Below are 72,089 nucleotides of genomic sequence, written 5' to 3'. Positions count from 1 at the left end.
GAATTTCACTTCAAAAAAGTTGTTTCAAAATGGTCTGTATACTTCTTGCATTTGAGAAACTTCGTCCTGTTTTCAGTAGTGTTCCAACAGGGTTCAGTTAGCAATTCACTCCCCCATTAGTGAGATACAAGACTTGTAGTTTCACAACACAACAGCATTGTGTTCACAAATAACACTTCATTATCACAAATTGCTTGACTCTTTTTTTGTCAGCCACATGTCCGTTTCTGAAAGATCTTTTCTTTTTGTCTTTTATGTATTTTTAAAAATATTCATTTATTTATTTATTTGAGAAAGAGAGTTACAGAGAGAGAGGGAGAGACAGAGGGAAAGGTCTTCCATCCGCTGGTTCACTCCCCAAAAGGCCGCAACAGCTGGAGCTGGACTGATCAGAAGCCAGGAGCCAGGAGCTTTTTCCTGGTCTCTCACACTTCCCATTGTGTAAATTGTTGTAATGAGTGGGATTGTGTTCCTCCAAAATTCATATGCTGAAGTCCTAACCTTTGAACCTTGGAATGTGATCTTCTTTAGTTGTATTGCCTTTATAGATGTAATTAGCTAAGATGAGCTCATACTGGAGTCATGTGGGCTCTGGTATAACTGGTATTGTTTTTAAAGGGGAAATTTGTACACAGACACAGAGAGAATGCCAAATGCAAACTGGAGTTATGCTGACACAGCCAAGAATCTACCAGAGCTAGGAGACAGACCTAAAACAGATCCTTTCCTAGCTCCACAGAGAGTGCATGGCCTTTAATCTTGGACTTCTGGCCTTTGTCCATGAGATAGTAAATTTCTGTTGTTTAAGCCACTGAGTTTGTAGTACTTAGTTATAGTTGTCCCAACATACTAATACATGCACATATGGACATAGTATACTAGTTATAAACTCCATAAACCCACAATGCTTTTACAACATCAAAGCAAAACAAATTTATAAAACACACATAATGCATTGAACATTTTGAACCCGAGATTGACACGAACTCATTCAGGTTATGTGAAAGTGCAGTTTTGCTGCAGCTGGATCTTGGTTCCCTATATGAAAGTTCCTGACTGCCCTTATGAATGTATGGGTGTAATGCAACTCCCTTGCTCTTTCTCTATCCCGGAACTTCCTTCACACAATTCTCAGGACGTCATTCTAATTTTCCCCTAGCATATTCCATTTTCCCCTCTTCTTTCTTCAGTGATTCTCAATAATTTTTATGCACAACCACAAACATGGGCTCTCAAATCAATCTCATAGTTCCAAATAATCCAGGGTATGCTTATGTTGATTACTTCTAGGTGATCTTTAAAATGAAAACACAAAATAAAGAAAATTCTCATGGGCAATTTGTAGACCCCTAGGAATCCTGTAGAAAAGAACCACCAAGTATCCGGAAACTTCAGTTTGGGAATTCTGAGATCCTGAGGTGCACTTTCTTTTGGTGAGGTTTGCTCTGGGACCAGCTGTTCCTTTGTAGTTCATGAGCCAGATCATTGGTAAAGAGGTATTTTCCTTCCTCACTCTGGTTTGACTTTCTGTGTTATGGTTGACTTCAAGTCCTCTTCCCCTCTCAGAGCATCCTGAAACTGCTGTGATTGCCTACTTAAAGCCAGCTTTTTTTGCCACCACTGGACACTAACAGTGAGATGTGAATAGGGCTTAATGCAATGTTCTCATGACCTAGTTAGTGCAAAATTTTGTTTTGTTTAATAACTTAGTTCAGCCCAGGATGTGAACTAAAAACAAACCAGCCAAAGACCAACAGGAAAGAATGAATTTACATAAGTATTTACTTAAAAAAAAAAAAAAAAAAAAAAACAAGTCCCAACAATGTAAATCTAAATTGCTGTGGTCTTACTTCCCAAAAGATTCAGAGCAGGAACCGGAAAGCCAGCAAACCACTTCTCACGGTCTGTAATTTGAAAGAGGAGAGAACTCGATTTCACTGTGTTTAGATACCTTTACTCAACCATCTTAAAAGCACATTTTTTCTTTCAAATTTCTGGGAAAACTGGCATTCCTCTAAAATAAATGTGAGATTTTGTCCAAACCTGGGTCAAAAAAAAAGAAGACATGAAGGATGTATTCCAGGTTTCCTGTAGAGATGATATCACAGTCACTGAACCATTCTAAATTGGCTGATGGGAACAGAAGACACGGTACTTGCTGACTTATTTCTTTGTGCCGCTTCACATCCTGGGACAGGATGATGGCAGTAATGTCTGCAAGCCTGGGAGTACTTCCCTGATCTCTTCCCAAGGCAATGTGGAATTCAGGATGATTCAGTCAATCAAAGACTCCATCATGGAGTAAGTTTGTGGCATGGGGAAAGAAAACTAAATCTGAATCACGGAATACTTGAGATAGACAAGTTATTACATTTTCTTAGCACTTGTTTTTACATGTTTAACTTGAAGAAATTGACCTACCTTATAGGATACTGTAAACATCAAGAGAAGGGCAGTTGTTTGGCACAGCTTGGGATTTCCATATCCCGAATCTGAGTGCTTGGCTCAAGGACCGGCTCTTCCACTTCCAATCCAGTTTCCTGCTCATGTGTGCTGTTTGGAGGCAGCAGAAGATAGCTCAAGTGTTTGGATCCCTGCCACCCATACAGGAGACCTAGATGGGATTCTAGGCTCCGACTTTGACCTGGCCCAGCTCTGACTGTTGTGCGCATTTGGGGAGTGAATCAGCACTTGGAAGCTCTGTTTCTTTCTCTTTCAGATAAAATGAAAATTAAGATGTTTTTAAAATGTGAACGGAAGTAAAAATATAAAATGCTTCTACCTGAAAGACATACACACAGAATAATACATATACATACACATAAATTTTGAGTCTGACATTTGAAATTGCTAATGTTGATGACTTTGGACCTCCAAAAATGGCAATTTAATATGGTTTGACCTAATATGTACATAAAGAATTATGAGTAGTAGCAAAAAAAAAAAAAGTCAGGAATATGCTTCTTTGGGTTAGAGAAAGAAATGTTTTCAGAATGAAGTACTGGGGACTAGTGTTGTGGCACAGCCAGTTAAAGCCCTGGCCTACAGTGCTGGCATCCCATATGGGCACTGGTTTGAGTCTCAGCTGCTCCATTTCTGATCCAGCTCCCTGGTAATGGCCTGGGAAAGCGTTAGATGTTGGCCCAAGTTCTTGGGCCCCTGGACCCAAGTGGGAGACCCAGGAAAGCTCCAGGCTCCTGTCTTTGGCCTGGCCCAGTGCTGGTCATTGTAGCTATTTGGGGAGTGAACCAGTAGATGAAAGATTACCTTTCTCTCTCTCTCCCCCACCCCCACCCCATATCTCTGCCTTTCAAATAAATAAATAAAACTTTAAAGAAAGAATTAATTACACAAAATTTATGGTGTCATGAGAGGTACAATAAGACATATAGGCAGTGCAGAGAGAAAAGAAAATGAAAGGGGAGAACAGCAGACACATGCCTGTGCCCTTAAAAAAGTCACAAGGAAACTGCTCAAGGTACTAAGTTCACTTTGATATACAAATGCTGTGCTAACATCAATCCTTCATAAAAAAAATAGTTTGTGAGTTGAACAAAACAACACATGGGGCCCCTCTGGCTCTACCTCCCTCATGTGTTCTGCCATTGCCATTTGCTGTGAGGTGAGGTAGCCTAGGGAGTGATGCTCTCACCAGGACTGGTGCTAGGCTGTTTGGACCTTCAGCTTCCAAAATGATGAGGGTGACTATAAGAAATATCCTGTTTGGAACCAGATAGAAAAATTGATTAGACTGAGAAATTCAAGATCCAGCAACACTGCCCTCCTGAAGCCAGTGGTGACCCAGCTCAGACAGGGGCCTCAGGGAAGCCTGTGCACTGAGAAAGAATCCAGAATCTGACCCCAAGGTCCCCAGACATGTCTGCTTGAGGCCACATAAGCCCATGGATCCAATGACTATATGAAGGGGCAGATTTTCTGTGCTCCACTATTTAACTTTGCTAGTTCCACTGCAAAAAAAGAAAAAAAAAAGCATATGACTAACTTTCCAAGGCAAATTAAAAATATATCATTATAGTGTGTTGATTTTTTTTTAGCTTAATTTACTCTCAGGTGTTTAATGTTAATACGTGTCTGTGTCAGGATGTGAGTCATAATATTTTGCTCATTTGCCTTTATTTGCTAGCATAATGGAATGGGCTAGCCCGGAAACACACAGGATTGCCATTGTTTTTCAGCTTTTCAGACTTGCAATGACCAATACTGCGTCAGTTTCCCACCCCCACATTCAGTCTCCTGGAAATGACGTGCCACCCTCAAATTTTGTCTCCTGATGAATGGTTTAGATCTTGACATTTCTACTCTGTGACTTGCCTTCCCTGTGGCTGAATGGATCCCAGTGGCTTTGTCCACTGAGGATACAGGGTGACCATTAATAGTAACTGGGTCAGCAGGTGAGGACTGAGGGCAGGAGTGGTTTATTTACGGCAGCAGAGCGGAACTAGAATGGGGTCAGATCAGTTTAGTGGCAGTATTGGATTCTTAGCTTTTCAGCTTTAAAAAAGAAAAACTGAGGAAATGTGGCTTTGTAGGGGCAGGGCCTGGAAGAACGAAGGGTGCTTTGTTTCCCTATTTTCATTAAACTCATGAGTTCTTCCGGAATTATAAGTTCAAGGAAACCTTCCAGGAGTTTAGTAAGTGCAAAATTCCATCAGGTTGCCTACCAGACCAGCAAGAACCAAAGCATTGCTCAATGTCTGTAGGGTAAAATTATATGTTGTCGTGTATGTAAAAGAAGAAAAGCCCTAAGTAGCGGACATCCCATCCCACAGTAAAGTGGTGCCAATTTCAGTTAGTAACACCACTGAGGCTTCCAGTAACCTAAAGAAAAATATTATTTTGAACAGTTTTCCTGATGTGACCCATTTTCATCAAAACAGAAAAAGTGAAATATTTGAGTAATGGTATTCTAGAACTTATAACAGCATTGTGAAGAAACTTTAGCTATTTTTGCTTGTTTTTAATCTTTTTTACTCCTGGGTGGCTTATTGTTGGTTATATTATAGAGAATGAGGTATGTATAACTAGCCCTTCTTATTTGGCTTGGAATTATTTCCTGCCCAAGGTTTGCGGATTTCTCCCCTGATAATTATTTAGAACAGGTTTACCCACTGGCTGACTCGAGTACTGTGTGAAAATAACACATGTCAAATAAAAATCAATATCTGTTTTGAGATGTTATTTTTGATCAGGGAAAATTGGGCCCTTCTATAAGACAAAATTTTAATAGTAAACTATTGATCAATTTCAGGATTATGAAATGTCATGAAATGAACACTTTGCTTTCAAGTTGCCTATATGGTGATTCTTGAAAAATGCTTTAATGTATATCAGTGGGTGAAAAGTTTTGGAGTATGACCTTACTTGATAAATCATAAACCTGGAAGAACTCTGCTTTTCTCTTAGTTTAGTCCTTGGGATCAGTTGTTTGTTTACAAAGGGCAGTAAATATACTACCTTAAAATATGCCCCTTTGGCATGAAGATTATTTTTTTAAAGGTTTATTTATGTAGGCATGCATAGCAATAGACATAGAGAGAGAGAGATAGTGAAGAAGCCTTCCATCTGCTGATTCACTCCCAAAATGGCGGCAACAACAAGGTCTGGACCAGACTGAAGCCAGGAACCAGGAATTCTATCTGGTCTCATGCGTGGGTGGCAGTGCCTTCCCAGGAGCATTAGCGGGATGCTGGATCAGAAGTGTAGCAACTGGGACTTGAACTGCCTCTGTGATTTCAGATGTTGGTGTCAAATGCAAAGGCTTAAGCTGCTGCTCCACAGTGCTGTCCCCTGCATGAAGATTATTTTGAATAGAAGGCAACTGACAAAAAAAAAAAAAAAGATATAAGAAAAGCTCTCTGCCTTCTCCCTATTTGCCTAAAGGTGATCTGTCAAACTATTCCCTCTCTTCTCTTTAGAATGACTCATTGGAGGCAACTCTGGATCCTATCAGCCCCAAGGAGGCACCAGAGCAATAAGTATCAAAGCTTTCTAACCAATCCTTATATACCTTTCATTTCCCCATATATTTGCCTTCCCACAATTGACTGTGCTAGGAACTCAAAATCATCTTCCTTTGTCTTCTGCCTTCTTTACAAATCTATTGTTCTTTTGTTAAAATGCTGTGAGTTCTAACCATACCTTTGAGTTATCACCAATGGCTCCCTGTGTGTATACACAGTGCATGTGTTAATAAGCTTCTGTTTGCTGTTCTCTTGGTAATCTGCTTTTTGATTGGTCTAATTTACTGGACCTCAACAGGAAAAACCAAACAGCTTATATGGGGTACATTTTTTCCTTCTCTGACCAGCCTGGAACTGTCAAACCAAGTAAGCTTTTGAGATACCAGTATGTATTTTAAACAATAAGCAAGAAGAGATTTGGCTAATTTTTATCCGCAACTGGATGAAGGGTGCTGAGGCCAGAAAGAGCTAGATTTAAATCCTGGAATTACCATTTATTGGCTGTATGACTTCTCTAAATTTCTGTTTCCTTATCTGTAAGAAAATGTCAAAGAACAAATTACAATTTAGTGGAAAGATTTTAATTGGCTTTATTTTTGAATTGAGTAACATTTCATTCCATAAAATAAAGTAAGTGTTCAGTGAGCCAAGCAGAGGAGGTTGGTTTTAAAAGCTGAAGAAAGCAGGAACAAAGAACAAAAAGTGGACTTGTCATTTAAAGTTACCTTCCTTGTAAGATGGGATAATTAAAATAAAAAAACTGGTTAATGTCGGGTTACTCTGGGTTACCTTTATTTGTGAGTAAGGATTAAGGCAGAAGGGATTTTACTATAGTGTTCATTGAAATTGGCTATTTGAGAAATGTGGCTGTTATTTCTCATTTCTCCTGGTTTCTTGGATGGTCAGATAAACGGCTCAGTTTGGGTTTAATGACTTGGAACTTCAGTGCAGGTGACTCCATTTTAATTTTTAGTCTGGTCCCTTGGGCTCAGTTTAGGAGCCTTGTATGAAACAAGGGCTTTCCGTAATGCTTTTTAAAGGACTAAAAATTAAATCTAGTTAAGTCCTATTACATAATTAAATGAAATTTTTATTTAATCAAATTACTAAATAAGCATTTGTTATTACTATCATCACTCTTATTTAGCTTCTATCAGTGTGTATAATGCAGCATGGTACTATAGAGACAAATTAGCTGACAGGAAAATTTCCTAGTATGAAAGCGTCTGGTTTAACTAATATGCTTTTAGAAGTTTTTAAGCATTTTTTTCAAGATTTATTTAATTTCAGAGACAGTTTCTCTTTAGAAAATGTTAACTTTGACTACTCTCTCTTTGTCCTTCTTGCAAAATCTTTTCTGTTCAAACAGGGGAGGATAAGTGTGTGCAGTGACTGTAGTATTTTATGGGAGTGAATTTGCTCAGTGCATATCATGCCTCAGCCCCCTTTCCAGGAGTGATTTCTTACACATTAGTTACCATACTTCACACTGACTACCATATCATGCTGGCCACCTATGTTAACCAGGATCCATGTCCAAAAGTTGCCATCTACAGGTTTGTCAGAGAACTTTATGGAGGAGGAGCCATTTTATATTGAAGAGTAAATGACTAAATCAAATCCTCTCCAGGTATAACCTACACACCCACACACACATATACACACAGTAGGGGAGGAGCACAGGGGGCAATAGAATGGTAAGCATACCTACAACTACAAAGGTACTAAGCGGTTTGTTTCAATAGCAGTCATAAATAGAAACCATGAAAGAAGAACGGAGTCAGGAGTTAGTTTAGCAGCAAACACCAAGTTAAACAGAAGTGAAGAAATGCAGGAGAGGAGCTGCATGGGTTTGGCAGTGACCCCAGGATACTCTCTGACTTTGCTGGGAATATTAGCAAATATTACCATGTAACTGTAGTTGGACAACTAGCATTGCCATTGAATTGGAAAATAACATTAAGTTCTCCAAGGGGACTGCCTGGATGATTGTACATATTTTAGAAGTAATAGGACCTCTATGAATCCCTTCAAGTATTCCCAGGGACTGCTTGGTCAATCTTGTGTAGTGCTTGCCCTTCCTAAAGGTAATCTTACAACCCAAGACTTAACTTCTTTGTCTCCCCTTTCTTCATTTTCTTTGGCTAGCAGTTAACCTACCAGTACCAGAAGGCCTCTGTATCCAAGTATCCCAAGCACACTTAGAGTTGACCGCGTGTTTCATGCCTTCTGCCACATTTCAGGTTGGCCTTTATTGTAAGACCCAGGTGCATTATGTACTCAAAGGTAAACACCAGTGAGGAGATCAAAGAGAAGAGGCTGGTGAAAATATAAAAATAAGAACACCACTTATCACTTGGAAGACAGCTTGTTTATCTCTGGTTGTCTGCCATGTATGCCATTACCTCTACCTAAATGCTTTTTTCTATTTTCTCTGCCAGTCCAAATCACCCAGCAAATCCCTGCAGAATCTAAACAAAATTTGCCACTTCCCAGAACTCTTTCCCTGTTGACAGACTACAACGCATTGCCATTAGCTCTTGATTACTTCTGTTGCCCTATACTAGAATGTGGTCAGAGAAATAATGCTTTGTAAAAAGGATTCTGCCCATTTATTTTCCCTTATTTTGTATGTACAAAATTACATGGTCTAGTTCTTAGATTTCTTCTTCTAAAACTTTTAAGTTCTCTACATCATGCAGAGTTGATGCTAAATAAACACTAATGAATGTTCACTAATAACAGCAGCAGCAAGAATTGATGTTAATGATCATCACTAAGAGCCTGCTACATATTGAGTAAGAGTAAGGGGCTATTGTTTTACTTATATTATATATATTCCTCATATTGGTATTCATTCGTTACAATTAAATAAAATGATGCCCAGAGGATTAAATAATATGCTAAATTCACAGCTTTTAAGTCACACCATCAAGATTAAGCTCAGTGTTTCTTTCCATTACTCTGATGGTTAGCATTGTCAGATAGTCTGTTTTATTGAGGGGACTCTATGTCTCAAGTACTACTATTGCTTATGGCCTGAAATAATGAAATTATACAGTTGTTCACTTTATCTTGAAAACATTTTGCCTATCTGTGCCAAGATTTTCTTCCTTATATGATTTTTAAGGAAACAATAAGTCATCTATATTTTGATCTATAGGTTTTGATTTTTGTGGTTGTGGAAAACCCAGTGGTGATTCATACATTCACAATCAATTTCAAAGCTTTGTTGTGAAGGTGTGCAGTATCTCCTCCCTGCCCCTAGGGTATGATTCACAAACTCAGTTCCTATCATTTACATTTTTATTCAGTGCAAGCCACAAATATTGTCTAGAGCTGAAGCCAGAGAGTTTGACTCACCTTACTCAGTAACCCTTTGTACTTTAAAATCGTATCAATTTAATGAGATTTTAAACAGTTTCTTTAAATTGCATGTATTAATGTGAATAGTACATATTTAGATCATGAATAATTTAATACAGACTAACGCTTAAACAATATTTGGTTCTCAGTGACTTTGCTGTTTAATTTGTCCATCAACCAAGTAATTTTAAAGTACTTGAATCATCAATTCAAGAATTACAAAATAATTACAAATAGTATGTAGTTCACTGAAAACAGCTATGAGCTACATGAGCAGGTTGACCAAGAACTTCCTTCAGACAATTATAGAGACACCTCTAAAGCCTCTTCCTGATCAATTATATCCTAAGGAAGGAGTTGCTTGTGTCATATTATGTTGTATTTGTTTTCCTAAGACTCAAACATCTGTGTGCCAAAAAAAATGCATTTAGCTTACAAGGCAAAGAGCTGATAGATATAAGAGAACTTTGAAAAGTTCATGGGAAATGAAAAGATAAATTTGTTTCAGTGTAAAAATTTTGGAAATCCATGCATAGTTTCATGATTTATAACATGCATTTCCATGAACTTTTTGACAGCCCCTGGATCTGGGCTTGGCTGGAAGGGGAATTACACAGCTCAACTAGGTTTTACACCCTTTGTATCCTTATATCTGCTGCTCTACAATCCTTCAGCCAAGTCTTTAGATCACAGCAATTTCATATAGACTACAGTTATTCACAAGAAAGTGACAAATCAGTGCTCGAAAATCAATTTGGACCAAGAAACAGTTTGATGTGATTGTCAGAGAATCACATCCAATAAGCTTCATGTTCTTCTCCACTGAGAAACATGCAGGAGACATATAATCAAGAGCAGCCATGTTCCTAGCTTAGTTTCCAACAGAGCACAGGAATGATTTAAAGGATGTGTCCCTCAGGTTCGGTCAGTGACTCTTCTCCCTCACAGACATGATAAACTAGGCAGAGCACACTAGAAACTGCCGCAGACTAATCTGTCCAAATGTCAACCTTTTTAAAATTGTATGAAAGAAGTAGAAATCATAAAGTGCTTCAGAAAACAAGAGAATGAGAGGATTAGCATTTGGTAGATTTCATTAAACTTTTGAAATAAAATAATTCTGTGTTAGAGCATTCATTTCATAAAATTCGGTGTTTAATAGTGCTGTTTTATGTTTAAACGCATGTTCAGAATTTATAATATTTGAAAAAAATCAATGAAATAATTTAGCCAATGAATTAAATTTATTGTAGAACATCAAATTGATAAACATTTGTCAAATATATATTATCTTTCTAAAATAAATTGTTAAAAATAAGGTATTATTAAAATAAGGCTATTAAGTTGAAAAAATATAACCAATTATAAAAATTAAAAATAATCTTGTTAAATATTATTTAAAGTTTCCATCTTAACAAATGTTTCAAAGGTTTCATTTTTGTGTCATTGAAGCCGATGAACATTCCAGTGCTGAAAAAGCTTTTTCTGATCTTACACTAAGTTTGGGAACAGTTAAGGAGTTCGTAGAATAACTACAAATATTTTTGTCTGATATCTTCATCTTAAGGTAATCTCACCATTTGGGGCTGGCGCTGTGGCATAGCAGGTAAGCGCACTACCTGCAGTGCTGGCATCCCACATGGGCACTGGTTCGAGACCCAGCTGCTCCATTTCCAATCCAGCTCTCTGCTGTGGCCTGAGAAAGCAGTGGAGGATGGCTCAAGTCCTTGGGCCCCTGCACCCACGTGGGAGACCCAGTGGAGGCTCCTGGCTCTTGGCTTTGGACCAGCCCAGCTCTGGCTGTTGCAGCCAGTCGGGTAGTGAACCAGTGTCCCTCTCTCTCTCTTTTTACCTCTCCTTCTCTCTCTGTGTAACTCTGCCTTTCAAATAAATACATAAATCTTTAAAAAATAATCTCACCATTTATTTCATAACTTTGAAGATATCTTTTAAATTAACCTATCCCAAAATGAGCTGAAAACTTTTCACTGTAGTTTCTATTTCAAATAAAGTACTTTGTGTTTATCTTCATTATCTATAGTCCATTGACAGATGAAGATTTACTACAGAGAATTTCCTGTATTAATTTTAATATTGCCATAATCAAATCATACAACTTTGGAGAAACCCCCACTTTGCTATTGTAACTCAGTAAGTTAGCTCCATTAATTCTGTGATGTCATCCATGATTAATAGTAATAAAATTTTAAACTGGATTATACTTCAAAATTTATTTTTGTCTAGGTTATTTGTTGTGATAATGTCGCTCTCACTGCTTTCTAGTACGTACTTTTGGAATGGAGAGAAAGAGGTTAAACTATAGCTGGTACCCTTGCAATTCAAGGTTGCATTCATCAACATTTGTACTGTTGATGAATGTTATCCACCACTTGTGGGTTGACAATGGATGAACATACCAAGATCTCATCAGAAAACCATCTCTGTCCAACACCAGTTTCTGGGAGACACTTCTTAATGCTTAAGTTTTGAGGGGCTTTATTTCAGCAATTGGGAGATGTCCTTATCTCCATCAACTGACTAGATACTACAACACGGAAAAAACGTCCACGAGGCAAACTGGCTCAAAGTCATTAATTCAATTTGGAGATGGTAAAATACCATGGGAGCAAACGAAACAGGATGAATGTCTCAGCTTTTATTTCTTTTGCAATGTGCTTGCTCCTTCAGGCTGAAAGCTGAAGTCATTCAGAAACCAGCAGGTGTAGGACTTTCCAAGATGTGTAAAGTATTTACCATTGGAGGAAAGATAGGTCAAATTCAGCTCCTTGCTTGATCAGTTTAATCCATTTGTGTACTTTACAAGAAGGAGTCCAATATGCCTAATCACTTATGTTTGCCAATATTTCGGAAAGTTGGGAAAGAATTTTGGTTTTGGAAAAAATTAACACATGACTTCAGTGGTGCTTTACCAGGCAAATGGCTCATTTCCTACATCTGGATTATATTATGCCATTTAGGATTGGAATCCTGATTAAAATAGTACTTGTAGCAAGATAAATAGATGGGTTTCCACACTGAAGCAAACTAACAGTGAGGATCCTTGCGTCATGAATTGGGAAAATTCTTCCTAGTCCTATACCCCCGTCTAGTTCTGCACCCATCCTCATCGAGGTATCTGGGACAAACTCACTCAGGGTCTTGGCCATTCTCTGCTAAATAAGAGTAAAAGCACAAGAACAGTGTCCATATTTTTGTCATTTCAAAATAAATGCTAGTTTCCTTATGTCCTTCCTCCTTGCTTCCTGCCTCCCTCCTTTCCTACTTTCTTTCCTTCCTTCTTATGTCAGAGGGCAAATTACAAGCATCCTGCTGATCACCCAATTTTAGAAATAAAATATTTAAAAAAACAAAGCTTACCTCTACATTTATGGTCATTAAACAAGGAACGAAGCTTTTGTTTCTGCCCAGAAACTACTTTGTACAAAAGAATGCGCGGTACTTTCTTGTCCTTGAACAGAGAGCTGTATAAAGTATGGCTAAGAAATGAACTATATGCCAAAACTTTGATTCTGTAAAGGCTCAGGGATGCAGAGACTCAAATTTCTTCCCTCCAAATCTCATTCCCAAATGAAAGGCTACAGATTTCCTTCACTCCCCAGCAGGGGAAGCACCATGTTAGTGCGGATGGCTTTTCTGTTCCAGAGTCTTGTTGTCACTGACTTCTACCCATCTCCTCTTGTACTTTGAGACCAAGATCCCTTCACCAATGAAGAATCACTTTTTGCAGGTGTTAACAGGTCCTTCCTTCTGCTGTTTTCCTAATTTGGCATATAATTTTTCCATTTAAACAGTGTCACGATGTGCTTTGTTTCTAGAGCCATTTGAAAGCCTTTTATAAACTTATCTTGAGAAGACAGAAGAGAAAATCCGAGCTCCTGGGAGATAGATATCAGTATATTTAGAGTTTCTTTGATCTGAAAGCAAATGGCCAACTGGATCCTCAAACTTCAGACCTGATGAAGCAGCTGAAATGTGAGGTTCCTCATACGCTTGAGTATCATTCTTTCCCAATGAAAATGAATGACAGATAATTTGACCTACAAGTAAAAGTTTGCTCATAATTTTCCCTCCATAAAAGCATAATGTTGCTGTTGCTGATGGGATCTGCTTTTGCAAATCAAATACTTACATGTAAAGAAGTAGCTTCAAGCAATACACAGTATCCTGGACTATGCTAGTTAGATTCTATTTCTAGCACTAACATTATTTCTTTGTGTGATCTCAAAGAAGCTTCTTCATGCAAGGAATTTTCCAATGTAATATGAAGGAAATAGGAGAGATGATTTCTGGAGGTTCTTTTGGGGTCTACTTAGTCCATGTTACCCCCTGCTCCATTCTTGTATATACCAAATTAGGCTTTATCTATGTTATTTGAACCCTGAATTAGTAAATCTTTCTCCAGTGGCCTAAAAAATCAGAAATATAACATTTTTTAATTTAAAAATATGGTAAAGTACAAATTATTTTTTCTTGTGTAATAGTTTTCATAGGGAATTGAATTTTTCTTTAAAAAGCTAAAATTGTTTGTTGTCTCCTAATCATGATGGCTTGCTACAATGAATCATTTTCCTAAAAATTTAGAGAGTTTAGAAACAACAAATATTGGACCCATGTCATTAGGTAGAGCTGATTCTTTATTTCTCACTTTATTTTTTAAAATTTTTTGAGGAGTTATTAATACATTAGATTTTTAGGGTCACAGCAAATGCATGGTAATTACTGCAACACAATTCTCATCAACTCTTATGTTAATGTGATACTAATACAAAGAGAACACACTCAATGTAGTTCATAAACCCAATCCTAGAATACAGTGATACTTCCCTTTCGTCTCCTTCCTTCCTTCCTTCTTTCCTTCCTCCTTTCCTTCCTTCCTTTGTTTTCTTCCACTGTTTCTTTCTTTCTTTATTTTTGAGATAACCTTTTTAGTGGTTTCTTTCTTAAATGAGATTTTAGATAGTAACTCAGTCAAGTGGAGGACTAAGACATGGCAAATCTACAGACAATTGTCTTGAGTCTGTCCTTTAGTAGTCATTTATTCATTCATTCAACGCACTTTCAGTGCCTAATATGCAACAGGAATTAGCCTAATCTCGAAAGATATAAAGATGAGTAAGAGGGGCTGGCACTGTGGTATAATAGGCTAAGCCTCCACCTGCAGTGCCAGCATCCCATATGGTCACTGGTTCATGTCTGGCTGCTCCTCTTCCAATCCAGCTTTCTGCTTATGGCCTGAGAAACCAGTGGAAGATGGCTCAAGTGCTTGGAACTCTGCACCCACTTGGGAGACCTGGAAGAAGCTCCTGGCTTCTGGTTTTGAATCAGCTCAGCTCCGGCTGTTGTGGCCATTTGGGGAGCAAACCAGCAGATGGAAGACCTCCCTCTCTCTCTGTCTCTCCCTGTTTGTAGCTCAACCTCTCAAATAAATAAAATCTTTTTAAAAAGATGAATAAGGGAGAGAACGATCCAACATGGTAAGTGGGAGACACAGCAGACTCATAGAATGGCAGATATCCTAAACAGCACTCTGGCCTCAGAATCAGCCCTTAAGGCACTCAGATCTGGCTGAAGAGCCCATGAGAGTATTTTAGGCATGGAAAGCCAAGACACTCTGGAAAAAAAAAGAGGACCTAAATGAAAGGTCTCTGCGAGTGAGAGCCCAGTAGAAAGAATGGGCCATCAAAGAAGGAGGTACCTTTCTCTGAAGGGAGGAGAGAACTTCCACTTTGACTATGATCTTGTCTAAATAAGATTGAAGTCAGCGAACACAAGATGCTTCCATAGCCTTGGAAACTCATGACTAGAGCCCAGGGAGATTTGTGACGCCATAAATAAGAGTGTCAAATTCTTAAGTCAACAACAGGAGTCACTGTGTACTTACTCCTCGTGTGGGATCTCTGTCCTTAATGTGTTGTCCAATGTGAATTAATGCTATAACTAGTACTGAAACAGTATTTTACACTTTATGTTCTGTGTGGGTGCAAACTGATGAAATCTTTACTTAATATATACTAAATCAATCTTCTGTATATAAAGATAATTGAAAATGAATCTTTTTTTTTTTTTTTAAATCAGCCTTTTGGATTTTTTTTTTTTTTTGACAGGCAGAGTGGACAGTGAGAGAGAGAGAGAGACAAAGAGAAAGGTCTTCCTTTTGCCGTTGGTTCACCCTCCAATGGCCGCTGCGGTAGGCGCGCTGCGGCCGGTGCACCACGCTGTTCCGATGGCAGGAGCCAGGTGCTTCTCCTGGTCTCCCATGGGGTGCAGGGCCCAAGCACTTGGGCCATCCTCCACTGCACTCCCTGGCCACAGCAGAGAGCTGGCCTGGAAGAGGGGCAACCGGGACAGGATCGGTGCCCCGACCGGGACTAGAACCCGGTGTGCCAGCGCCGCAAGGCGGAGGATTAGCCTAGTGAGCCACGGCGCCGGCCAGAAAATGAATCTTGATGTGAATGGAAGGGAGAGGGAGCAGGAGATGGGAGGGGTGTGGGTGGGAGGGAAGTTATGGGGGGGAAAAGCCATTGTAATCCATAAACTGTACTTTGGAAAATTATATTTACTAAATAAAAGTTTTTTTTTTAATTTAATTTATTATTATTTTTTTTTGACAGGCAGAGTGGACAGTGAGAGAGAGACAGAGAGAAAGGTCTTCCTTTGCCATTGGTTCACTCTCCAATGGCCGCCACGGTAGGCGCGCTGCGGCCAGCGCACTGCGCTGATCCAAAGCCAGGAGCCAGGTGCTTCTCCTGGTCTCCCATGGGGTGCAGAGCCCAAGCACTTGGGCCATCCTCCACTGCACTCCCTGGCCACAGCAGAGAGCTGGCCTGGAAGAGGGGCAACCGGGACAGGATCGGTGCCCCGACCGGGACTAGAACCCGGTGTGCCGGCGCCGCAAGGCGGAGGATTAGCCTAGTGAGCCACGGCGCCGGCCAGAAAATGAATCTTGATGTGAATGGAAGGGAGAGGGAGCAGGAGATGGGAGGGGTGTGGGTGGGAGGGAAGTTATGGGGGGGAAAAGCCATTGTAATCCATAAACTGTACTTTGGAAAATTATATTTACTAAATAAAAGTTTTTTTTTAATTTAATTTATTATTATTTTTTTTTGACAGGCAGAGTGGACAGTGAGAGAGAGACAGAGAGAAAGGTCTTCCTTTGCCGTTGGTTCACTCTCCAATGGCCGCCACGGTAGGCGCGCTGCGGCCAGCGCACTGCGCTGATCCAAAGCCAGGAGCCAGGTGCTTCTCCTGGTCTCCCATGGGGTGCAGGGCCCAAGCACTTGGGCCATCCTCCACTGCACTCCCGGGCCACAGCAGAGAGCTGGCCTGGAAGAGGGGCAACCGGGACAGGACCGGTGCCCCAACTGGGACTAGAACCCGGTGTGCCAGCGCCGCAAGGCGGAGGATTAGCCTAGTGAGCCACGGCGCCGGCCAGAAAATGAATCTTGATGTGAATGGAAGGGAGAGGGAGCAGGAGATGGGAGGGGTGTGGGTGGGAGGGAAGTTATGGGGGGGAAAAGCCATTGTAATCCATAAACTGTACTTTGGAAAATTATATTTACTAAATAAAAGTTTTTTTTAATTTAATTTATTTTATTTTATTTTGACAGGCAGAGTGGACAGTGAGAGAGAGACAGAGAGAAAGGTCTTCCTTTGCCGTTGGTTCACTCTCCAATGGCCGCCACGGTAGGCGCGCTGCGGCCAGCGCACTGCGCTGATCCAAAGCCAGGAGCCAGGTGCTTCTCCTGGTCTCCCATGGGGTGCAGGGCCCAAGCACTTGGGCCATCCTCCACTGCACTCCCGGGCCACAGCAGAGAGCTGGCCTGGAAGAGGGGCAACCGGGACAGGACCGGTGCCCCAACTGGGACTAGAACCCGGTGTGCCAGCGCCGCAAGGCGGAGGATTAGCCTAGTGAGCCACGGCGCCGGCCAGAAAATGAATCTTGATGTGAATGGAAGGGAGAGGGAGCAGGAGATGGGAGGGGTGTGGGTGGGAGGGAAGTTATGGGGGGGAAAAGCCATTGTAATCCATAAACTGTACTTTGGAAAATTATATTTACTAAATAAAAGTTTTTTTTAATTTAATTTATTTTATTTTATTTTGACAGGCAGAGTGGACAGTGAGAGAGAGACAGAGAGAAAGGTCTTCCTTTGCCGTTGGTTCACTCTCCAATGGCCGCCACGGTAGGCGCGCTGCGGCCAGCGCACTGCGCCGATCCGATGGCAGGAGCCAGGTGCTTCTCCTGGTCTCCCATGGGGTGCAGGGCCCAAGCACTTGGGCCATCCTCCACTGCACTCCCGGGCCACAGCAGAGAGCTGGCCTGGAAGAGGGGCAACCGGGACAGGACCGGTGCCCCAACTGGGACTAGAACCCGGTGTGCCGGCGCCGCAAGGCGGAGGATTAGCCTAGTGAGCCGCGGCGCCAGCCACTAAATAAAAGTTTTTAAAAAATGCTACTGATACAAATATCTGAAAGTTAAAAGTCTAAGGATCTTGTGTTACTAGACATGATGGTTATCTTAATGAGAAAAGCCCAGAGGCCTCAAAAGGGTTAAATGTTCTGTAAAATCTTACAGTAAGCAAGTGCCTCTTGTTGGTTAATGAGTTTATAATTTTAAATATGGCAATTTAAAGTATTTTATCACTCACAGTTTGTATAGGTTCTGATGGACTTTTTTGAGACACTTCTATTGTATTCAGTACTTTGGATTGGCTCTGTAAACAGATGAAGCTAATAATCTACTAACTGATAGAAAGTATGATTAACTGAGGTTGTTAGGTAGGAAGCCAGATATGAGCTTATGTGTGTGTGACAAAGGCCTAAGGAGACATTTAGGTCCTGCATGTGCATCTCAAAGTCATCCCGATAACATGCTATGTGGGGGTCCCGCCCCTTCTGCCTGATAACCTTCTAGATGCAGCCCAGTATCTGCATTTCAAAATGATCCTGATCTTCCAGGGGGCCCTGCCCATCCTTCCTCTAACCAGGGCATGGCCAGCCAGGCTTCCTCCTGTCTGATAACTTCAGGGGGAAAACTCAGATAGGAATTCTTCATATTTACATCCAAAAAGTCCTTTGTTCCATGAGGAGCAGAGGTGGGAAGGCAAGGCCCATCCCCTTAAAACCCCTGGCCTCAACCAGACTGCGCTCTCAGTCCTCTGCCTCCATGCTGAGCCGCCTGCTTGGCCTGGCCAGGTGTACTCTTTCCACTCAACCATGAAACCCTGCTCTCCCCCAGTCTGAGTGACTGGGCACTCTCTCTCAGGTTCTGTCTGGAGAGGTGCCTATCCATTCTTATGGATGTCCCTTTCCTAATAAACCTTGCTATTTGGATTTCCACTACTCTGTCTCACGCCTGGATTCTTTCTTGCGTGAAGACAAGAACCCTGCCATTCACTGGTAACAAGGTTACTAAGAGCAGAAAGTAATTTTAATCAATTGGTAATTCACAAAAAGGAGATAAAGATTTTAAAAAGCTATTACTGAAACTGCTTTATTGTTCTATCTTGTATGTTATGTTATATGTGTAAACATATTGTATGTCTACATGGGAAAGTTTATTAAGAGCTTTATTTGAATTGACCTATAAAGATTGCTCATAAATTTAAAGGGCTAAAATTAATCAAAAAAAGATGAATAAGAAACATTTTTACATTCAACCTCAACTATATCAGAAAGTTATTCCTCTTCTAGTGATTGCTTTTTAAAGTTAAATCTCATTAATCTGAAGGTCACACTGAAACAATAGTTTCATATACTATACACAAACTCATTTAGCAAAGTGTTGTAGAAAAGAAATACTTAAATGTCTTTCTGTACTAATATTTAGTTTTAGTTGAAGGGAAAAATCAAAGAAACAGTATCCAACATTTTAGTAATCATGGTGCAATTTAGATTTTTTTTAAAAAAATCAAGATCATATGTAAATGCATAAAAATGAAAGTTCTTACTAAAGAAAATTTAATATATTGTGCTGTGCCTTAGATTTCTTGTTCTGTAAAGAAATAAGAAGAGTCATGGGAAAGTATATAATTTTAAAAGTACAGCAATATTTAACACATCACACCTGGGGATTTACTGACCTCTTGAATGAATGTGTGTGTGTGTGTGTGTTGTTTAGAACAGTGAATACACAGTATGTTTGGTTTCTGACCACACCATCCAAGCAGCATTCAAAGTCTGGGGCATTAAGACCAAATGTAATGTCACTGGAGTTTCTGAGACACTGATGCCATCATGATCTTCTTTGGAATGGAAGCAATAATGAAGAAAACATGATCTTTCCTGAAGACTTCTCATCTTTGAATGCTTTCTACATGAGTGATAGACTTTGTTATTATCTTGATAGTTATCTCACAATTATTTTCACTATTGTTTTCCTTTTAGAACATGATGACTTTTCCCCCATTTGATGGGCCTTTGCATAACTGGTAAAGGTCTGGGAGGTAGTGTTCACTTTAAATATATATATATATATATATATATATATTATATAAATATATGTAGTTTATTTGAGAGGGAGACAGAGCTAGAGCGAGACAGAGAAACAGAGAAATCTTCTATCTGCTGGTTTACCCCTTAAATGACTGGGTCAGACCAAAGCTGGGAGATAAGAACTCCATCCATGTCTCCCCAGTGGGTGGTGAGGACCCAGCTATTTAAATCATAGCTTCCCCTTTCCAAAGTGCACATTAAAAGGAAGCTGGAATCAGGAGTGGAGCTAGGACTTGAACCCAGCATTCTGATAGATGTGGGCATCCCAAGTGTTGTTTTAACTGTTGTGCAAAATGCCTGCACCTTGATGTTCAATTTGATGATGGTGAAGTCTGGACAAATGATTCCAAAGGCAAAGGTGAATATTTTCCAGTTAGGATCGCTGTGATCATTGAACTGGAAGAGTGGTCAAAGTTACAGAAATACCTCATTTTGAAGAAGAATTGCTTTGCCCATTTTATGTACATAAGTGGTCAAAACATTGGGCTTTCCAGCACATATCCCTAAACTGCAATTAAGAAAACAAAACATAATCAACCAAAATATTTTTGAGGTCTTGAGGGTTAGGCTAACACCACAGGGGTTGTGTGGCAACACAATAAGGTTTGACTTGACCCATTCCCCCTCTCTCCCCCACCCAGTGGTTGAAGAAAGTATAACAGAGTTTATCAATTATTGACCATTTTAACTTCAGGGTTCAGTGTGGTGAACACATTTATAGTGACAAACAAAACAATTGTCATATATTCAGATTACAATGATGTTTCTTTCATATTTTGACGTTTTACTTTGTATTCTTATTTTTCACTGAAATTTTGACTAAATGTTATAATAAGGGCAGGTAACAAATATGTTTAATCTCTATCTACAATCTCTCTATTTTTTATTAAAAAAACTACATGTCATTCTTGACATGAGCTGGCATACAGAATACCTTTCTCATAGTAATCCAACAGCATTAAAAGTTTGCTGTGGGATCCTTACTTTCACCATTCTCATTCAATACAGTAGTGGAAAATTTTGGCAAGAGAAAGAAATAAAGAAAATCCAAATTGAAGAGAAAAACCTAAATATTCTATCAATCAGATGTTAGAACAAATGAATGAATTCAATAAGGTTTCAGGACACAAAATCAACCTATAAAATGATTTTTATACACTGAATTTGCTATAAGTCAAGAATGCAATACCATTTACAGTAGCTACAATATTAAATATTTTGGAGTAAATTTAACCAAGTAAATGAAAGAAGTCTATAATGAAAATGAGAACAGATTGATGAAAACAACTGTAAAAGATACACACACACACAATAAAGGTAATCTATGTACATGGTTTGGAGGAATTAGCACTGTTTTTATAGGAATAGAAAAAAATAATCTAAAATTCCTATGTAATCATAAAAGATCCAGAATGACTAAAGCAATTTTGAGGGAGACAAGCTAATAAAGCAGGAGGCATCGAATGCTGATGTCAAAACCTACTACAAAGCTATAGTAATTAACACAGCATGGCATAAAACCCAACACAAGTAGAACTGAATAAAACACCCAGAAATTAACCAACAAAAGTGTCAAGAATAGGCCTTCAGGAAAGGACAATCTCTTCAATAAATGGTACTGGTAAATTGTCTAAAAATAAAGAGAAGAATGTATTTAAATTTGCATCTCTTACCAAATATAAAAGTCAACTCAAAATGGATTAAAGACTTAAATACAAAAAATACTAGAAGAAAACAGAGAAATATTTTAAGACATTTATGTAGGCAAAGACTTTTTGAATAGCACTCTAAAAGTGCAAGAAACAAAAATAAAAGCAGACAAATGATATCATATCAAACTAAGAAACTTCTGTACACCAAGAGAAACAATTAACAGAATGAAGACTACTAATAGAGTGGGTGAAAATATTTACACACAAGTCATCAGACAAAGGATGAATATCTAGCACATATAAGGAACTCAATAGCAAAAAACCAAACAATTTAGGTTAAAGTGGGCATAGAAACTGTATCAGTATTGCTGTGAATATAATTTTGTAAATCTTTGTTTTATACCTTTGTCAAACCAATGGTTAAGAATGCTACATATCTCTCTTTCCATATATATATATATGTATATATATATACAAACATTCTGTTATATATATAATATTATTATTATATTATTAACTTATAAAAATGAAGAGATCCTGTCATTTGTTGCAAAATAAATGGAACTGGAAGACATCATGTTAAGTGAAATAAACCAAATGTGTGTGTGTATATATATATATATATATATACATTATATATATATATATAGTTGATCTAAACATAGAACAGTGATTACTAGAGAGGCTGGAAAGGTTGAGGGGATGTAGAGAAAGGTTAGCTAAAGGGTACCCTAAATTCAGTTAGAAGGAAAATCAGATTTGAATTTTCCTTGTTTCTAATATTGCTAGAATCCCAGCATCATTTTCATATTGCCAAAATACACAGATACATCCCATTGTCATTATTTTGGAATTTTATCTTTGTAGTTAATAAATATAAAGCTGTTACCATTTCCTGATGCCTTGGATGGTCATAACATAAACAATAACGAGCACAAACTTTTATCTCATTCCAAATCCCATTAAGTTGGCAGGTACTAATGCCATCTTTTAACTGATCATAAAGATAGGATTAAGTGTCAAAGGGATCACATAAATAAGACCCGTGTCTGCTAATAATAATTGATAGAATTAAAAAAGAGAGAATTATCCAACATGGGAAGCAGGATACACAACAGAATTATAGAATAATAAATGCCCCAAACAGCACTCTGGCCTCAGAATCAGCCCTTAAGGCACTCGGATCTGGCTGAAGAGCCCATGAGAGTATTTTAGTCATGGAAAGCCAAGACACTCTGGCAAAAAATGGCCTAAGTGAAAGATCTCTGTGTGTGAGATCTCAGTGGACAGAAGGGGCCATCAAAGAAGGAGGTACCTTTCTCTGAAGGGAGGAGAGAACTTCCACTTTGATTATGGCCTTGTCTAAATAAGGTCAGAGTTTGTGAACTCAAGAGGTTTCCATAGCCTTGACAGCTCATGACAAGAGTCTCAGGTGATTACTGACATCATAAATAAGAGTGTCAATTGTTAAATCAACAACAGGAGTCACTGTGCACTTACTCCCCATGTAGGACCTCTGTCCTTAATGTGTTTTAGTATGAGAATCAACAGTAAAACTCGTACTCAAACAGTACTTTATACTTTGTGTGTCTGTGTGGGTGCAAACTGTTGAAATCTTTACTTAGTATAGAGTTGATCTTCTGTATATAAAGATAATTAAAACTGAATCTTAATGAAGAATGGGATGGGAGAGGGAGTAGGAGATGGGATGGTTTGCAGGTGAGAGGGTGGTCATGGGGGGAAGAACCGCTATAATCTGAAAGTTGTACTTTTGAAATTTATATTTATTAAATAAAAGTTTTCTATTAAAAAATCTCAGTTATTGAGCTCTTACACTGTGCTGTGTGCTTTACCAGTAAATTCTCTAATCCTGTAAGCCTCCTTCTAGTATCTTTACTCCAAGGATGAGGAAACAGGCTTTGGTCTGTCTAGATTTTGGGTTAGGGCCAATATTCACTATCACTACATTGTTGTGATACTTCTTTTACACATTCCAAACAAATTAAGGTTTTCATATAACAGTACACTTGTGTTGTGCCAGTATAGTTAGCTTTTCTTAAAATGAAGCTCTCAGGGTGTTGTCAAGTTCTCAGTTCTCCTGATTATTTAACTCAGTATCTTCCAACCTTAATTGACCACAGAAATTTCCTTTTTCCCTAGTTTCCTCCCTTCCTTCCTGCTTTCCTTCATTTAAATAATTTTGCAAACACTTCTGACAGTCTGTGGAATTGGCTTTCACAGCACTCACTTTGGAAAATGCGGTCTTAAAATAAAGAACAGTGATAAGTGTTTTTACACATGATTATTTACGACTGAGGGAATCAAGCTCATCAGGTTGACTCTCATTATTTTTCATCCAACATTTTAACCTTGTCTCAAAATTAATTTTATATAAGAATTAAATTACCTGTGACCTTCTGGTTTAAGATTCTCCAAATCTTTACCACCTCAAAAGAAAAGCTTTTAGTTTTATATTGCACTTACATAACAAATGAATAGCATACACAGAGTATCATTTAATAAAGTTCAACCTATTAAAAACTCATATAATTTATATTACATTTATTCCAAATTTTTATGACAAAAGAAATATCTATTAAAAGTGAAACTCATTAATTCATTAATTGGACTAAAAATATTAATTAGATTTATAATCTAATTATGAAAGACTGGTATCAATCTTTGGCCAGGACTAGGATAAAATGTTTATTACCTATAGGCTTTTGGGATGAGGTAGATAATTATTGGATTCATCTTCTCAGTAAAACTTTGCTTTATTTCATTTTCTCTCTACCTGTGAAATTTAATAATAGGTAACCATTATTATCTTTTAAAATCTTTATATCTGAAAATAAATGCATGTTGTATATGAGGATATATATTAAAATAAATAAGAAGAATCAGTAAGTTGGTACTAACAAACTGGAAAGTGCATTACTTTACCCATTTAAACCTAATGTTGTCAAATCTATCAGACAAGATCCAATCAGGAACCACTCTGGGTATCAGAGGATTAAGTTTCACAGCATAACACGTTTTATACTCTTAATGCCCTTAAAACTATCCAAAACTGCCCTTTTCACAATGTCTATTTCTCCTAACATGTAAGGATTCTTATATATGTTGTCTACTCTAAATTCCTTGTACCCACAGTTTGCTTGGAACAGTGGCTTGGCTGGGTGCTATGTAGATTAGTTACAATGAATTAATAAAACTCATTAGTTTCTTACTTTGTGGTAGGTACTCATGCAAATGCTCTTTAATCCCTCTACCATCTCTCTCTCTCTCTCTCTCTTTTTTTTTTTTTTTTTTGACAGGCAGAGTTAGACAGTGAGAGAGAGAGAGACAGAGAGAAAGGTCTGCCTTCCGCTGGTTCACCCCCCAAATGGCCGCCACGGCCGTTGCTGTGCTGATCTGAAGCGAGGAGCCAGGTGCTTCCTCCTGGTCTCCCAGGGGGTGCAGGGCCCAAGCACTGGGGCCATCCTCCACTGCCCTCCCAGGCCACAGCAGAGAGCTGGACTGGAAGAGGAGCAACCGGGACTAGACCCTGGCACCCATATGGGATGCTGGCGCCGCAGGTGGAGGAGTAACCAAGTGAGCCATGCTGCTGGCCCCTCTTTTTTTTTTTTTTTTTTAAGAAAAAAAGTTAAATTTATTTATTTGAAGGGCAGATTTACAAAGAGGAAGAGACACACAGAGAGAGATCTAGAGATCTTTCATATGCTGGTTCACTCTCCAAATGACTGCAATGGTCAGGGCTGGACCAGGCCAAAGCCCGGAGCCAGGAGATTCAGCCAGGTCTCCCACATGGGTGCAGGGGCCCAAGCACTTGGGCCATCTTCTGCACATTAGCAGGGAGCAGAATCAGAAGTGGAGCAGCTGAGACTCAAACCTGTGCCCATATGGGATGCAAGCATCTCAGGCAGCAGCTTAACCCACTGTGCCACAATGCAGACCCCCGCCTAGAGCATTGTTTCCCCAGATAGTTGCATAGTCCATTCTTCAACCTCCCTTAGGTTTTCATTCAAATGTTACTTTCATATATAAATTGGAATACCCCTACCCCACATTAACTCTCCTATTTTTACCTTTCTTTCTCACTTTACTGCCTTATTTTTTTCCTTAGGAAAATACTATTTTTTCACTGTGGACAAGTACTGGAGATATGAAATCATCCCTGTAGCCAGACTGAAGTAGTTTTTTGTTGGCAATTCGTGGTTGTGAATTTCTTTATATAATTTTCTTTGCTTTTTCAAAATCAATTAATTAATTTGAAATGTAGGGGTGTGGGGAGAAAGAGAGAGAGACAGAAAGAACAGAGAGACAAAGAGAGAGTGAGAGAGAGAGAGAGAGAGAGCTCTCCCATCTACTGGGTCACTCCAGAATGGCAGCCAAAGCCAGGAGCCTGGAACTCCACCCTTCTCTCTGATATGAGTGTTAGATGCTCATGTATTTGGAACATCTTTGTCTTCCTTCCCAGGTGCATTAGCAGGGAGTTGGTTTGGAAGTGGAATAACCAAGATAAAAACTAGCACTCCAATATGGGATGTTGGTATTGCCAGGAGCAGCTTTATCCATTGCACCAAAATGCTAGTTCCACATAATTTGCTGAAATTAACTACCATGTTCATAGAACATTATAAATTAAAGATTAAAGTTTATAATACATAATGATGGCTACTCCAAAATCATTAAATATGATTTTTCTGGAATTGGAAGTATGTACCCTTGTCTCTACCATTGAGGAACAGCATTTTTTTCTTTATAATTTTTTGAACTCTTTAATTATTGTAGGGCTAATCATTTAAAAAATTTTTTTTGACAGGCAGCGTTAGACAGTGAGAGAGAGAGAGACAGAGAGAAAGGTCATCCTTCCGCTGGTTCACCCCCCAAATGGCCGCCATGGCCAGTGCACTGTGCCAATACGAAGCCAGGAGCCAGGTGCTTCCTCCTGGTCTCCCATGCAGGTGCAGGGCCCAAGCACTTGGGCCATCCTCCACTGCCTTCCCGGGCCATAGCAAAGAGCTGGACTGGAAGAGGAGCAACCGGGACAGAACCAGCACCTCAACCAGGACTAGAATTCGGGGTGCCGGCGCTGCAGGCAGAGGATTAGCCAAGTGAGCAGTGGCATTGGCCCATTTTTTTTTTTTTAAAAATTTATTTAAGTTATACAAGTTCATGTATTTTATATATACAGATTTAGGAACACAGTGACTCTTCTCCCTTACCCTCCTTCCTGCCCATGCTCAAACCCTTCCTCCTCCTCCCTCTCACATTCCCACTCTTAATTTTTACAATGATCTATTTTTAGTTTACTTAATGATCTTATAGTTAACCCTACACTAAGTAAAATGATTCAACAAATAATATGAAGAAAAAACAAAACAAAATAAAAACACTGTTCCTCAATGGAAGAGACAAGGGCTGTAAACAATCATTGAATTCCAAAATGTCTATTTCACCCCCAATACATTACATTTTAGGTACTCTATTGGTTACCTCAGATCAGGGAAAATGTATGATATCTGTCTTCTGGGGACTGGATTATTTCACTAAATATAATGGTTTGCAGTTGAGTCCATTTTGTTGCAAAAGACAGAAAAGACAGGATCTCACTTCTTTTACAGCTGAGTAATACTATATATATACATATATACATCTTAATTTCTTTATCCAGTCAACAGTTTATGGACATCTGGGTTGATTCCATATCATTGCTATTGTGAATTGTGTTGCAATGAACATGGGGTTACAGATAACTCTTTCATATGCTGATTTCTTTTGGTTTGTGTAAATTACCAGGAATGGGGTGGCTGGATTATATGGTAGGTCTATATTCAATTTTATGAGGTATTTCCATACTGTCTTCCACAGTGGCCGTATCAGTTTACATTCCCACCAACAGTGGACCAGGGTACCTTTTCCTCCACATCTTCACCAGCATTTGTTGTTTGTTAATTTCTATATGAGAGCCATTCTAACTGAGGTGAGGTGTAATGTCCTTGTTGTTTTGACTCATATTTCCCTGATGGCTGGTGATCCTGAGTATTTTTTCAGTGTCTGCTGGCCATTTTTATTTCCTCTCATGAAAAATGCCTGTTCAAGTCCTTTTCCCTTTTCTTAACTAGGTTGTTTATATTGTTGTTGTTGAGGTTCTTGAGCTCATTATAGATTCTGGATATTAATCTTTTATCAGTTATATAGTTTGGAAATATTTTCTCACATTCTGTCAGTCACCTCTTCACTTTGCTAAATGTTTTTATCACATTGCAGAAGCTTCTCAGCTTGATGTAATCCCATTTGTCAATTTTGGCTTTGATTGCTTGTGCTTCTGGGGTCTTTTTCAAGAAGTCTTTGTCTATACCAATGGCTTGCAGTTTCCCCAATGTTCTCTAGTAATATGATGGTATTGGGTTGTAGATTTAGGCCTTTAATCCATTTTGAGTGGAGTTATGTGTAAGGTGTTAGGTACGGGTCAAGTTTCACACTTTTGCACATGGAGACCCCGTTTCCCCAGAACCATTTGTTAAAGATACTGTCCTATAACTGCCTTGTGGTATGTCTTGAAAGCAGTTATTGTGGTGTCTCTGGCTTTGTTTTTGTTGTACAAGATTGCTTTAGCTATTTGGGGTCTCTTGTATTTCCATATGAATTTTAGAATCATTTTTTTCTAGACCTGCAAAGAATGTCATTGGTATTTTGATTGGAATTGCATTGAATCTGTAAATTTCTTTTGGTATTTTGGGCATTTTGATGATGTTGATTATTCTAATCCATGAACATGGAGGATTTTTCCATTTTTATGTATATTTCTTTCTTTAGTGTTTTGTAATTTTCATCATAGAGATCTTTGACATCCTTAGTTAAGTTAAATTTATTCTAAGATATTTAATTGTATGCATTGATAGCTCATTTATTTGTTGCCTTTCCAGTTTGTTCATGTAGGTATCTATTGATATAAACTTCCTTCTTAACACTGTTTTTGCTGTATCCAGTAAGTTTTGATATGATTTTTTATTGTCTTCATTTATTTCCAGATATTTTTTAATTTCTCTTTTGATTTCTTCTATGACCCACTGTTCATTCAAGAGCATGTTGTTTAGTCTCCATGTGTTTGCATATCATCTAGAGATTCTTGGGTTGTTGATTTCCAGCTTCATCCCACTGTAGTCAGAGAATATGTATGGTATAATTTCAAGTTTTTTGAATTTGCTGAGACTTGTTTCATGGCCTAGCATATGGTCTGTTCTAAAGAAAGTTCCATGCACTGGTGAGAAGAATGTGTATTCTGCAACTGTGGTGTGAGAAGTTCTATAGGTATCAGTTAGTTCCATTTGGTCCAAAGTGTCGATTAACCCTTTAGTTTCCTGTTGATTTGTGTGTAGTTATCTGTCCTTTTATGAAAGTGGGGTGTTGAAGTCCCTGGTTACTTTTGGAGTCTATGTCTCCTTTTAGATTCATTAACATTTCTTTTAAATAGCCAGGTGCTCTGTAATTGGGTACATATACAATTATTATAGTCACATCTTCCTGTTGAATTAATCCCATAATCATTACATAGTGCCCTTCTTCATCTCCTTTAACAGTTTTTATGTTAAAATTTATTGTTTTCTGATATTAGGATGGGAATACATGCCCTTTTTTGCTTTCAATAGCATGGATTATCTTTTTCCATTCTTTGACTTTCAGTCTGCATGTATCTTTGTTGGTGAGATGTGTTTCAGGTAGACAGCAAATACATGGGTCTTGTGTTTTTTTTTCAAAGATTTATTTATTTTATTTGAAAGACAGAGTTACAGAGCAGCAGAGCAGCAGCAGCAGAGAGAGAGAGAGAGAGAGAGAGAGAGAATCCATCCACTGGTTCACTCCCTAGATGGCCACAATAACCAGAGCTGGGCCGAATCTAAGCCAGGAGCCAGGAGTTTCTTATGGATCTACCATGTGGGGGCAGGGGCCCAAGGACTCTGAGCCATCTTCCACTACTTTCCCAGGCCATAGCAGAGAGCTGGATGGGAAGTGGAGCAGCCACGGTTTGAACCGGCACCTATATGGGATGCTGGCACTGCAGCTGGGGCTTTACTGCTATTCCACAACACCAGCCCCAGGGCCTTGTTTTTTAATCCATTCAGCCAGTCTGTATCTTTTAACTGGAAAGTTGAAGCCATTTACATTCAAAATGACTATTTATAAGTAACAACATGGCCCTGCTGTTTTTCCATAAATGTTCCTAGTGTTTACTTTGGATTTCCTTTGTACTTTTACTGGGAGATTTTCTGCCTTCACATTCTTGCATAATGATGGCTATATTTCTGTGTTTCTGTATGTAGCACATCCTTAAGCATCTTTTGTAAGACTTGATGAGTGGCGACATATTCTTTCAATTTCTGTTTGTTGTGGAAGGTTTTTATTTCACCTTCATTCATAAATGAGAGCTTTGCAGAGTACAGCATTCTGGACTGACATTTTTTCTTTTAAGACTTAGACTTTTTCTCACCATTCTTTCCTAGCCTGTGAGGTTTCTGATGAGAAGTCAGCTGTGAATCTAATTAGAGCTCCTCTGAAAGTAATGTGTCACTTCTCTCATGCACATTTTAGAATCTTTTCTTTATGTTTTACTGTGGAGAGTGTGACTACAATGTGTCATGGTGAGAGTCTTTTCTGGTCATGTCTGTTAGGAGTTCTATGTGATTCCTCTATTTGAATGTCTTTTTCTTTCTCCAAATTGGGGAAGTTTTCTGTAATTGTTTTACTAAATAGGTTTTCTAGTCCATTCTCTCTTTCCACATCTTCAATAACCTCTAAGTCCCATATGTTGGGTCATTTGATAGTATCCCATCAATCTCCAACACCGTTTTTAATTTTTCTATTTTTTTCTTTTTTCTTTTTGTCTAACTGTAAGATTTCCAAAGGTTTGTCTTCTAGTTCTGATATTCTTTCTTCTGCCTTGCCAAGTCTTTTCTTAAGGCTTTCCACCACACTTTTTATTTGGTCTATTGAATTCTTCATTTCTAATATTTCATTTTTATTTCTCTTTAAAATCTCAATTTCATGGGAAAAGTTTTCATTTGTATCATACATGGTTTTCTTTAGTTCATTGATTTGTTTCTGGTTGCTTTTGCTAGTCATGTGATTAGTTTTTTGAATTCTGTTTCTGGCATTTTCTCAATCTCTTCATTTTCACATTAATATTGGAATGTTGTTCCATTCCTTTGCTGCAGGGTTGGGGGTGGGGGTGTCAAGATGTCTTCCTTATTCTTGTTTCTTGAATTTCTGCATTGGTCTTTAGGCATTTGTGAGGTTGATTTTTGTTTTTTTCCTCTGATGGCTTTTTTCTTTGAGCTGTGCCTCTGTGGCTTAGTGGAATGTCTGCATGTTCAGTGGCTATCAAGAGATGTGTAGTGGGTATGATCAGGAAGATCTGGTCCATGCTCCAAGGTGGGGCGAGTACCCAGGGTAACACACAGTTGAGTATGGTAGATCTCAATGCCCAGTTATTAGCCCTCAGTGTGTTCCATGCCCCCACATAAACCACACAAATGATCTGCGCAGTCCTCACTGTCACAGCGAGTGTTTGGTGATTTCATGGTGATTTCCCAGAGTCCTACCTACTCCCTGCACCTTCTCATGTAAAGACCAAGCCCCCATGGTCTCAGCACACAAGGTTCCCTACAGTCGCTGGGTGCAGAGGTTTCTGTCTGCCCCACTAGCCTGCCTAGGCAACAGAGAGGCAGATGGTCCCGAGATAGCTCCCCCTTGGTGTCTTGATCCTGGGAGGCTGCTGGCATCTCACTGTCCTACATGGTTGCCCAGCCACCTCCCAGCCAGTCTCAGAGTCAGTGGGGGCTGCAGATTGTTCCCTCTGCTAGAATCTCTGGATCACACACGTGCACAAGAGCCGCTAGCTGAATGTTGTTCTCTTCCCACCACTGCCACCATACTGCTGTGGAGATGGTGTCCTGTCTCAGCCAGTTGCTGTGCACATGCTCAAAGGCTTTTGCGGCTCCTACACAAACTCAAAATGGTGCCTGCCCTTTCTCAGCTGGGCTGCAGGTGCTGTTGTGGGGAAATTGGGGTGAGATAAACATGCCCCCTTTACTTACACTGAGTCCACAGGCAACCGCTGCTAGCTCCCGGGGCTCCAGTCCAGAGTTCCAGCATGCTCTCCCTCCCGCAGTATCACCACGGTTGCTGCAGTCCAGTCTCACCTCTGTCTCCACGCCGCTGCCCACTCCATCTGTCAGCCACTGCAGTCATGTTCTGCACCCTCCTTCCTGCTGTGCATCTTCACCCTCCACACAGGTCCGTGGTGTTCCTCTTCCTCTTAAGGATTTCCACTATAGTTTTCTCTCCAATTCTCCCCTCAGAGTGCACTTGCTACACCCTTCTTTCACTGATTATCTCTAGTCTAGAGTAGCACTCCCTAATCTGCTATCTTAGAATCTCCCAGTGCTAATCTTATGAGTTTAAGGTGTAAATAAAATTTAAAAAAAGAAAGTAAGTAGATGCAGCATACTAACACCATGACAACATTTTTGTTTTCTAGAAGACACTGTTTTTAAAAATCTTTAAAATCAAATATAGACTAAATAAAACCAACTTTAAGGTTATACACAAACATGAACACTCTACATACATATAATGTGTATTGTGTAGTGTTGCGGGTTATCTCAAAAATCTCAGGATGTTTCTTCTGAATTTCTATTTTACAAATATCAGGTGATAAACCTGTATTTTTTGCATATCGTGTTTAAAATTTTTAAAAGATTTGTGAGTACGTGAAAAGCAAAGATAAAGAAAGAGACAGAACGAGGGGGCTCCCATCTTTTAGTTCACTCTTGCTTACAATAGACAGGGCTGGGAACCAGGAATTGAGTTTCTTTCTGCCACATAGATGGCAGGGACCCAGCTACCTCAGCCTTTGCTTACGGCCTCCTGGGGTTTGCATTAGTAGGAAGCTGGAATCAGAAGAACTGGGTCTTGAACCCAGGCGCTCTGATATGGGGTACTGGAGTCCCACAAAATGCCTGACCCCTATGTTAACTTTTTGAATTTAATTTTGTTATTTAAATTTGTTATTTAAAAATATGTAATGACTTCTACTTTAGTGAATTAAGGCAATAAGGTGAGACTAGGTTATTTTAAAAATAAGGTTTTACTTCATTGTTTAAATAGTGGAAATCTTTAAATATACTGAAATTACTTGTTGCTAAAACCACTAAGGTATTTTCCTATTTTTCTAACTTGTTTTCATTGCTATAATTCATTGTTAAACACTCTAGAATTTTCTTTTTTCAAAGACATTTGGGCAAGGTGGGGCTACAGTGTATGTTCTATTTCTGGTTGTTTTCTTTTACGATATTTGGTTACATGTGAAAGGGGCAGACATTGAGTAACCACTCTTTTTAATGCAACACAATGAAAATTAAAGTTCATTAGAAGATGAGCCCAGGAAATTGTTAAGACTTCCAGATGTTATACTCCAGTACAAACTAAAAAGCATTTCTTTCATGTGTTGCAGATTCTATTAATTTCTTTTATAGACCAGTCCAGTGTGAAGACAGCCTGTCTGAAGAATACCTAGTTTAGATGTTACCAATAATGACCTCCTGCATTGTTGACCAGTTTTGCAATTGCAGCATCTACAGTGAGCCCTTTGTGTTTTGTTGCAGATCGAGGGCCCCTCAGTGATTGTGCACAAGTCAGTTAAATGTGGTACTCCCGTACCTTATTCTAGGAGCTAAGTACGATTAGGTATTTAAATTCAAGTTCAGTTCAAGTGCAAAAAAGAAATCAGAAACTAGAACAAAACACCCATCAAAGAGTGTTTGCAAAAAATCATTACTTCATGCAGTTGCAGTACTTTTTAGAAAATGATGATACTATAAAATATCATTGTCAACATCAACAATTAGTATTTATAATATTCTAAACTGAAGCCAAATATTTACCTTAAAGGTCTATTGATTTAGAGAATTTTCATTTTTTACCAACCTCAAGTAGCTAATTATTCATATTATTCTTAACCTGGAACCACCCTTTCCTTTACTAAATGGTTATTCACGGACGTTTCTGGTTATCTCTTGGGTGATGTTTTGAGCTCAGAAACTGTTGATGACATATATTTGAAAAAGCCCCATATTGCTTATGTCTGAATCAGCGGTAGATACATACCTCTGATTTAGTCCAAACAGTTGTGTTTGCTCATTCTGTGGGTTTTCAAATTCCCCTGTGTTTAGGTAGACTTGTTAGAACCTTTATAAATACCAGCTCAGCCCCATTGTGTGAAAGGTGGCATTTGAAACCACAAACCATTTCGCTAGTAGTAACCAGAAGGCTTGGCTTTCCTTTGAACAATAAGCAACCTGAGATAAGAACTTATGTGGAGGAGCAATCTGTCCACACATTGTGACGTGATGACATATCCTGTTAGTTGTCTAAATCATTTCTCCATGAACAATATTTAATGGGCAAGTTGTTTGATTACTTTCTTAAGGAATCAATGTCTATTTCAATCTTCTGAAGAATTTTTATTTATCTCTACTAAAGAAAATTACAAAATATGTTCTAGCATATTTGCCTTACCCTTTCTCTCTCTGTGTGTGTGTGTGTGTGTATGCTGATTATGGTATTAAACAGAATGAGAAACAGATGAAACACTAAAGCTGACTGATAGCAAACATTATTTTTAAAGTTGTTAAAAGTGGTCGTTATTTTCATTACTCATTAAAGATATTTGTTTGGTAGAGGTACTATTGTAGTACCTAGAAAAAAGCTCTCCTCTTACTCTGCATTCCGTTTCCATAGTGACTTTTTTCCATAGTGACATGCATGAGATCCTGCATGGCTGATTCTCAACATTCATTAATTTGATAACTAACTAAAAAAGGATTCTTTTTAATAGTTTAAAGATGTCACATTTGTACAAATATATGAAAAGCAATATGTTAAGATAGCTCATTTGATTTTTTCCTCCACTTTCAAACATTAACATGGCATTTTAATAGAAAACTTTTATTTAATAAATATAAATTTTGAAAGTACAACTTTTGGTTTATTTTTAAGCTTCTCCAAGAATGTCTTGTATATTATCTAATGTGACTTTAAAAGATTGTAAAAATTAGGCCGGTGCCATGGCTCAATAGGCTAATCCTCCGCCTGTGGCGCCAGCACCCCGGGTTCTAGTCCCGGTAGGGGAGCCAGATTCTGTCCCGGTTGCCCCTCTTCCAGTCCAGCTCTCTGCTGTGGCCCGGGAGTGCAGTGGAGGGTGGCCCAAGTCCTTGGGCCCTGCACCCCATGGGAGACCAGGAGAAGCACCTGGCTCCTGGCTTCGGATCAGCGCGGTGTGCCAGCCGCAGCGCGCTGGTGGCGGCGGCCATTGGAGGGTGAACCAACGGCAAAGGAAGACCTTTCTCTCTGTCTCTCTCTCTCACTGTCCACTCTGCCTGTAAAAAAAAAAGATTGTAAAAATTAGTTTGTTAAAAACAAATTAGTTTGTTAAAAACAAAGACTTTCTAATGAGCTAGTTTCTATATGCTTGAGAGATAATTCAAATTCTTGGATAATTATTCATTTAATCTTAAAATTAAATATTATTGTATATGAAAGAGCTATAAAATAAATTATTGCTTTCTAGTGCCTATTGAGCCCAAATCTAATCTTGAACTCATTGGAAACAATCTATTCCAAGAGTATATTTGGCTGTATTTTGGATAAAAATATAATAAATTTCCTTCAACTGATTATTCATATTTTATAGGACTTTCTTATTTTCTCTAATGTACTGCTTACTCTAGATCATAGAACTTTATCCATATATTGGGTTACACCTTCCTTACTAATCCCAAATCTGTATTCATGCTCTTTTTCTCTATTAATATGTTCTTGACCTGAGATTCATTTTTTTCTTGACTCTTAACCACCTAAATTAACTTGAATTTTCATTTATTTTAAAAAGTACACTAACTCTGAAGATGATGGCCTACATTGCTGTACATATTTACATCTGCAGATGTCCAGAGGTGGTACTTTGGTTTCATGGTATCAAATGTTCTGAAGGGAATAACAGAATAAAGCCTATTCCTAAGTTTTGGGGCCTGTGGTGCTTTCCATTCTTCAAAATTCAAAATAAAACTTGAGAAACTCAAAATTGACCATGTGCTTACCTATAGTCCTAAGTTTCTTTGGGCATTCCTGGAGGTATGGGAACCAAGAATCACAGGCTTTAAGAAATATCTGAGAATGTATTGAATGCAGACCACATGGGATTACAGTTAAGAACATGGAATCCTAGGTAGCCTGGCCTGGGTTCAAGTCCTAGTAGTATCCTTCCTTTCTTCCTTTCTTTTTTTTTTTTTTTAAATTTAGCACGATCTCTTCTCAGTTCCTGATGTTGTAGCATGTGCCAGAATTCCTTTCCTTTTTTTCTTTTCTTTTTTTTTTTTTTTTTTGACAGGCAGAGTAGACAGTGAGAGAGAGACAGAGAGAAAGGTCTTCTTTTTTCCATTGGTTCACCCCACAAGTGGTTGCTATGGCCAGTGCGCTGCGCCGATCCGAAGCCAGGAGCCAGGTGCTTCCTCCCAGTCTCCCATGAGGGTGCAGGGTCCAAGCACTTGGGCCATCCTCCACTGCCTTCCCAGGCCACAGCAGAGAGCTGGCCTGGAAGAGGATCAACCAGGACAGAATCCGGCGCCCAGCTGGGACTAGAACCAGGGGTGCCAGCGCCGCAGGCAGAGGATTAGCCTAGTGAGCTGCGGCACTGGCCCTAGTAGTATCGTTTCTAAACTGTATGTCCTTTAGTAGCTCTTTTGTGTTCTCTTTGTCAAGGATTATTCATATGAAAAAATAAAGACAGGTAGGCTGTGGTAAGAATTTTTTTAGAAAGCTTTTATTTAATAAATACAAATTTCACAGGTATAGCTTTAGGAATATAGCAGTTCTTCCCCCCATACCCACCCTCCCACCCTTACTCGCATCCCACCTCCTACTCCCTCTCCCATCCCATTCTTCATTAAGATTCAGTTTTAATTATCTTTATATACAGAAGACCAATTCTATTCTGAGTAAAGATTTCAACAGTTTGCACCCACACAGACACACAAAGTATAAAAGTACTGTTTGAGTACTAGTTTTACTGTTGATTCTCATACTACAACACATTAAGGACATAGGTCCTCCATGGGGAGCAAGTGCACAGTGACTCCTGTTGTTAATTTAACAATTGACACTCTTATTTATGACGTCAGTGATCACCTGAGGCTCTTGTCATGAACTGCCAAGGCTATGGAAGCCTTTTGAGTCCACAAACTCCATCAGTATTTAGACAAGGCCATAAGCAAATTGTAAGATCTCTCCTCCTTTCAGAGAAAAGTACATCCTTCTTTTATGGCCCCTTCTTTCCACTGGGATATAACTCAAAGAACTCCTTCATGTAGATCATTTTTTGTTACAGTGTCTTGGCTTTCCATGCCTGAAATGCTCTCATGGGCTTTTCAGCCAGATCCGAATGCCTTAAGGGCTGATTATGAGGTCAGAGTGATGTTTAGGGCATTTGTCATTCTATGAGTCTGCTGTGTGCTTGCATCCCATTTTGGAACATTCTCTCTATTTTAATTCTATCTATTGTTATTACCAGACACTTGATCTTATTTATGTGATCCCTTTGACATTTATTCCACCTATATGATTAGTTATACAATTTAAATGATCACTTTAACATGTAAGATGGCACTAGTTGTGTTAAGAAATAAGATAGTGCATTTCAAATACAGTAAGAATAATTTGAAAAGAAGCAAAGAAATCAAAGTGTCCTTAGCGATATTGGGCTTGCTTTAGCCACAACGAAACCAGGTGATTCGGGTTTCTTGCACCCGGATAAATAAGAAAAATTGGAAAAGAAGCAAAGAAATCAGAGTCCTTGGCAATACTGGGCTTGCTTTAGGCTTTGATTATAGCAGTTCCTCTTTCCAGTGCAAGCCTGCAGAATCCAGCTGCCAAACAGAAGTCTGTTCTGCCGTTGCTCCTTGATAAACCATAGCCACATCATTTCATGCTGAGCTCGCCTTTCTCTGAGCTCCCTAGTCCCTAACAAACCTGGATCCTGGCTTCAGCCCAGGCCCATCCTCTGTCCTTGTGGGCATCTGGGGAGTGAACCAGTGGACATGAACTGCTCTCTGTCTCTCCTGCCTCTCAAATCAGTAAAAATAACAGATGGTATAACAGTCTCTATTAAATTTAATAACAGATGTACTTTGGGGTTTGAGACCCTGTTGAAATAAGAGATGCCCTCATTTTATGTTTCCCTCAAATTTTACCACAAACCACACTCGGGAGGGACAAAAGTTGCCAAGTAAGCATGTTTACCTTCAACTGACTAGGAAGCGGAAGCCTATCCCAAAGTGATGACTCATGTGGCAGACCTATAAAAGTAAAGGCACTTGTCTGGGGAGAGGCAGCAGTCTCCAGGCACGGCCATTCAAGATGCAGCCAGGTGTCCTGGCCGCCTGCCTCCTCTTGAGCTGGACTCATTGCTGGTCCCTGCCCCTCCTCAACAGTAGTGAGGATGATGATTTGTCCGAGGAAGACTTCCAGTTTGCAGAGGTAGAGTATCTTGCCTTTCCATCCCGATGATGCAGCAAACTCACACATCCCCTTCTTTTTAAAAAGCAGGTCATTTTGCTGTCTTTTCTAGAGCTACCTGAGATCATACTACCATCCTCTGAATCCTGCGGGAATCCTGAAGAAGAATGCAGCGGGCTCCATGGTTGACAGACTCCGAGAAATGCAGTCTTTTTTCGGCTTAGAGGTGACAGGCAAACTTGATGACAACACCTTAGCTATCATGAAACAACCGAGATGCGGGGTCCCTGATGTGGGTGAATACAATGTCTTTCCTCGAACACTCAAATGGTCCCAAACAAATTTAACCTACAGGTAACTCACATACTATGCTACTTTAATATTTGTTAGTTTTTTTTTAAACAACTCAGTCTAATATTAAATATGTTAAATATTTAGTTGGAAGTTAAGTAAGTGCAAGGAATAGTTTTAGTACTGTTACTGAGAATATCTCATGTTAAAGGTTGTTGTTATGTTAAACCAGAATTACTTTTTGGTGAACACCTCAAGCCAGTTCTTTTGGAAATGAAACCCAAATAGATGTGTAAGTGAGTTTGAGAAAATTTGTGAATGTAAGGTGTCAGGTACATTTATTTATTACATCAGTGCTGAAGATGGAGAGTCCTACTCTTTAAAGGAACTTCCCAGAGCTATTCCATTTACTTGGGCTATTGTCAATATAATTAAATGTAAACTGGAAAAATAAATTATTTTAAGCATCTGAATATTTAAAATTTAAAATACTAAATTGTCAGATATATTTAAGTATCTGACTGAATTATTGACCTTTTATCCTTAGATGGTATCATGATTAATGGATTCTTCATCGAGTAGAACTTTTATTTTTTTAAAAGATTTATTTATTTATTTGAAAGGCAGAGTTACAGAGAGTCAGAGGCAAAGAGAGAGAGAGAGAGAGAGAGAGAGAGAGAGGTCTTCCATCCGCTGGTTCATTTACCAAATGGCCACAATGGCTGGAGCTGGGCCTGTCCAAAACCAGGAGTCAGGAGCTTCTTCCAGGTCCTCCACATGGGTGCAGGGTCCCAAGGACTTGGGCCATCATCTACTGCTTTCCCAGGCCATAGCAGAGAGCTGGATTGGAAGTGGAGCAGCCAGGACTCAAAGCAGCACCCATAGGGGATGCCTGGCACTGCAGGTGGTGGCTTTACACACTATGCCACAGTGCCGGCCCCTAGTAGAACTTTTAAAGAAGCTATTGCATCTTGAGTTGAAAAGCAACATTCCAAGAAAAAATATTATAAATTCCAAAATTTTAATTGAACCTTTCTTTGTTGAATAGGATTGTGAATTATACCCCTGATTTGACTCATTCTGAAGTTGAAAAGGCCTTCAAAAAAGCTTTCAAGGTTTGGTCTGATGTGACACCTCTGAATTTTACCAGAATTCACAATGGCACTGCTGATATCATGATCTCTTTTGGAACTAAAGGTAATGATGCAAAATCATTTTTGTACCTTAATGGTTCTATGTTTTATTCCTCCTTTCATTCATTCATTACTTTTTACATCATTCAACAAAAAATTCAACAATAATAAATATTGTCCTAAAATACTACTTGTGTTCATTACAATTCCTAACTATCACTTTTGTGCGTAGAGCATGGCGACTTCTACCCATTTGATGGACCTTCTGGTCTTCTGGCTCATGCTTTTCCTCCTGGACCAAATTATGGAGGAGATGCCCATTTTGATGATGATGAAACTTGGACAAGTAGTTCCAAAGGTAATATTGGGTATATAAAGATAATTCATGGAATATTAGTTCAGATAGTGAATATAATAATTGGAAATTAAGATGTAGAAAAGTGAATTTTATTTGATATCTGATCATATTTTCTAATAAAATAAAAAGTTTACCTCATTATTGTTAGTCTTTACAAATGACATTTCTATAAATCAATGTTTGTTTTTTTATTTATTTTTTAATTTTTTATTTAGTAAAGTTGGAAATTTATAAATCAATGTTAAGCATGAAAAATGAACAAAATCCACTTAGTTTATCATTGTGGCTTGAGGAATACTAACTAACTTTGGAGTTATACCAGAATATCTTGTTTGTCATCCAAGGTATTGTTGCTGGGGATAATTTTTTGGAAGTATAGTTTGTTATAACTATATATGTATATCTAAAAACTATTAGGGCTGAATCTATGGGTCATAAATGAATTGGACATGAATTGAAACATTTTTTGCCTTGTTAGAGATATTAAGGCATAAATTCAAGCTCCTGATCTACATTATATGAGTTATTTGCTTCAATGTTGTTTATACCACTCATTTTATATATAACACTCTATGAAATCAAGATAATGTTTTCCCCCAGACAACATGAGACAAGAAAAGATGAAGATTGTGCAGGGTTATTTCAAAAAGTTCATAGAAAATAAAATTAAAGACTTTTATTTTGGTGCAAATATTTTTTGAAATGCAGGCATAGAAGGGGTCTTCAACAATTTCTTGGAAAATGTATAGATTTTAAATATTATCCATGGATTTCAAAATTATTTTGCAGCAAGATAAACTTATCTTTTAATTACATTTTCCAAGAACTTTTGAAAGTACTCCAGTTATAAGAATCCAATCAGGCCGGTGCCACGGCTCAATAGGCTAATCCTCCGCCTAGCGGCGCTGGCACACCGGGTTCTAGTCCCGGTAGGGGAGCCGGATTCTGTCCCAGTTGCCCTTCTTCCAGGCCAGCTCTCTGCTGTGGCCAGGGAGTGCAGTGGAGGATGGCCCAAGTGCTTGGGCCCTGCACCCCATGGGAGACCAGGAGAAGCACCCGGCTCCTGCCATCGGATCAGTGCGGTGCGCCAGCTGCAGCGCGCCGGTGGTGGCGGCCATTGGAGGGTGAACCAATGGCAAAAGGAAGACCTTTCTCTCTGTCTCTCTCTCTCTCTCTCTCTCTCACTGTCCACTCTGCCTGTCAAAAAGAAAAAGAAAAAAAAAAAGAATCCAATGAAACAGAGTGTTGGATGAATTCATTTAGTAGTTGAATCTTCTAGGCTCAAAGTAAATGAGAATGTTAATTTGGAGCGGGTGAGGGGAGCCATTGTTTGAATTAGGGCTTAACTCTGAAGCTACGGGTATTTAGTTATGAAGACCAGAGATAGTCCTCACAGACAGCTGTTTTGTGATTCATTTAAATAAAAGGTCAGTTTTTCCAAAGAATAAAACTGAGCCGTAAATGATCAATGACTCAACTATAATACCTCCATTTTGTCTTTGGAGGGAAAAGTAACAGTTTTTATATTTGTATTCTGAGTATTATATCACAGGTAAGGATACCTGCGTGGTTTTCTCCCTCTTCATTAAGATTAACTCTGTTCATTTTCATTGCCTGACATGAGAATTAAAAGAGCAAATCAGGATTTTTAGCATCATCTCAGTAAGAGCCTTATTGATTACTAATCATGTAAGAGCAGCAACCTGTTGACATTCCAGTCAATTGAATATTAATTTTAAAAAGCAGGATAATGAAAAAAGAGAAAAAGTAAGTAGCTAAGAAAGAAACATACCAAACAGATGGAAAAAAGGTGTTTTCTCCTGATTTCTTTTCTTCTTATAGGCTACAACTTGTTTCTTGTTGCTGCCCATGAGTTTGGCCATTCCTTAGGTCTTGACCACTCCAAGGACCCAGGAGCCCTCATGTTTCCCATCTACACCTACACCGGCAAAAGTCACTTTATGCTTCCTGATGATGATGTGCAAGGAATCCAGTCTCTCTATGGTAACTCTATGGTTTCTTGGTTATTAAAACAGAGTATGAGCGAACTAAAAGTTTATGGAAGTGGAATTAAAAGGTGTTCATTTTGGTGAAAAAATTTAGATATCCATGCATATTTTTTCATATTATATATTTCCATAAACATTTTGAAGACTCCTTCCTGTAAAAGCAGGTATTTCAGTAAAAGAGATAATCCCCTTATTTTCTAAATTACTATTGAATTTATCACTACCAAAACTGCTCTCCTAATTTCCTTATTAAAACCTGAAAAAAAATCCATTTTTCTTTCCAAATCAAACTACTTGTTTAAGCAGAAAATATCACAATAGGCCGGCGCCCCGGCTCAATAGGCTAATCCTCCACCTCCACCTGCGGCGCCGGCACATGGGGTTCTAGTCCTGGTTGCCCCTCTTCTAGGCCAGCTCTCTGCTGTGGCCCGGGAGTGCAGTGGAGGATGGCCCAAGTCCTTGGGCCCTGCACCCCATGGGAGACCAGGAGAAGCACCTGGCTCCTGGCTTTGGATCAGCGCAGTGCGCTGGCCGCAGCGGCCATTGCAAGGTGAACCAACGGCAAAGGAAGACCTTTCTCTCTGTCTCTCTCTCTTACTGTCCACTCTGCCTGTCAAAAAAAAAAAAAAATCACAATAGCCAAAGTTTGGGGAGAATACTGCGTCTTGCATTTGCATTTTATGTATTACAAGGTGCATTTGATACCCTCAAAACACCACAGATATACGAAAGGAAAATATTTTATTTTCCATTTAACCAGTGAGGAAACTAAAACTTATAGGGCTTAAACACTGTTTATAGTAATACAGTTGATGGTGAAAGTGAGATGCTAACCAGCTTTTATAAATTCTGGGTATTATTCAACCACTCCAATTGGCTACGAGGAAACCGCTATGTGGCCTGTGGTAAATTTTAAATGACATCTACACTGGCAGTGTAAGAAATTCTTCCTCATTTTTTCTTCCAAATTTTAAATAATATTTACAACATAATTAAACCTCAATCCAAACATTTGTTTATAGACTCCTGGCCATGAATAGAGGTAACACCACAGCTCAGTCATCAGTGTAAACACTTCTGGAGCAAATAGTTCAGAAAACTTGCCGTGCCACCCACTATTCCTCCTGGATTTAAAATCTACTGCGGCAGCTAGTGTAAGGAAGGGGAGACATTTGAATCTAGCTTAGGGGATTTTCTGATTTATTTTGTAATTCTTATTTCTGCAATCTGGTGACCAAAGGACTGATGGTAGAACTAATATGAACCAGATAGCAGAAAAGCAGTATTGTACACCACACCCATCTGCACTCTTGTGAGCTGGTGGAAAAGTTACAAACAGGTGGTAAGTCACATCAGAATTGCTGGTGGCCTGGCTTGTCACTGAGATCAAGCGGCACTGCGGCCTACTGGAGAAGCAACATCAGCTGATGAGGACAGCTGGCAAAATAGAGAAGGAGTGCAGGTGATGCTTCTACAGGGCCCATGTGCCACCAGAAGTGAATTTAAGAGGAACATGTTTCTCAAGAGCCACTTGTCAATAGGTTGTACAAAGCGTGGAGGAATTTTTCTGAGGCTTTTGCTCCCCCACTCTTTTTTTTTTTTTTTTTTTTTTGACAGGCAGAGTTATACAGTGAGAGAGAGAGAGACAGAGACAGAAAGAAAGGTCTTCCTTCTGTTGGTTCATCCCCCAAATGGCTGCTACGGCTGGCGCCCCAACCGGGACTAGAACCCAGGGTGCCAGCGCCGCAGGTGGAGGATTAGCCTAGTGAGCCACAGTGCTGGCTTGCTTCCTCACTCTGTCATCAACCTCTAGAAACCTATAGTCCCAAAGAATAGCAGGGGACTTTTTGAAACAATTTCTTTCTTTATTTGAAAGGCTGAGTTTACAAAGAGAGGGAGAGAGAGAGAGAGAGAGAGAGAGAGAGAGAGAGAGAGAGAGATTGATTGATTCCATTTTCTGGTTCACTCCCCAAATGGCTGCAATAGCCAGATCAGAGCCAATCCAAAGCCAGGAGCCAGTAGCTTCTTCTTGGTCTCCCACATCGGTGGCAGGAGCCCAAGGACTTGAGCCATCTGCTGCTGCTTGCACAAGCAGATTAGCAGGGAACTAGACGGGAAGTGGAGCAGCCAGGACTCGAACCGCATCCATATGGGATGCCAGTGATGCAGATGGCAGCTCAACCCTCTATGCTGCAGCACCGGCCCCATCAAGGGATCTTAAAGGATGGAAACAGAAGAGTAATCTCCCTGCAAGCCCTGGGTAATCCTGGAGGAAGGAAGTTGGATTATAGGGTATGTGTACCATTTGGTAGGAGCTGCAGGATTTACTGCCCTTCCTGGAGGCAATCCCTTCCTGTTTTCTGTGAGCGGGATCAGTTTTTTGTGCTGCAACAGGGGTCATCAGAAAGATTACTTTAGTAACTTCTTAAATTCATTTCATGACTACAGGTCCAGGAGATGAAGACCCCAACCCTAAACACCCCAAAACACCAGACAAATGTGATCCTTCCTTATCCCTTGATGCCATTACCAGTCTCCGGGGAGAAACAATGATCTTCAAAGACAGGTACAATTCCATGTGGCAAATATTTGTGAAGCTGTATCTTCCAAGTGCCAAAACCTCCAGGCAAACTTCCTGAGGGAAATTTTCAATTTCTACATGGCTCTTAAATGCTTATTTTTTCATTCATCCATCAGCTGATTTCTCCTTTATCCTTGATCCGATAGCATTCCCTCCTAGAGCTCTAACCTACTGTTCTCCAGGTATTTTCTCATGTAGCTTTTTCCTCAGTCCATAAGAACATGGAAGATATAGTTTGTGTAGCTTATGCTTTGTTTCTGGACCCCAACAGTGTCTCATACATCTTGACATGTATGATATGCAAAATTGAACAAAGCATGATCCCAAACCAAAAAGGACTTAGAGCCTTCATAAAGGCTTTGTAAGATTGCAAGCTTGAATGTCTTGGGCTGGAGTTCAGAGAACCACAGTTTCATAACTGGGAAATGGATTTTTCTCCCCAACACAAGTGCTGTGCAAGGGTTGTGTCTCCTTTATCTGGATTGATGTGTACAGAGGTGTCTAGCAGGATGGAAATATTGCACTTAAAATATGACAGGAAACTCTGCATTGTTACTTCCATACCAGATTCTTCTGGCGTCTGCATCCTCAGCAGGTGGATGCAGAGCTGTTTTTAACGAAGTCCTTTTGGCCAGAGCTTCCCAACCGCGTTGATGCTGCCTACGAGCACCCCACCCGTGATCTCATCTTCATCTTTAGAGGTGAGCCTTCCACAGGACAGGCCTCCTACATGAGCAGGGTAGAAGGCAAGGATGAACCTGACACTAATAAAGACTTAGTAAAAAGGTCATTACCAAAAATATATCAAAATAAAGAACTAAATATGACAAATGGAAGCCAGGAAGCATCTGAAACCATCCTACCAGATATCCCCTATTTTTTTAAAAGAAAGATTTATTTATTTATTTGAATAGAAGAGTTACAGAGAGAGAGGGAGAGAGGGAGAGAGGGAGAGAGGGAGAGAGGGAGAGAGGGAGAGAGGGAGAGAGGGAGAGAGGGAGAGAGGGAGAGAGAGAGAGAGAGAGAGAGAAAGAGATCCCATTTGCTGGTTCACTTCCCAAATGCCTGAATCAGCTGGGATGAAGGAGCAATGCCAGGAGTCAGGAACTTCACCCAGGTCTCTATTACTTGAGCCATAACACCTGCCTCCCAAGGACTGTATTAACAGGAAGCTAGGGTCAGGAGTCATAGCTGGATATTGGACCCAGGAGTGCTAGAGAGGGGATGTGGACAGTGGACATCCTAACCAGGCTTTTAACTGCTAGGCCAAACACCCACCCCCATGCAAACATTTTAAAGTATTTTTTTGCCCAGTTCCAAACTTAACCATCAGAGGAAAAACAAACAAACAAACAAACAAACAATTGCAATATTTGATTGTCTATGTTTAAACTTAGAAATAGGATTTTAAATCCTATTCATTTTATTAAAGTATACTCATTTCTGTTTCACAAATACGGTGACTACAAACACTAAAAATAGTTTAGATATTCTAAATGTCCTAAATGAATCTTTATTTAAATAAATATCTACATATGTGAGTCCTAATAGATTCCCTTGGATAATCAAACTTTCTATCATTTATTCCAGGTAAAAAATTTTGGGCTCTTAATGGCTATGACATTCTGGAAGGTTATCCCCAAAAGTTATCTGAACTGGGATTCCCAAAAGAGGTTAAGAAGATAAGTGCAGCTGTTCATTTTGAAGACACGGGCAAGACCCTCTTCTTCTCCGGAAACCAAGTCTGGAGGTATGGCAGCAATGCTTCCTGGCTGTGCTGTGTCATCAGGGCAACGACGGCATCAAACAGCTGTCACTCAGTTATTATCTCACACTTTATTTTAAATGTCACACCCGTCCTTTGCTTTTGTTTTTGCCCTGTGTCAACTCCTGCAGGCAGCTCCTCAGAGACATTTCAAACTCTCAAAAGACACATGTACCCATGTAATGCTCACCTCTGCTCATTCTTTCCTTCTTTGCCATCTGTTGTACCTCAACCACGGCAAAACCACCTCTTCTGCTCCAGAACCTTCATTCCTTCTATTATTTCCTCTGTATTCTCTTTCCGGTCACCTTCTCCTAATGTACATGTTGCCCCATCTCCTGTGCTCAGAGAAGACAAAGGGAAATGGTGGTTGAGAGAAGGCTCAGTATCTGCAGATTCAGCTAATCCATTGAGGAGGATGACTGGGAAATTCAGAGGCCCATAGCAGGCTTTCTGAAGAGTATGTACAGCTGGAATATTTAAAACATATATAGATTCAGTGGTCACTGACATCAGTGCCATTGAGGAGCCTGGATCAATGTTGATAACTGGAGATGAGCATATTTCATAGATACACAACCCTTGAAAAGTTCAACAGGGAAGCTTCACTCCATCCTACGTATACAGTCACACACACACAGGTGCACGTGCACACTCACACACATAGCCCTGTATGTATCACCTTTGCCTTTCAACTTGTTTCTGTCTAGGACATTTATACCCCTCTAAAAATTCCCGCCAGCTTGTGCCTGGACTGTGTTTCATTCCCTGCACTTCATAAGAAGCGAGGTGGATTGCTCACCGTATCTCAAACATGCTGTGCTTTTACATTCCTTTCACCTTGTAGGAAACTTTCTTTGCTGAGTGTTATTTTTCTGCAACTCTCCCTCTTGAAATTTTACTTGTTTAGAGATCATTTGAAATGGCATTTTATCTACAAATTTTTTTTTTATTTCCTTATTTACAATTTGTCTTTCCTTTTAATTCTCTCCCATGTCCTATCATGTTTGCTCTGTCAGGAGGCTTAACTTTGATTGCCTGGTGTTGCAGTTATGTGTATACATGTCTTAGCTTTCTGGATACTTCAGCTGTTCTTACCTTTTACTTATTCTAACATATCTCAAACATTTAAAAAAAATTAACAGTAGTACCATATGGGAGTTTGTTTCCCTAGGTTAATCTCATTATGTGTTTGGTTGGCCAAGGTGTAGGTGTGGGCAGAGGAGGAGTACGCTATATGCAGTTATGGAAGAAGAGAGCTGTGCTTCTCTTCCTATTTTTAGTGTTACCATATACCCTTGTAATGGTTTTAGTACAGAAATTAAACCTTAAATATTTTTGTATCCATTCTTGTACTTTGAAAGTTTTTTTACACTTAGTGGGAGAGCAGTAAGTAATTGTTCAATGTATAAACATGTATTCATTTCATTAGAAGAATATTTTCCCAATTACATACTTTTGTAACTGATACATAATTTGTGAGATGGGAATGAGCTTGTAGCTACCTTGACAGAGGTGGCCTTTAGGCAAATCAACAGACTCATCAAGCGTCTCTTTTACCCCCAGTATTGTAATTTCTAATTTTAAAATGCTATGGATTTTTAAAATTAACTTAAAGTTTTAAAACTTGTCAATTTTGGAAGGTAACATTATATCCATTGCATTATTCTAAGGTAATTTTAAAGAAATATAATCTACTTATGAGTTTCTTTTTCTTATTAAATAGCTATGATGACACTAATCATACCATGGATCAAGACTACCCTAGACTGATAGAAGAGGAATTCCCAGGAATTGGTGACCAAGTAGATGCTGTCTACGAGAAAAATGGTAACCAGTTACATTTCATTAATCATAAAGTAGGGCTTTTGTATCCTCTTAAATATCTTACATACAAAAGACTCTTATTGAGGACTTAGATATGCTAATCTATATATGATGTAATGAATTAATCATTCCAGTGTGAATACTTAACATAGATAGCAAACAAGGAATAAAATGCTTAGAATAAGTGAGAATTTTACTTAGTGACTGCTAATTTTATGAATAAGGATTATTAAATCTTAAACATTACCTAAAATTATGTCCAAAGATGCCAAGATGCAAAGGATAGTGCTGGAATTCAAATTGAGGGTAGGTAGAGGGGGAGTCATTTAGTTTTTGCTTTAATTATGAGGAGAGATATTATTCCTAACATAACTCGTATCAGTAACTCAAGCATCAAAACTGACACTCATGGGAAGACAATTCCATGTAACAATTTAGGAGAACTGAAATATTTAAACATTTCAAAAAAACAAAAACCTGTACGGGATACACTCAAACATTAGTAGTGTTTAAAGAGAAGTTTGTGATATTTTTAAAAAGTGATCTAATAGACTGGACCTTTAATACTAGATGGAGTAAAACCTTATTACTTTCATACTTTGACATTTTCTTTATGATCTTTTTCTTGTAGGTTATATCTATTTCTTCAATGGACCCATACAGTTTGAATACAGCATCTGGAGTAAGCGAATTGTTCGAGTCATGCCAACAAATTCCCTGCTGTGGTGTTAAGCATCTTTTTAAAATTGCTATTTAAATCCTGGAGAGTGTCTGGGACAATAATACTTCCAGAAATCTGGAGGTGCAAGGAGGAGAGGTTTCAGGGCAAAGCTTAGTTCTGTGAACAAGCTTCAGGAAGTTAACTTTGAATGTCCAGTATCTGTGTGATTATGCGTGGCAGGCTCCACAATGAAGAATTTTTATAGTACAATTGAGTACCTCCAGGCATCACCTGATTCTTCAGTGCTATGCGGAAGCAATGTTGTATATTTCCCACACCAAAACAGGATGCAGGGTTTGTCAATGAGAGTTAGAATATTTTAAAATATATTTATGAGGAAACTTTACACAGGGATAAAGGTAAATCACATTTATGTAATTACTGAATCATCTTTACTAAAAAGTATAAAATAGTATGAACATATAATTCAGTAGGAGCATTATGGTAATCATAAATCAACACAGATAAATCAATGGGAATGCCTATCATAAATGAATTATAGACAAATTTCCAAACAAATAATTTGGATTTTGCCCTGAGTATTCAGATGGGCATATCCCTCTAAGAAAACATCACAGTCACTAAAGACAGGAGACAAAGACCAAAGGTGAGGACTGTAGATTTGGTCATGGAATTCTGAATAATATCCACTTTCAGCCATGGCTCAAGGGCTGCTTTCAAATAAGACAAATATTTATTTACATATTTATACCAGATAAAGAGAGATGCTCTTTTTATTAAAATATTCTAGGTCTTTCAGAAGTCACACAGTAAAGCATTAGAATTGTTACCTAAATAACTTTAGGTCATGGCATCACTTTTTCATGTCATTTGGTTATTTAAGACTAAAAGTAGCATACTAATCCTATTTTATCTAAGTATTTTAATTATCCACTTTATGTTGGATCTATAGGTTATTTTCTAAATACTTATATGGCAAGAAACAAAATATGTCTTACAAAATGGAAATACAAATGTTAAAATAGAGACATCCAAAATAAAGGAAACCATCTACCAGATTGTGATTCTCCTGAGACAGGGGGCTGTGCCTTTTTTCTCTACTTTGTGTTTAATCACCCAGCACTTTTCAGAACATCTGACACTGGGTAGCACACTTGGCACTTACTAAATACATGAATGACCATAAGGGAAGAACTGTTGTGCCTGAGAGATCATGTTTGTAAAAACTTAGGCAAAGAAAGCAAATGTATATTTGCAAAATGTATTAGGAGGTGTCTATGTTTATAATAAAATATTTTCAACAGACATTGTTTATATATATTTTTGTTAATGGAGATGGCTGAAATAGAGGTCTTTGTCTTTCTGTAAGAAAAAGAATTTTAGACATGAGATAGAGAGCAGCAATAAGCAAGGTAGCAAAGCTGAATGAGGTAGTGCGTGTGGGAGGATGCATGAGCATCTCTTCAGATGGACTGGAGAGAGAGCATCCAATTTGCATTCAGACCAGGGCTTGTAGGGGTATGGGTCCATTTCTCCCCACCGTTACTCACTCCCCTTCCCCCTTCTGGAAACAGGGCTTCCTGGGTGTGACATTCATCTCAAAGTTTTGTCCCCAAGATTATCAGACTATGTAGGCCCCTTGGCACAGGCCTGGCAGGGAAAACTCTCCTAGGGTGTTTCATTGAGGAAGGCTGAAACCTCCTACAAAGCTACATGGAATAATGGCAGGAGATTGTTGTGTAAAACCCTGGCCAGCTTCCAAGGCACATTTCTGAGGCTACTACATTCCTTTCCACAGGTACTTTCTGTCTTTCCCCTTAGTCCCTTTCACACATAGGCTACTGTCTACCTTCTTGCCTAACATTTTGCCTTTAGGGTTTCCTTAAAGAGAGTCTGTTGCAACTATTTCTTGATGAATGTGATTCATTCACTGTATTTTTTGTTATTGTTCTAAGAATATATTCTGAATTTAGAATTCTTGTAGCAGTTTATGTTGACATGAGTTTTCACAGAGTTTGCTCAGCCTCACGCTGATGAGCCTTCTGTTTTGGCCAACTTCCCTAAATGGAGCTCATGTGTGCCTCAGAAGCTTCCCAGCTGAGAGAATTATTTGGTAATGCAAAGGAAAGAGAAACAGATTGGAGTCAGGAAGATTGAATTCTTTTTTATTTTAGGTTTATTTATGTATTTGAAAGGCAGAGTTACAGAGAGTCAGAGTCAGAGAGAGAGAGAGAGAGAGAGAGAGAGAGAGAGAGAGAGAGAGAGAGAAAATCTTCCATCTATTGGTTCACAATCCCAGATGGCCACAATGGCTGGAGCTGTGCATTTCTGAACCCAGGAGCCAGGAGCTTTTTTCTAGGTCTCCCATACAGGTGCAGGGGCCCAAGCACTTGGACCATCTTCTACTGCTTTCTCAGACCATAGCAGAGAGCTGGATTGGAAGGGGAGCAGCCGAGACTTGGACTGGCACCCATATGGGATGCTGGCACTGCAGGCGGTGGCTTTACCTGCTTTGCCATAGTGCTGGTCCCAAATATTGAATTCTAATTTATTGTCTGCCTCAAAGTCTGCTGTGTGATACTGTGCAGGCCATTTACTCTCTGTAGGCCTTACTTTCCTCACCTGTCTAACGAAAGCATTGGCAACTGTGGTGAATTTGGGGAAACATGAAGAAGGTAGGGAACTTGAAGGAGCAAGGCAAACATTAGCTAGAAACTCCGTGGGCTGTTTAGATTATTTCTGTTTTTCCCAAGTTCTGCCCATCTGCTAACATTTAATAAGTGCTTTCTAAATGTCAGGGACCTAAGATGTTAGGGTGAATTTGGCAAACCTCATCTCCACCCATAAAGAGCTTATAACCTGGTACGGGGACAAGCGGGTAAGGCAGCAGTTAATATTCAGTGAATTGAGTGTCCTTTTGGGGGAGCAAAGGGACTGCTGATTTTTTCCTCCAACTGTACCCCCAAGGTCAAGCTGAACACATTTCTGCTCTTTGACAATTTAACAGGGTGTCTGATCCCTAAGTTTTGCCATTGGTGTGGAAAATAGTCCATGCAGCTGTTCTATAAAAATCAGTTAAGCACATGTCCTGTGCCGGGAACATAAGTAGATGCAGAGGGAACAGTGAGGAGAAAAATCTCACTACTCTCTAGAAACTCAGTCTTCTTAGGTAGACAGACATTCATCAAATAAGTATAAATCATAATTGTGATAAATGTCATGAGACGCATCATGGGAAGCATGATGGGGCTTTTCTGTCACTAGTGATGTTTCTCATGGCTGGGGGTTTTCACTAGGGGCTTCCTTATTGGCAGACATCTGGGTGACTTTCACATTCCCTCTTGACAGATCAACAATGACGTTTGGGCAAAGGTCTCATTTTCTGCAACTGCTTCATGCTGGACAGGGGCATTGCATTGGCCCTAAGATTGGCGACTTGTCAGGAAACTTAGGGTGTCTTGGCTGAAGGGATCCATCAGGTGGTGGAGGCTCAGGGATAGCAGGGTGATATGCTGTGGAAATGTCTGCCATGTTATCCAGGGCACTGTAGGTGGCCTTATGTGGAGGAACTTGATGTTGAAGGAGTTGCATTGCCATTTGGAAATGAATGTGCTGTACTCTGGAGGAGATAAGTAGAATTAGATTGTTTAAAAGAGGAGGCCCAAGAGTTTGTGTGAGAAGCAGAGATATTAGAGGAGTCATTAGGAGCAGAAAGGAAATAGAAGCTAAATTCTCCACCTGGGGAGATGAGAACCCAAGCCTCGGGTCTCTAACTTTCTTCTAATTTCACTTAACCTCATCTCTGTAAGCTGGCTACTGCTGCCATGTGCTACAAGGGAGCAATGGGCAAGCAGGCTAGCTGGAAGCTGACCTGCTGCAACACGATCTATGTTCTAGGAGGTATATATCTGAGGCAGACAGCTGCCCGCAACAGGCTTTTCCATCACTTTCCCATCCTTGTTGCTGGGGTTTTCACTAGGGTCTTCCTTACCTCGACAGAAAATGCTACTGAGAAAAGAAATATGGTGCTCTGAAAATTTCTAACGAGAAGGATTTTCCTGTGTGTATATATATGTTGGGGGAGGTGGGTGTGGAAAGGAGTTGGTCCAAGAAAGGCTTCACCTGAAAGAAATACTCGAGTTAATATAAAAAGGCAAAGCTTAACTGGGCCGGAGAAGGAAGTCAGGTAAAGGGCTCCAGGCCTGTTGCTCCAGACTGGAATAGATTTTGTAAAACCCAGTGTGGAGGTACAGGAGTGTTTTATGATGATTTTGGCATGGTGTTTCTTGAGTGAACTCTACCAAAGGACCCTGTGGATACAATCATATTTCTTCTAATCTTCAAGTAAGTCACAACACCAAATATAAATCAATGGATCTCTAATAAATAAGAAAAAGGATGGACTTACGATGCCTAATGAAAAGATTAACTTTCTTTAGCACAGGAAATCAGTGTAACTGTGAAACGTGGTGGACACCTGTCTCCCTAAGAGCAGTGGGAAGACCTCACTCTTGGCCGGGAGCCCCATGAGGTATCCTGCAGTGCTGAAAGACCACTCACTGTCCTTGGCCCTCATGTCACACAGTTGACCGGCCTCTCAGGAAAACTCCAGGTAAGTGACGTCTAGTTCTCTGCATAGGCAATGTGGCTAGAATTGCACTTCTCATAGCATCTTATGCAGTTCAGGAACAGCAGCATCACCTGGTAACCTGTTAGAAATGCGCATTTGTGACACCCCGGAACTGCTGAATGAGAAAGCCTGGCTTGGGACCTAGGAATCTGTTTTAGCAAGCTCCGTAGGTCCCCCAGTTTCTGCAGTCCTAAGAAGGACTAAGGACATGTTCCTGAGATTATACAGGTGTTATTGGGGGCCAAAAATTCATGGTAAATTCCTGATGACCAATACCTTCTATGCCCCTTCTAGGAGACTCGTGGTTCATGCCAGGTGAAGAGGGAAACTAATGTTTGAGAAGTAAGGCTACAACCACAGTTAATGTTAGTTGATGCTAGTGTGAATTTAATGACTAAATGCCCTGCACTCAAAAAGCAGCTGGTAATGCCCTGAGCATCAGATAAAGAGAGCAAAGGGTTTAAAAAAAACCCCTTCAGACAGAACCAATCACCCAGATGTATTTGAAATAGCAGAAATTGACTTACACTGGTATAACAAATTTTGCCCTTAGAATTAGCCTGGGAGAATTGTTGTGTTAAATTTAAAGTAGTCTCATGAGGACAGGTGTTGTTGAGCAGCAAGTTAACCTGCGCTTGAAATGCCCACACCTCCTATCTGAGTGCTGGCTCAAGTCACTTTTATGTGCTTCCAGTACAGCTCCCTACTAGTGACCTGGGGAGCAGTGCAAGATGGTCCAAGTACTTGGGTCCATGCCACCTATATGGAAGACCTGGATGAAGTTTCTGGCTCCTGGATTTGGTCTGCCCCAGCTCTGGCTGTTTTAGCCATTTGGGGAGTAACTCAGTGGATGGAAGATCTCTTTTCTCTCTCCCTATTTCTGTCACTCAGCCTTTCAGATAAAAATAACTGTTTAAAAATCAGTGTCATGGATCGCCACATCCTCATATCATAATAAAGGCACCAAAACATAAATAGCAGGGACTCTGAAAAGTAGCCATAATACCAAGCTACTAAATTTAAGCCCTGGATATAGAAAATATCCCTTGATTTTAAGGACCATAAAGCTGTGAGATTTACAATAGTTCCACCAGGTGGCACTAGCGATACTCTCTAAAAACATCGAAATGTTCAGTGAATTTGAATGTCACAAGCACAGTAAGTTGTACTTTTATGTAGGGAAGAGGATGTTAGCCAAATTATGGTTTAATTTCTGATGTTATGGCATTGAATTTCAGTGCAAGCATTTAATGAGTTTACTGAATTCCAGTTAAGAGGTCCTGGCTCTTACTTTTGCTCCTAATTGCAGCTTCACGCCAGTGCAGGTGCTGGGACATAGTAGGTGATGGATCAAGTAGTTGGGTCCCTGTCACCTACATGGGACACCTGGATTGAGTTCCTGGATCTCAGCTTCAGCCTGGCCTAATCCTGGCCATTGAAGACATTTGGAGTGTGAACTAACTCATTTGCAGATAGGAGCTCTCTGTCTCCCTCTCCCCTCTCCCCCACCCCCTCCCCTCTCCCCCTCCCCATTCCCTCTCCTTCTCCCTGTTCACTCCCCTCTCCCTCTCTCTACTTCCCTTCTCCTCTCCTCCCTCTCCCATATAACTGACTTCCAAATAAGGTTTAACGACTGCAGAATTCAAGAATAGCTTGTTCTAGGCTTCTTAGTCATATATGTGGCCCCATAACTTATCTTACGGAGGTGAGTCAGGACAGTGTGTCATGCCAAATCAAGGTCTACTTCATGTGCCCCTTGGAACTGGGGCTTGTCAGTCATTACATCTATCTAGGTGATAGAGGTGAATTACAAAACACACAGAGCACGCAACGGGCAGTGCCAGTGCTCCAAAGAGAAACCAAATTAGCACTGTTCCTGCAGCAAAAGGGAAAGAAATCCAAACTAGCAGCCATGTTAAATCTTGTTTTCCAAATAAAAGATAAATAACCACCTACGTCAAGTCTTAAAGCTGTTTAGGTTCCCAGAATTTCTTTCTCATGTGTCTCAGATTTTAAAACTTTTTGGTCTTTTACAAACACATGATGTTGTAGGGTTTAGGAAATGCTGATTTGGAATTTCTTGGTTTTGTTCTGACTTACTGCTTGATACTCAAACTGAACTCAATGATACTGAGTTCATACCAATAGCATGACCATTTTGTGAGAGTTTATCATGATGTCTTACTTGACCTAAATTGTCAAAAACTCTTCTCAAAATTACAATGTACAAGAAGAGAAATTTTTCTTCCACATATGAGCTTGAACAGGTCAAATTCTATCACACAAATGTTGTTTCAATTACACATCGACATACAGATTCAAAATTCATATCTCACTCTAGAGTCAATCATTTAATAATGTCATCACCACATCATCTGAAAAAAGAATACTTAATTATAATGACTTGAATCTGGAAAATTCTGAGTTTCTTAGGTCTTAGTAATGAGACTAGATTGACATTTTTAAATACAACTGTTAACATCTTACAGCTCTTTACAGGTAAAGACACTGCTGATCTCACTTTCATAGCTTTATTATTTTAAATGTAATTTCTTTATATGTTTTATAGTGATGAATATCTGCTGCTTTTTTTAAAAAAATTTTTGATTCGTAGAGAGACTGAGAAGAACAGACAGACAGAGCCCTCTCCCATCTTTTGGTTCACTCCCCAGAAACCCACAACAACCAGGGCTGAGCCAGGCCAAAGTCAGGAACCAGGAACTCAATCCAAGTCTTCCTCAAAGTGGAAGGAATCCATCCAAGTACTTGAACCATCACCTGCTGCTTCCTAGGGTTTGCATTAGCAGGAAACTGGAATTAAAAAATGTAACCAGGACCCAAACTCGGGCCCCCTGATATGGGGTGTGGGTGCCCCTGGCCGCATCTTTACCAAACACCCACTTCATTTTTAAAGCTTTATGCATGATTAAAGGACATTTTCTAAGCATCCTTAGGTGTATCACCATCTCCTGAATCAAAAAGTTTAAAAATTCACAACTAAGAAGTTTCTTTTGATTAGCTTTCCACTAACTAAAAGTATCAGTAGATTTCCTGTCTTTACAACCTTTTCTTTTCTTTAATAGACTTGGCACTAAAAGATAGCACAGTACAGATTACAGTCAAAACAGTTCCACGACTCTTCCAATTCTATCTGGCTTTCTACTTTAGCTATCCTGGTCCTTGGCTATTATTCCAAGGGTATTATGCCTTTGTTTTCAAAACAATGCAAGGAGAAATTTCTAAGAACTGTGAGTGCCTGGGAGTATCTGCTAGTGCTGGCTCAGATACTAGAGACTCTCGTTTGGATCATTTTGAGCTGAGCAGGGGGCTGAGATATAGTACAAGCTGTGCCTTCAGTCAAGCCCACATTTCAAATCCACTTACCAGGCCTTATCCTCTAATAAATAAGATCTTTCTTACCCTTTCATAGAAAACATCTAAGTTGATTTATGATTTGAATACAGCAAGATAAAAGTCAAGGAAGCAGAAATGAGGAAGTGAAATAGTAGTAAATATTTTATAGTAGTGGTAGCAGAAGTAGAATACTTGGCAACAAAAATCACCCAGGAACCATATGGGATTAACTGGAATATGCATTAAGAACTCAGAGCTATCTTTTTTTAGGGTTGCATTATATACTTGGCATTAAGTTCAAATCATTTCCTGAAAATCTTTCAATGTGGCAGATTTGAGAACTAGGGGATATGGCAACATTGTGTGTCCTGTGTTTATATATGGTTAAAAATTAGAGGAACAAAAGAGATCATCTGATTTCAATTCCTTCATTTTACAAATAAAAAACTGAGGCCAAGAGAGAGAAGATGATCTAGAGGAAGTGAGCTCCTAAAAATTACTCAATAATGTTGGAGATTGAACTGTGAAAATCAACCCATTTTCCCCTTCTAACATTTTTTTAAGGTTTTTTTTTTAATTTATTTTTATTTTTGACAGGCAGAGTGGACAGTGAGAGAGAGAGACAGAGAGAAAGGTCTTCCTTTTCCATTGGTTCACCCCCCAGTGGCCGCTGCAGCTGGCGCACCGCGCTGATCTGAAGCCAGGAGCCAGGTGCTTCTCCTGGTCTCCATGTGGGTGCGGGGCCCAAGCACTTGGGCCATCCTCCACTGCACTCCTGGGCCAGAGCAGAGAGCTGGACTGGAAGAGGAGCAACCGGGACAGAATCCGGTGCCCTTACCTGGACTAGAACCCGGGGTGCTGGCACCGCAGGAGGAGGATTAAAAAGCCAGCATGCAGCTCAATAGGCTAAAGTTTTTTAAAAAGTTTGTTTGAAAGGCACAGTTACAGATAGAATGGGACACACACACACACACACACAGAGGGAGATCCCCCATTCAGCTTGTTAATTCCCTATCTCTCTTCCATAAATCAGGACACTGTATGTTGAGACATTCATTATTTATTAGGGGCATACTGTACACTTAATTTGATCAAGATATCATGAATCTGATGGCATCCATCACTTATTCAAGGGAAATTGAGTTGATGTGTGTGTGTTATCTTGGATAATGATCGTGCCCCAGCAGGTTCTCAATCTTTGCTAATCCTCTTGTACTCATTGATGAGGCTGCTCTACCCTGAATGAGTTTTGGAGGGAGTGGAGGAACTTTGGCTCAACTGAAATATCTGCTGGGACAATTTTGACTTTGCATCCAATTTGATACCTTGGCTTCTGGGTTTTCCCCAAGATTAAGATCCCATTTTTACTAGAGTATGGAAAACTGGATTCTTGTTTACCCCCTATGTTGGAATCCCTACTTTCTAGTAATCTCTGCCCAGCAGGTACATTTTCTTTTTGCTGGACCCTGGAGTCTCTGGTTCCAGTCCTTCCCTCAGCCTTCCCTCGGCTAGGTACCAATCCTGTTTGATGAGGAGCTTCCTCTGCTATCAGTGAAGACATAGATATCAAGGCAAATACATACAACTATCTCAAATTTTTCTCTGTCCTTTCTAATCATTAAGTGTGGTTCTTCTTTCCAATGAGGTCAGCCATCAAGTTGATTTGTTACTTCAGAAGGAAATTAGCTGTCAATCACAAAGACTGGTGGCTCTACACCATTCAAACACTCACCCCATAAAATCCAATCACAGCCCAAGTCCTTCCATCTCTCATTGTCACCTCCTGTGACCATACAAGCTCTTTGACCTCAAGACCACCTTTACCTGTTCCCTAACATTCTTCCCAGCTATTGCTTCTCTTTTTTATAGAAAACTTTATAAATTTTGAAAGTACAACTTTTGGATTATTAGTAGTTCTTCCCCTGCCATTAACCACCATCTACCCACAAACCATCCCATCTGCTACACCCTCTCCCATCCCATTCTTCATTGAGATTCATTTTCAATTATCTTTATATACAGAAGATCAACTCTATACTGAGTAAAGATTTCAACAGTTTGCACACACAGACACACAAGGTATAAAGTATAAAGTACTGTTTGAAGACTAGTTTTACCATCAATTCTCATAGTACAACACATTAAGGACAGAGGTCCTACATGGGGAGCAAGTGCACAGGGACTCCTGTTGTTGATTTAACAATTGGCACTCTTATTTATTGCTTCTCTTTTATCCTTAGCTTTGTTCTGTACTAGGGGCCTCAGATGCATAGGTCACATTTGTAACTTTGAAATTTCTAACAATTACATTAAAAAAAAAAACAAGAAGCATGTAAAATAAAATTTAATAATATGTTTTAGTAGTGAGTACTTGGCACAGCAGTTAAGTTGCTGCTTGGGATGTCCTTAATAACATAACTGATGGCTGATTTGAGTCCCAGCTAATGTATTTTGAATCCAGCTTCCTGCTAATGAACAACCTAAGATGTGCAAATGATGGTTCAAGTATCCAGGTCCTTGGGTTCCCACCACCCACATGGGGAGACCCATATGGAATTTCAAGCTCCTGGCTTTGGTCTGGCCCAGTCCTAGCTGTTGCTGGCATTTGGGGAGTGAACCAGAGGATAGAAAACTGGTCTCTGTCTCTCTCCCTCTGCCTTTCAAAGGAAATGAAAATAAATAATTTTAAATAATATGTTAGCTGTGTATTTTTAAAAATAATGTTAACTGTGTATTCACAATACTATCATTTCAAATATAGTGGATATTATAAGAAATTATTAATGAGATATTTTATATTGTTGTTTACTCAATGTCTTCAAAGCCAGTGTGCATTTCACATGAGGGGGTCTCCAAAGAGTTCAAGGAAAATGCACGTTACCCTTCCATTCCATCTTTTCCACCTTTCCATGAAGATTTTGGAGTGCTTTACACTTGCAACAATCTCATTCTCTCCAGTCACACAGTCACATTTCCAGGACTACGTGACCACTTGTGGTCAGTGGTGGATGAATGGGATCATGAAGAAAGAAAGTAGGTACAGGCAACCAATAGTCACAGCTCTGCACCTGTGGAAAACTGGCCAAGTGGGCCCTCTACAATGTGGAGCCTTCAGTTACCTTCCCTTTGTCTCAACAACAGTCTCCTGTTCTTAGTTGACTCCAAATCTGGCCTAGACCTCTTGACCACACCCCTACTCCTCCGTCCATGTCCCATGCTAGTTGCTGTGGTTTGCTAAGTCTCCCAAGTTTCATCTGTTGGAAACTTAATCCCCAAAGTCATGAGTTAGTGGTATTTGTGAGGTAGGGCCTTTGAGAGGTGATTGGGTCACTAGAGCTCTGCCCTCATGAACGGATCATCCATTCCTGGATTAGGAGATTAATGGATTCAGGAGTTATTGAGGGAGTGGCTTTGCTATAAAAGTCAGTGCCCTCTGACATGCTTGCTCTGTCCTGCTGTATGAAAGCCTCCAGCACAGTATGACGATGCCCCAGGAAGACCCTCAACAAAAGCCCACCACATGCTGCTGCCATGCTCTGGGATGTCCCAGCCTCCAGAACTGTGAGCCAAATAAACCTTTATTTTGTAAAATATAAATTAGCTGGTCTTAGGTATTTTGTCATAGCACACTAAGGCAGCAGCCTAGTAAATCTTGTACGTATATTCAAGATGCGGGATGTGAAGGGGTTGTCAGAGAAAATACAATGCCAAAGGAATGGGAGTCTCTCTCCATCCTCAGGAGGGTTGGCTTGATGATCTGTATTATGATATGGCCAAGTCATCATCTATACAATTCAATCTCAAGGCAGGTCTTAACCTGCTCTTGGGAGACTGGTGTGAAATACAAAGATATGTAGCCTCTCCTAGTCTCAGCTATAAACCCCATTTCTAAATGTAGTTGGTAATAAGGGTGTCAAATATTTATACTTTTCTGTGTACCAGAGCTGTTTAAATGCTTCACATGTATTTTTTTTACTGTCATAATAGTTCTATTTTTATTCCTATTTTTGAGTAATAAAACAAATGCAGAGAGATTAAGAGACTTGTGCTAAGGCCACACAACTGACATGAGAAAGAACTGGAGTTTGAACACATCCATGCTATCTGTAGAACCATGTGCTAAACAGAATAGTGGATGGACAGCCCTTAGCAGGCTTGGTGGTACAAAACAAATGCTCAGTGAGTGGCAACTACTGTTTCAACAATCTTCAAGATGGTGGCAAGAGTGGTTCAAGGGTGAAGGGAGGAAGGGAAGACAGTTCCAATGACCCCAGAGACACAAACCTCATCCTCAAAACCAGTTGACCAGTTGCTGAAGCCATTCTTTCAGGTTTGCAGCTGCAGCTCTTACACACTTTCTCTGTTCCCATAACCTGAGAGCCACTAGTATTGAGTTAAGTCAAATGACTTAGTGTTTGTCATTCTTGTGCTACTTTTGAGGATATGAAATTCTATTAAAAATTTTTTTGGAACCAAAAGTGTCCGGTGGAATACTTAAATATTACAGACCATTGTCCATCAAGAAATTCCAATTATCCAATGGTCCTATCCAGAGATCACATCGTTAGAGGGCTCAGAAGGCTCTAGAAAAGTGGCTCAATATGATCACATTTGATCTCAATATATTGATTATTTGTGGGAGGGAGGAGGAATCATGACATCATTGCAGGGCCATGAGTAAGGCAGCTCCACGACTCAGACCAACAGTCCAGACACTGGTAGGACCCATGTTGTTTAAGTATTTACTTGAAATAAAAAATAATCTCTTCCATTTGTACTTATGTACTAACTCCTTCTTTTGTACTGCCAAATATCTGTACTTACGTACTATTAAGTAGTCAAAACAGTACTTAATCTGCTTTTGGGAGGCCACTGTGAAATTCTTCTGCAATGTACTAAGACACAGAGAACAAAGTTAAAAAATAAAAATTATACTACCTAGCTCTCTAGAATTAGAAATAAGAACATGAATTATCCATTCCCTAGTAGTTAATATCCTTTCTCCCTCTGTTTATTGTGGGCAAATATGGGTGTGGCAGCACAAAAGGCCCTCTGTGCTCTGTGAAGACCATTTAGTCAACTATTAAATTATCCATAAGAGGCTGAACCCAGCCATGGGCACATGGTAGTTTAGAACATAGGAAAGAATGCCTACCAATGAATGTGTTGTTGTTTGTCCATGGAATACAATTTCAGGCTTATTGGAGGAAACAGGTTTTCTGGATTAGATGGCTTCCTTAGGCTAATTTTAAAACTTACCTATATTTCCAGAACATACACTAAGATAAGGGGAAAAGGCCTAGTGGTTTTTAAGCTGCAAGGAAGATTAGCTATCAGAAACTTCTCTTCAGGAAAGGCAAGGACCAGATGGGACGATGGAAGCATGGCCCATCTGACACTACAATCCTGCTGGATCCTCAGGTGGATATGGTCAGAAACATTGCTATGTAACAGTTCCTAAACCCATTTCTTCCCATACTTAAACGACTTAATTGTTCCATGTGACCCAAACAGCTGAAGCATAGTTAGTCATATTTTCCAACCAAATGCCCGACTTTATTTCCACATCAGTAATTGAATCAACTCAAAACACTAAATCCTCTGAATCTTCACTCTTTGTTTTTAAACCACGTGGCACTGATGCAGTCATTCCACACACAGCACATTGGCACAGCCACACCTTTGGTTACAGCATTGTGAGTGTGTCTCACTGCCTGGAGGATATGCTTAGCTTCCTTCTGCCCCACTCCAACCTTGTGACTGACAGTTAATGCCACCAACTTCCAGTGCTTCCTTCTTAGGAAAAGGAAGAAGATAATTTAAGGTGTTTCTTTCAGTGGCATAATCACAAATGATTCTTAGTGAAGAAGAACTAAGACTTTGGACCCGGGTGTAAAAATCACACCCTGTGCCAGCACAGTTTTATAACAGCTGAATGCCTGTTATAGAACATGAAACCATGACACTCAGAGTTGAGTCAAGGTGAGAAGGCTCTTGGTACGTGCCCTCGAGACTGATTCCTGTAGTTGGAGTTCTCAGGAGACTGGCAAGCTACCAGTAGGAAGATGTCACCCAAATTTCTTAGAATGAAATTCACTCCTTAGGTTTTTGTTCATCACTTCTTCATTCACTGAACATGGTAGTACTGTGTGTGTACCAGACCAATTCTGTTTACTGAGGTTGTTGATGTATTCATCGGGGGGAACCAAACCAAGTTTAGGTTTAAAACTGGACAAAGTGAGAAATTGAAGTAAAAAGTACCGGGACATATTTAGTCAGTGGTGTGAAATGATTTGCAGGTTAGTTACAAGATATCAGATTATTTGGTCTATGTAATTTTACATATTATGTAAAACAGCCTTCCATGATAGAGATGGTAAATGCTAAAATCTGTGACTCCGGGAAATAAAATTGGTGGCCAAGGGAAGGCTATCCTGGGGAATAACAAGTCCCTAAGATTGACTGCACCTCCCTTCTCTCCTACAATGAACGTGCAAAAGAGGGATTTCCTTGTAGCTTGTCTCTGAGGTAGTATGATCCTGCTTTAATACCCACGCAATAGCTGAGTTAAGAAAAGTACAGTTCTCATTTCATCTTTGTGGCACTGAACAGTTTCCATCTTCACTTGTGACAAAGATCAGTATCTTCATGTACCCCTCCCCAGAAGGTGGTCTCCAGGAGTGGGGATTCCTGTAGCCCTGGCCATGGAGAGCAGGTGACTGTGAGGATAACTCCCAGGCCAAGGTCAACAGTGTTCTTCACAGCTCCCAGTTTCCTCCTTCTCTCCTAACCCTCCTCTCCTCCCTCCCTCCTTTCCTTCCTTCCTTTTCCCTCTGTCCTGCTTTCCTCCCTTCCTCCTCCTCCTTACACACACTTGTACATCTATGTCTAAGGGCCAGACTGTGCAATAAGAAGTTTGGCTTCCATCACTGAAATTACTGTTTGAATCATCTCTCTCTGAATATTTACACTTTCTTACATACAAGCTCACAGAATCATCAAGCACAGTAAATTCATGCACAAGAGATTGTCTTCAAAGGTTGATGGAAAATGCATAGTATGAAGAAACTCTAAATGGATTTCAATTTTTTCCCCACTAGAATGGATATCTTTAATTCCATTTTTCACAAACTTTGAATTAATAGATATTTGCTTTGGTGCCAAAAAAAATTCAAACCCACACACAGTTTTTAATAATATGCATTTTTTTTTTACAAACTTTCTGAGGGCAACTCATATACTCCAAATTCAGTGCTACTCCAAGACACTACTCCTGTTTCAGTGGGCAACCTTCACCAAGTGTCCCTTAGTTCATCCTTCAGCCTACTGAGTGAGGGAGAATGGCGGGAACCCCTCTATCCCTCATATCATCTTCTACAACTGCTTATATAAATGTTCAGGGACAAATTTATGAGCTGCATTGAATTCTATTTCTGACCCATAATTCACTCCTCAAATTTAGCTTCCACCAAAAGTTCTACCAAATTATGAAGATTGTGCTTGCTTTCCTTTAAAAAAATTTTTTTGTCCTGGGAATATCTTGATCTTTTTAAAGTAACTTTTTATTTATGTAAGGTGAACAAATTTCATGTATTTCATATATACAGATTTAGAAGCGTAGTGATACTTTCTGCCCTACCATCCCTCCTGCCCACCCTCCCTCTCCCTTCCTTTCTTATACTTTCTTTTAATTTTCACAATGACAGACTTTCAGTTTATTTTATAATCACAAGCTTAACCCTCCACTAAGTATTCAACAAATAGTAGGAAAAAAATGTGATGTATTTGAGCGAAATTGACATTTTGAAATTTGATTATTGTTACAGCTCCTGTCTCTACTGTTGAGGAACAGTGGTTTTTATCTTTATTTATAAATTTCTACTTATTTTCACTTTATTTCAAAGATGGAGAGACAGAAACAGACAAAGATCTTACAGCCGTTAGTTCACTCCCCAGATGCCTGCAGCTAGGCGCTAGAACAAGGTGAAATTAGGAACTGAGAACTCGATCAGTCTCCCACACGGGTGGCAAGGACACAAGTACTTGAGCCATCATCTGCTGCCTCACAGATCTGCCTGAATAGGAATCCAGAAAGCAGAACAGACCTGCTACTCAAACCCAGACACTCTTTTATGGGATGCAAGCATTCCTATGGGCATCTTAACCACTGCACCAAACATCTGCCTCTAGAGGCTGTTCTATCAATGCTCTCCTGGATAACTGTGTTTTCCTAGTTGCAAAAACTAAGAATCTATTCCTCCTGTCTTTGACTTGTTTGTTCATGGATGTGGGATGTGGTGGTGGTGGAAGCATTTGATGCTGTTGACACCATGTTCCATTTCGAGGGTCATGGTATCCATGGTTTCTGTGGGGTTGCATCAGCTGGTGTTCTTCTTAGTTACATTTGTTCTGTGACTTTTACCCACACCTCTTCTTTCCTGAAATATTCCTTGAGTTTCTTTTCTTGGCCCTTTTTTTTTTCTCCTAAGCTCTAGCTTTGGCTGCCTGATTCACATCCAGTTTCAAATGGCTCTGCCCTGAGAAAGCACTGCCTCTTAAACCTGTATCCCAAGCATGACCTTAACCCAAATTTCCAGTGACTGTTGGACCTCTACATTCAAAAATCTTGGTGGGTGCTGGCATTTGGTGCAGTGGTTCAGTGAACACTTGGGATGCCCATATCCAATATCAGATTACCTGGTTTGAGTCCCAGCTATTCCAATTCCAATCCAACTTCCTGCTAATGTATGCCCTGGAAGGAAGCAGGTGATGGCTTAAGTACCTGGGTCCCTGCCTCCATGTGTGAGACTTGGACTGAGTTCTGAATACTTGACTTGGCCATGGCCCAGGCCCAGCTATTTGGGCAATTGGAGAGTCAACAAGCAGATGGAAGATCGATCTCTCTCTCTCTCCCTTCCCTCCCTCTCTCTCCCTCTCTCTCTCTCTCTCTCTCTCTCTCTCTCTCTCTCTCTCTTTCCCTCCTCCTCTCCCTCTCCCTCTCAGTTAAAAATGAAATTAAGTAAAAGTTTTAAAAAGGACACATCCACACAGAAAACCCAAAGTCTTTTTTTTTAAAAAAAGATTTATTTGTTCATTTGAAAGGCAGAGTTACAGACAGAAAGAGGGAGAGATAGAAGAGAGAGAGAGAGAGAGAGACAGACAGACAGACAGACATGCTGTTTCACTCTCCAAATGGCTGCAATGGCTGGGGCTGGGACAAGCTGAAGCGGGAGTCAGAAGCTTCTTCCAAGTCTACAATGTGTATTTAGGGGCCCAAGCACTTGGGAAATTCTCTGCTGCTTTCCCAGGTGCATTAGCAGGGACCTGGACTTGAATCAGCACCCATGGGATGCTGGCCACCACAGACAGCAGCTTTACCTTCTGTGCCACAGTGCTGACTCCAGAAAACCAGTCTTGGTGGCACACTAAGTTTTACAAAGCAAGATGGTGAATGATTGGTCCCAATTGGTTTTTCTGTTACTTACCTCCTGTCACTTATCTCCTCCTCTATTCACTGCTCTTCAGCCACCCTGGTCTCTTATTTTCTTCAAGACATGTCAAGCTCATTCCACCCTCATTGTCTTTGCAATTTCTGTTCCTCCTCAGAGCCTACTTGCCCTGGTTCTCCACCCAGCTGCCTCCTCCTGACTCTTACCTCACTCAGCCACACGCCAGTCACCCTGTCCCACAACACTCTGTTCTATTTATCACTCTTTGAATGGAGTCATTCATTGTATGCTTGCATGTAGGTTCTGTGGTGTCAGAACCTGGGTCTGTCTGTCTCACACTGGAGCCTTCACACATTGCACAGGGTTGGCACACATTAAACATTCCATTAATGAGTTGTGCGTGAGGAAACCAGATTTCTGGTTCTGAATCTGTTACTGAGCAGCTGTGAGCTCTTGAGCAGCAGTTTTCTCATCTAAAAATATGAAGCTATTTTCCAATCATTTTTCCAGAACCATCTAAGAGGTCCCCATAGATAGTGTTGGGGTGGGAAGTAATATAAGGAGGCGTGGTTGAGAAGCCTCTGGTACTGTCCCATCCAATATTCCCTCACTAAGTATACTTTTATTCATTGCAAATATTGGACTTTCACTTAAAAATTCGTTTGTAGAAAGGGGCTCCCATGAAAATTAAAAATATTTGATCATTTTAAAATAACTGATCTGATCCTTTCCACTTAAATTATGAGCATGTCTAAAGCAGAATTCACACTTTCCGTCCTCTAGCAAACCAACTTAAAGCCCGTTTATTGCCATTTTTGGTTTTGTCACACAAATTTAGAACTTCAGAATTATTTTTGACAGTTCCTCTTTCCTCTCCTGCTGAGTATAGTAAGTTACCCAATTGCCTTCCTCATCAACGCCTTATTTCCATTCCCATTGTTTGAGTCCTGGGCCAAGACCAGATATCCTCTTTTCTGGACCATTGCAACAAGCTGCACACTGTCCTCCCTGCCTCCTGCACTGGCAATCCTCTCCCCACAAAATTACTAAGTGGTACAGTCTTTTTTTTTTTTTTAAAAGATTTATTTATTTGAAAGATAGAGTTTTAGAGAGAAAGCGAGTCAGAAGCTTCTTCCAGGTCTCTCACGTTGGTGCATGGGTCCAAGCACTTGGACTATCCTCTGCTGCTTTCTCAAGCACACTAACGGGGAGCTGGATGGGGAGTACAACAGCTGGAACTTGAACCAGGGCTCATATTGGAAGAAGGTGGTGGCTTTCCCGCTATGCCAGAGGGCTGGCTCCCTAATTGATACTTTTTCCTGGGGAGTTTAAACACAAGATTTGAGGAATCCACAGGTATTAGGGCAGAAATGAGTGAGGATAAACAATGAAGAGGGGTGGGGCAGAAGCCATGAGTCAGAAGTTACAAGGGGACAGAAACCTGCAAGCAAAGAAGAGAGCAAGGGGAGCCGTTTGCAGCAGACAGAAGTGGGAGTGGAGATAGAGAGTGGCTGTGCCACTTGGACAGACACCTGTTGCATATGCTGCCTCCTCCAGGAAACCTTCCTTCATCACACTGTACCAGGTCATCTGTCTTCCGTGTTGCAGAACTTATGCCCTGTGTCTTGGCTTTTGATCTGTTTTGTATCTTTTGGGACCCTGTGAGTACAAGCAATAGACATTGCTGCTGTTTAAGGATTCTTGGTAGTTCACAGAATTGAAAGAAAAGCAGCTGTGGCTGCCACAGCCGCTGCAATGCAGAGGGAGAGCAGCTTGAGGCATCATTAGATGCACATGCCAAGTGGCTGAGCTGAAAAACTCACTGGGAAGCTTCATTTACAAGCTGGAGAACAAGTACGATAGGCTAACCTGGCCCTCTGTCCGGGACAGTTTTGCCTTGCTCTCTGGGTGGTTGAACACTCTGAACCAGGTCTTGAAGCATGAAAAGACACCACTGCCCTGCACCCAGGTCACCATCCCTCTGGTGTTACCCCCAGACCGAGATCAAGATCTCATGAGGCAGACTGCAGGACGGGTGCCTGTCTTCAGCCATGAGGTGGTCCCTGACCATCTAAGAACCAAGCCTGACCCTGAGGTTGAAGAGCAGGAGAAGCAACTTAAGACACGTGCTGCCCACACTGGTGCTGATGCAGCTCAGAAGCAGATCCAGAGCTTGAATAAAATGTGCTCAAACCTTCTGGAGAAAATCAGCAAAGAGGAGCAAGAATCAGAGAGTGGAGGTCTCTGGCCAAACAAGCAGACATTTAACCCTGCAGACATCAATGCCCTGGTGGCAGATGTTGCCTTTGGGAAGAGGCTGTCTAATTGGAGACCTTCAGGCAGCAGTGGTCCTGGCCAGCCGGGTCAGCCAGGAGCTGGGGCCATCCTTGCAGGAGCCTTGGGACTACAGCAGGTGCAGATGGCAGGAGCTCCAGGCCAGCAGCAGCCAATGCTTAATGGAGTGCAAATGGCCCAAGCAGGTCAAACAGGGAAAATGTGAAGTGGAATAAAAACCAATATCAAGTCAGATTCAATGTAACCCTACCAGTGATGACTGTGGCCGGCAACCTCCATTCCCAGGTCCTCTTTGCAGAGTAGGGCAGTGAAATTATCTTTTACTCAAGACTCACCTAATTGGGTACAATAAAAAGAACATGGGCTTTTTTTTTCCTCTTTTTTCTTTTCAAGATTTATTTATTTGGCCAGCACCGTGGCTCAATAGGTTAATCCTCTGCCTGCGGCCCCGGCACACAGGGTTCTAATCCCAGTCGGGGCATTGAATTCTGTCCCCGTTGCCCCTCTTCCAGTCCAGCTCTCTGCTGTGGCCCGGGAGTGCAGTGGAGGATGGCCCAAGTGCTTGGGCCCTGCACCCGCATGGGAGACCAGGAGAAGCACCTGGCTCCTGGCTTTGGATCAGCGCAGTGTGCTGGCCACAGCGGCCATTGGAGGGTGAACCAACAGCAAAGGAAGACCTTTCTCTCTGTCTCTCTCTCTCTCACTATCCACTGTGTCTGTCAAAAAAAAAAAAAGATTTATTTATTTGAGAGGCAGAGGCAGAGAGAGAAAGAGGTCTTTCATCTGTTGGTTCACTCTCCAAATGGCCACAATGGCTGGTGCTGTGCTGATCTGAAGCCAAGAGCCAGGAGCTTCTTCCAGTTCTCCCACGTGGGTGCAGGGGCCCAAGGACTTCGGCCATCTCTCACTATTTTCCCAGACCAAAGCAGAGAGTTGCATTGGAAGTGGAGCTGCCAGGACTAGTACTGGTGCCCATGTGGGATGCTGACACTGCTGGTGGTGGCGACTTAACCCACTTCCTCACAGAGTTGACTCCTAGAATATGGGCTTTCAGCAATAGATAAATTGCAGCACCACTGCTATGTGGACCTTGACTGAGTGAACTAACTTTTCTGAACCTGTTTTATGATTTGTAAATGGTAATAATACCTACCTCATAGGGATGTTGTAAGGACCAAAATGAGAAGATGAATGTAAAACCACACAGTGTATGAAATAATGCATATTCAGGGGCCGGCGCCGTGGCTCACTTGGTTAATCCTCCACCTGCAGCACCCGCATCCCATATGGGCACCGATTCTGTCCCGGTTGCTCCTCTTCCAGTCCAGCTCTCTGCTGTGGCCCAGGAAGGCAGTGGAGGATGGCCCAAGTGCTTGGGCCCCTACACCCACATGGGAGACCAGGAAGAAGCACCTGATTCCTGGCTTCGGGCCGGTGCAGCGCCGGCCGTAGCGGCCATTTGGGGAGTGAACCAACGGAAGGAAGACCTTTCTCTCTGTCTCTCTCTCTCACTGTCTTTCTGTCAAATAAATTTTTAAAAAACTGAAATAATACATATTCAATAAATACACAGCCAAAAAAAAAAAAAAGAAAGAAAAAGAAAGAAAGAAATCTACACGCCTAGATTTCAGGAAGGATTCAGGCGCACAATCAGGAGCAAGAATCCAGACACCCTCTGAGTCATCTTTGGAAACGATGCTTCATATCTGCCTGCATCTTCTATTTCTCCACACAAGAGTAAATTCCAGGAACACGGTTGAGTTCTCTTGACCGACATCTGTTATTGTCATTCCTGATGGGAATGTGTCAGGTCTGAACTGGATAATCTCACAGCACAGTGACCCTGTTGGATAAAAAAGGGAGTTCCTCAGCATAAACTCAGAGGCTTTAACTACAAGAGAACTTCTATAAGCAAGCAAACAAAACAAAACAAAATCAGAGTTTTAGTAAGAACATTGCATATTTAAGATTATTTATAAAGTTGTTTTTGTCTCCATCTAAAAGGAGGCAAGTAAAGTATTTTCCCCTTGAGGGCAGGGTTTACCCTTTACTTCTGTCTCATTCTTTAGTAATCACAACATTATTATTATTGGTGTCTAATGATTAAATTAAAATGTATTTGAGTGACAAAGAGAGAAAGGGAGAGAGAGAGAGAGAGAGAGAGAGAGAGAGAGAGAGAGAATCCTCCTATCTACTTGTTCACTCCTAAAATGCCTGCAATGGCTAGGACTGGGCCAGGCCAAAACCAGGAGCCAGGACTCACCCCCCATCTCCCACATGTGTGGCTGAAACCCAAGTATTTGAGACATCACCATGGCTTCCAGCATCTACACTAATAAGAACCTGGAGTCAGCACGCTAATGTAAGGCAAGGATGTCTTAACCGCTAGACTAAACACCCACACAAAATAGTTGATATCTTCTAAGCACACACAGTGAGCCACATATTATACTGAGTATCTTACACCCATAATCTCATCTGATCTTACCAGCAGATAGCCATAGTACTTCAATCAATAAACTCCTTTTATAGAAGAATAAAACCCAGCTCAAAGAAGTTAAAAACTTTTGAGAAAAACACAGCCAGTAAAAAAATAAAACCAGAGTTTAGACTTTGATCTGTGTAACTTTAAAGTCCAGACTCTTAACTACTCTACTTAGAAACTTCACAGAATGCAAATGATTGACACTTATTTCTAGTAAAAATAGTTTCCGTGCTTATTCCGTGCTTTTACTGTTTCATGGAGTCCTGGACATAGCTACAACCTAACAAAGCTAAAGAAGAACTAGAGGAAAACTACTGAGATAGCAGAAAAATGGCTGTGGAAAGAAAGCCTGAAAAATAATATGACCTTCAAAATTTTTGAATTACGTGATCAAGTCAACCCAAACATTCATGGACTAAGAGGCCTCTCAGGTTATGGAAAATAATTGAACTGCATATGAGAACTTTTTGTAGACTGGAAGATGCCATGCTAAAGAGGGCATGGTAATTTTTACTCTAACACATAGAACAGATTGAGCTGTAAGTAAAACCAACAAGTGTTAAGTAAAGTTAGACTCACATGTGGGTTAAGGTACTCTGAGGCCACGCCACCTTCTCTGGCAGGTGGAGGTCAATGGAGTTCTCTCCACAACCTAACCCTGCTGATTGGACCGGAGGTAATGAGCTTGCTTGACTTCCTCATCCTCATGTTCTTAGAATGTGACTCCCCCACCACCCTGCCAGGAAGTGAAACTGCCAGCCTTTTCAAGCTACTTCTGGACACAGCCATGGTAGCACAAGTGTGTTTGAAGATATCAAGTGAGTCATTCATGTTCCTAGAATGCAGTCCATAGGAGGAACATGAAGACATACTGAACAAAACTGAGCAGAGACGAATGGAATGCTATTGGGTATCTACTTGGCCCTGTTCCGTGTACTGACAGAGTCATGGTCACACCTCATTATGGGTCCCATTGAGGGGACCACAGTAAAGGGTGTCCCATATGGCAAGATTACCCGCAATTAGAAAACATGACATTTCAAAGGAAGAGAGTTGCTTCCATGAAAATCAGTGGTTTCGCCATCACTGTGATTAACTCTAGCCAAGTCTTGGCTGAACTGTCATTAGCATTTGGGCTCTCCTT

General features: G+C 40.1%; 2 protein-coding genes across 2 annotated transcripts; both read left to right on the top strand.

Annotated features, from left to right (window-relative positions):
- Positions 1 to 37,970: 37,970 nt before the first annotated feature.
- MMP13 (matrix metallopeptidase 13) lies at positions 37,971 to 50,032 on the top strand. The gene is made up of 10 exons (XM_062198333.1): positions 37,971 to 38,107; positions 38,199 to 38,440; positions 39,426 to 39,574; positions 39,743 to 39,868; positions 41,711 to 41,872; positions 44,326 to 44,443; positions 45,026 to 45,159; positions 46,049 to 46,208; positions 47,950 to 48,053; positions 48,682 to 50,032. Exons 1-10 carry the CDS (start codon positions 37,988 to 37,990, stop codon positions 48,780 to 48,782), a joined length of 1,416 nt encoding a protein of 471 aa, XP_062054317.1. The 5' UTR covers positions 37,971 to 37,987; the 3' UTR covers positions 48,783 to 50,032.
- An 18,130-nt stretch (positions 50,033 to 68,162) lies between these two features.
- Positions 68,163 to 68,665, top strand: LOC133764658 (mediator of RNA polymerase II transcription subunit 8-like). Its single transcript, XM_062198332.1, has one exon. It carries the CDS (start codon positions 68,180 to 68,182, stop codon positions 68,663 to 68,665), a length of 486 nt encoding a protein of 161 aa, XP_062054316.1. The 5' UTR covers positions 68,163 to 68,179.
- The last annotated feature ends 3,424 nt before the right edge of the window (positions 68,666 to 72,089 follow it).

This window comes from Lepus europaeus, chromosome 7 (genome assembly GCF_033115175.1).
Source record: "Lepus europaeus isolate LE1 chromosome 7, mLepTim1.pri, whole genome shotgun sequence".
Lineage (NCBI taxonomy): Eukaryota > Metazoa > Chordata > Mammalia > Lagomorpha > Leporidae > Lepus > Lepus europaeus.
This window is presented reverse-complemented; position numbering and strand designations above follow the sequence as displayed.

Excerpts from the sequence above, each read along its gene's own strand:
- MMP13 (XM_062198333.1), top strand. The coding sequence starts at position 37,988 with ATGCAGCCAGGTGTCCTGGCCGCCTGCCTCCTCTTGAGCTGGACTCAT. Across the intron at positions 41,873-44,325 it reads AGGAATCCAGTCTCTCTATG|GTCCAGGAGATGAAGACCCC; the intron begins GTAACTCTATGG and ends TCATGACTACAG. Across the intron at positions 44,444-45,025 it reads ACAATGATCTTCAAAGACAG|ATTCTTCTGGCGTCTGCATC; the intron begins GTACAATTCCAT and ends CTTCCATACCAG.
- LOC133764658 (XM_062198332.1), top strand. The coding sequence starts at position 68,180 with ATGAGGCAGACTGCAGGACGGGTGCCTGTCTTCAGCCATGAGGTGGTC.